The sequence below is a fragment of the Parasteatoda tepidariorum genome, chromosome 2 (genome assembly GCF_982258835.1).
Source record: "Parasteatoda tepidariorum strain Cologne lab strain chromosome 2, Ptep-v5.0, whole genome shotgun sequence".
NCBI lineage: Eukaryota > Metazoa > Arthropoda > Arachnida > Araneae > Theridiidae > Parasteatoda > Parasteatoda tepidariorum.
In genome coordinates, this window is record NC_141756.1 from 80,839,974 (window position 1) to 80,912,062 (window position 72,089).

Genomic DNA, 72,089 nt, shown 5'->3' on the forward strand with positions numbered 1-72,089 from the left:
AGGGCAATGCGATGACACTAATGAACAATATTCAATAAAGATGGACCTAATTTAGTTCATTTGCATATCGTGCATTATAAATTGTATATTAAGAATCTACAGACCAAAAGAGAGTTGAAGTTTCTTTATTTGACATAGGTTATAAATGACCAATATTCCCATTCTTTCTACTGCACGGTAAGCATGTAAGTGGTAGACAAACTTCTCCAACACTCGAAAAACGGTCCTGTTTTACTGAATGCACTGCAAATATGACGAAGTTGTTGGTAGAATTGGTAAGTAAACAGTCTCCTGAAAGCTTTTGTTTCGAATGCTGTATCACTATATTAAATAACACAATTAAGCGAAAAATATGCTATTTATATAAATGTTTTGAGCTTGTTACAGTTATTCATGAATTTTAGGTATAAAAAAAGCAGCATTGTTATGAAAATAAAAAAACGTTTGTTGGTTAATTTGTAAATATTTAAAAAGTTTTTCCAAAGTTACAGTATCTACATAGAGAAACAAATGCTTATAAAATTACTGTAGTGTATGGTAGAGAAATTTCTACAAAAAAAAACATAATTTTGGTTAATAAGCCAAAATATATGGTATTTAAATAATTCAGTTGGTAATTTTTCTAGTCATATGATAACGGCTTTCAGAAAATTCTGGTTTTCGAAATTATAGTTCTTATTATTACACATTTAGTAAAAACTGCAAAACTGAAGAGCAATTTTAACCAAATAAATGATTTTTAATTAATACTCAAAGGTATGATGAAATTAGCAAATTTCGCCAAATTTACTAAATTTTACCACAAAACAATATTTTATTTCTAATTTAACCTAAATCATTACCAATGTGATTTGATGAGCTAGAAACAAAGCCGGAAATATGGCAAATTTCACCCTATCCTGGTAGTTTTAACAACACTTTTTCTCAGTTAGACTCATAAAAGTAGTGCAATAATTGCGTGGAGTAAAAAAAGAGTGTTGGTTTTAATAACTTTTGTCTTAGAAAGAAAACTAAACATTTTTAACTCAATTTACTAGTTTGAAATATTAGTTTAAGTCCTTTACACCAGACTAGTCATTTTGAGAAAAAAGAAGAGCAGAATTAAATTACAGTAATGCAATTTTTATATTTTTGCTTAACAATTTTTAATGACATTTGTTTAAACATAACAGTTCCCAAATATTCTTTAAAACGTATTTTAGTTTCTTAATTCTATTATTTCAACCCCGATCTAAACTTGGGTTGTATTTGAGAATTGATACATTATATTTGAAAAAGCATTTTTCATAACCTTAAATTGAAGCTGAATTTAATATATTTCTACCAAAATAAAACCAATTTTACTAAAAAGATTTTGTATATGCGCATTGGCGGTTAAACTGTTTTGTTTTTTCTCTCTCAAGAGAAAATATACCTTCTCTAGCTTTTTTATACGTGAAATGTGATTTATCTTCCCTTAAACACAATAAAAACTGCAGCTTCAAGAACGGCAATTTTTTCCTATGTAAATAACTTAACGTAATATTTTCTCCTTTCTATTCACCTTATTTTTTTTCTCTGTTTCTTAAATCTTGTTTCAGCGACTTTACGTTCAAAACAACTTTCGGTAAGAAAATAACGGATTATTTCGGTTTCTGTATTTGTGTACTATATATTTTATATTACACACACACACACACATATATATATATATATATATATATATATATATATATATATATATATATAGTCCAGGGAGAGTCTGAAAGCTTTAAATAGTGACAATGACACGTTATGACATACTAAATTCCAATGTCAATGATACAAAGATTGCTATAAGGAAAATATGGTCCAAATAGCTTAGACAAGATATCGGTAATTTATTTTAATTTCACATTTTACTTATTTTGTTCAATCTAAAAAGCTTTTAAGTTTATGGAATATATAAAGCTCTCCCCGTACTGGAATGTACAACTATGGTTTTTAGAGCATCCTACTACGAACACGGAGAGCCTTGGTTCGATTCCTGCCGGCTACTAATAAACATCTTTCTCACACGTTCCTCCCTCCACATTTCTTTTGAGACTACGCATTTTGCTCACAAATAAGTATATGCTGTTTTCTTTTTAAATACATGGGATTTTCAAATTCGATTATTTGTGTTTGAGCAATTTTGATACATTTTTACTCAATTTTGATCAGCTTATCTTACAGTGTGGACATGACCACCACAAATTCAAAATTCTAATTCACACTCTAAATTAAAGTAAGAGTTCAATTCTCTAAATTTTCAGAACCCTTAACCGTGTATATTGAATAATAACTAACGAAATGTGCGAAAATACGTTTCTAAAATCATAATAAAAGTTAAATAGATTGAATTCGAAAATTGCATAGCACTTAAATTTAGATAATTCTGTTGTTATAAACTGGGAAGATTAATTTAGGTTCATGACTTTGTATACCCTAAAGAAATCCAAAAGCAACAATAGATTACCGATAACGTTTTGCCACAGGCATTATTCAGAATGAAATTCAAATAATAAGTCAATAAATATTTAAGGAATAAGTTATCCTTATTTCAATAAAAGAAATCAATTAAAAACAATTAAATAATAAGCCAATAGTCTTACTTAAAGAACAATCAATGTCTAATTTTTGGTTTCTAATTTAATTAATTTTTAGTATCTTTAAAAAAAAACATATGAAACGTTCCATAGAAAATAACTTAATATCCTATTAATTTGATAATTATTTTTTTCTTATTCTAATTTTTAATTGTTTAGATTTATTATAATATTTCGTTATCCAGGATATAAAATTAATCTTCTTAAGTTCATAATTTTTTTTCTAAAATCATAACCTTTATTGAGTATAAGTATTCGGTCAAAAACTGAAAATAAAAATTAAACTCATTAAAAAGGACTTGTCTCGCCTTTCAATGTCTTGCAAATTTACTTAAATTACTAACAAAATTAATATATTACTTTAATGCTACTTATGGTACTTAGAGTCTTCAAAAACGTCGAATGTTTTCATGTCATTTTCATAATATCTTAAATCTTTCAAGCAAAATGCCAGAGAAATGTTACCCCGAAGCAATCGTCTCAACTATTTAAAGAAAATGGATATATTTGTTAATTATGAATAGAACGAAGATACTAAACGAAGATACTAAAAGGGATTTTCATAATGAGTTTTTTAAATTTAGAGAAGCTCTCGCGTTGAAACAAATAGTAGACCGCAGTAGTTTTAGTTATACTCTGCCTAATAATACATACGTCAAAGCACTTCAGATAAAGGATGTTTTATTTTATATTTTATGACCGTCGTTGAAAAGCCGACCCAATTGTTGGGTTTACGACTGCTAATGTTCAAATCCGCACCCTTGTAATTTTGAATCCAATGGAGAAGACAGGGGAACTTATGGATCAAGTATTGGGAGAAATTTGCCTTCGTGGTGGACTTTTTGGTGGAACTAACCTGCATTTGCGTGACATGGAAAGGTAAACCACGAGAACCTTCCACGGTTAGACAAATGACAAGGGGACCCTAATCCATGATTCGTCTATCAATGACGATATTTTACGTCAACCCTGTGGTCGATGCAAGCCGGATGCGCAATTCGTATCTACCAGCCATCGCCGGGATTCGAACCAGGATTCACATTGGAAGGCGAATGCTCTATTCCCTGAATTATGTGCTTAAAAGAAACAGGTATCCAAATTTGTAAATTCAAACCTCATTTAAAAAGGTTTTATTGACACAGTATGTCAATATCAATCAAAAAAAATTATTTCTATCAATCACACTATTAAAAGATATTTAAAAAATAATGCCAATTATTTGCTAATATTATTTAATATTATTTATATTTAATATTTAATTAACAATGGAATTTATAAGATTTCTGGGTAAAATCTTACCGTTTTCAAGATTAAGTTTGTGAGTCGAAATTTTAAAATCATAACTTTCATAATGATTAGAAATTCTAATAAATAAAAAAATTTGCCTCAAAAAACTTGCAACAGAAGTTTTAAATATCATTGATGTTTCTACAACCAAACTAAACAACTAAGCATAACAGATAATATTTAAACTGTGAAAAACTGACGAGAATGATGATTTTGTCATTCGTAAATTAAACCGAGTTTTAGAAAATATTTACAAGCACGTTTCTGACTAGTTTGGAAACTTTTAGAACTCAAAAAATTATGATTTATTTTTAAATCCTCGAAATAATTGCCTGAATTCTTTTTTTTTAATTTTTTATTGCAAAGAATATTTTAAGTTCGTTTCGTCTGTTGTTGTTTTTTAACGGTACCAAACTTAATGCGCAAAAAATTAAGTGGAATTCATTCTTTCAGTTGAAACACGCTCTAAAAAAGCTGAAAAAATTTGTATTACTTCGAATATGCATGATAAAAAATAATAAGGAAAAACTGCCAAAAATTCCAGAGTAAACGACTGCACGTAAACAACACTGACATTTATTAGAAAGATGCAGAAATTTTATTCAGACATTTTAAAATTGTAACTTAAATATTTTATTTATTTTAGGTGTCTTATATTTATTCACTGTTTTCATGCTTCATGTATTATTTCTAAATTTTCATGTTTTGCTCGATGGAATACAATTTTTTTGTGATTTTTTGTTATCGATGCTCTATTGGTTTATTTTAGCGAAAGAAATTATATTATTTGTTGTGGTACGAATACACAATATGACTTAGCGAAGCAGTTTTGTGTAACAAGATATTTTGGCTTTGTAAATAATCTCCCTTTGATTGTATATCTACCATTAAAAGAACAGATTAAGAAGAAGAGTGTAATTATCAAACGCATACTTTTTTTTAATGGTGACTCCATTGTTAACTTTTCGTCGATTTGTACAATTGTTTAAGGTGTGCGACAAGTTTCTACAGCTATATTTTCAAATGTTAATACAAATTATGAGAAAACTAGTTTATTTGTTTTATTAAGTGCATTATTTTCTTTTTATCTGACCATTTTTCCATGAAAATAAAACATTTCTTTTTAGTTTTTTTTTTGCATTTACGCTAATCTACGTAAAAAAAATTCTATCTCTCGAAATAAAAACCCTTTTGAGGATTTATTTAGAAGGTTATCAACTATGTTTTGATCAAGAGCATATATTACTGAGTTAAGGATCAATGCATTTAAAAAAGCAAATTTTTAAAAATTTCGGTACTTATCTTTGCGAAAAAACATGCATCAAAAATAAAATTCTACTCTTTTCTCTTAGTCTGTGGTTCGAAACTTATGCTATAATCTTAAGCACGCATGAAAAGTTTTAGATAATTATTTTAAAAACCACATGAGAAGTCGTGTTTAAGGTTGTGTAAATTTTGAAAAAATCTGATTTTGAGATAAACGCATTTAAAGTCTTAGAATCATTAGTCTAGCCACTGTTATCATCTTGTACAAAAAAAGCTATAACTTTGTGAAAAATAGTAGTATGAGCATAAGTAAAATATTTTTATAAAACTAAGAGTAGAGGAAATCTAAATTTACAGTAATCTTAATTTCTAAAATTTTGCATAATGTAATTATGCCTTAATGTAAGTTCCAAACTGTAAAAAAAAATTATAATAATAATGTGAAATAAATTAGTAAAACATATTATGAAAATTATATTAAGTAAAAATAATAATGTGTGATGATTTTCATTTACTTTCAGGCATTTTTTAGTTATTTTTATTAAAATGAATAAAAAATTGTACTTAATATTTAAAGTTTAAAAGATTGCAGTAAATTTCTTCATAATCTTAGGATCCAATATACCAATATTATGATTCAACATTCGATGATTAATTGAAACTCACATTATTTTAAAAAAATATTTATTTAATTAAATAAAAGGCAGCCATTAAAGTAAAGCATGTATCAGCAAAGAAATTTTCATTCGTGATTATTTCAAAAAAAAGTTTTTCTATTTCATGCTGGACAATTCCCTTTAACTATTTTTATCACACAACCATATGCCCTATTTTCGTGACGATAAATAGTAATGACATATAATAAATTATCTTAATATCACCAGAAGTCTTCATCGGTAATGGTTAATCATTTATTAAAATGATGTTTCTTGAATAAAGAAAAACACAACTTTTCTGCAGAATGTTAGGAAAAGTTACGAACAATTGAAAAGATTTAAATATTTTCAATTTATTTGCTATACACTAAGCACGCTTATATATTATAAATTTTGAATAAGTTAAATAAATCTAAAATAAATTCAAAGACAGTATTGAAGAAGGTATCTTATGACGCTAACATATGATTAAAGAACATACCCACACCTGGAATTAATAATTTAAGACATTATAATTTTAAATTCAAAAATTACAATAATCGAGCTTTGATAACAGTAGAGTTTATAATGATGAATATATGGTGATTTATTTAATGATTTTAAGTAGATTTTGAATCGCTAAATAAATTAAGTAAATCATTTTTGTAACTCAATTGTGTTCAGGTACAGTTTTTGTGGTTTTTATAATGAAACGTTTTCGATTTTTTTTTTTTTTTGGCATTTCACCCACTAAAGCTTTAAGTTTAATTTAGTTACGTCATTAACTGATTAAAGGAGCATTCTCTTAAATGGGATTAATATTTTAATGCTTTAAGTTTTAAGTCAAAAAATATTTTTAATTAATTTTATGCAAAAAAAGTAAGATTTAAAAGATTTATATACATGGGTATGGTATTTTACATTAATATTTTGTATTGTAAGAAGTTGTATCGTCAGCATTATGTTTGTATGTCCTAAACTGTTAAAACAATAAAATCTTTTCTAAATAATGAATTGCATTTTAAAAATTTTGTTGGTTCTAATAATAATTTTTTTTTAATTATTCCTTGGTAATTTACACGTTTATGAAACGTTTGCTAAACGTTTGCTAATTAACTCGTATTGAAGGCAACGTCATATCGTATTAAAACTACTCTATAGCCTTATAAATGGAGAAAAAATTAAATCAGGTAATTTAGTATTGAAAGCAAATCATACGTGGTAAAAAGAATTAAGAATTTGACATTTTGTTCGAATATGGTAGTATAACAGTTAAATAAGTTGATATTTAATCATTTTTTTCAGAAATTTTTTTAAATGCTTTATACTAATAAATCAGAATCGTACTAATTAAAAGTATTAAATAATCATACTTCATTCTTGTTTAACATTTAAAATTCTTTATTATGTTTAGGCAATAGGAAAAACATTTAATTATTTTATACTTTGCCATTTTTTGGCATTTAAATGCCAAAGTATTCTAAAGAATGCTAAATTTCAAACTTAACCGGCGTAACAAAATAAATTGCCCTTTCGAGATTTTGTTTTTTCAACATTTGCATTTGATAAGTAATAGATCCACATTTTTTCTACAAGACTAGCTTTGTTCCAAGTTTTTATAAAAAAAAATCAAATAGTTTGTTTTAACTATACAAAGGTTACAGGAACGTTTAAGATAAAACAAAGTTTAGATAGTCAATTTCACATATTTTACTTTTTTTATTATTATTATTCTAGTATCTATTATAGGTATCCATAAATAAGCATTTCATTTTAAACAAAAATAAAATCTTCAAAACAGTTTCACAAGTTGATCGCTTTTCTTCAAATAAACCATACATTATAAATGATTAAAAACTAAAAAAAAAGAGCTAAAACAAAGATCATTTATATTAGTTTCATCAATCACGTTTCCTTAGACTTGAACTACCAGTTGTTTGAAGACGGTAAAAAAATAAATTGTTCAGCAAACTACGAAAGCAAACTAGTTATCTTCAATCATATATCATATCCAAAAGTGAATTTGTAATTCCCATATCTACTTTACATTTTTACCATTTATTTTTGTTCCGGGGGATAGGGATAGGATGTATTCAGAATATCAATTTAAAAAATGCACTTTTTTTTACAAACTATTTACTTTTATTCTGTGTTTACTTTCTTTTCTTCAAAATGTAACTTTTTATAACTGTGTAATAGACTTTCTTTTGTGAGGATCATGCACATCGGTTTTGAAAAATTATCAAGTTTTGAACTTTTATGCTTCATTTTTGAAAAATATTAAAGCTATAATTACAGAAAATAGTTAGTTAGATTTATGCAATATCAATTGCCCACATGGTCTGATGCTTTACGTTTTTTAGCTTGAAAAAGAAATCAATAGAATATTAAATAATAAACAGTTATCTAACTCCTATAAATCATTTGATGAACCATTTAATAAATCATTTTATGAAACCGCTATTTTAAATAAATCATAGTAGGGAAAATAAATTATCACTATTCTATTAGCTGAAAATCATAGTCATTAAAAGCTTAAAAATAATAAATAAATTGAAAATCAATGACAGTTCAGATGAAAATTTTGGATATTTTTTTACCGTGATACTTTAGAGCATTTCATAAAAACCATTGATTTGGTTAAATTTATTTTTTAGTTTTTTATTTTTACTAAATGTGTGGCAATAAGAATAATATTTTTGAAAACCTGAATTTTCACTAAACCGTTGCCATAATGAATGAAAGATAATTTCAAAACGAAAGGTTCAAATATCGCATATATTGGGTTATTTACCATAATTATATTGTATGTTTTGTTTTTTTGCCAGAAATGTATTTATCACAAAGGTATTGAAATTTGCTACCATTTTTTTCTCCGAGAGCTGATTTGGAATTGACAAACTATGTTACTAATGTGTTAAATTTTGAGTGAGAAACACAAAACCTCTCCTGAAACCTTTTGTTTACTGAAAAACACGGCGAATTGAATTCATAATAATAACTAACGTTAAAAATAGTTTAGTTCAAAATAGATTTTTTTCGAAAAGGCAATTAAAAAATGACTAGAAACGACTTTCTTCAGATATTATAATTATAATCATTGTCTAAATTAAAGTTCTTAAAAAAAACGTTTTTGAAAATATCATTTATAACATTTGAGTTACGGGAAGAGTATAGAATCAAATGATGTGAAAGAAGATAGGCACCAATTGCTTAAAATAATGAAGTGTCCTCCGGAGAAATCGTGGCAATTTAGTGTTCATCTGGTTACACTTAGGTAATTTATCTTAAACTCTGCTTAAGTTATCCAAAAATTAAAAAAGCACTCATATTTCAGTTAATCAAGAAATAAATGGTTTCCCCAAGTTTTCTACATTCAAAAAAAAGTTCTCTCTAATGGAAGAAAATTTCTTTCCTTTCATTTTTTGGCAAGGAAATAAAGAGGGAAATGCGAGCCGTTTAAGTAAAATTGCTCCTTATGCCAACACAGAACACATAATTAAGGGGAAGTCATTTCAACTGGAAGTTCAGTGACACAAATATCTAGCGTACGCTCGAAGGGATGCTGGTTGATTTTGTAGATTTTGGAAAAAAAACATTCTGAGCATTTAATTACAGCAACAAATTTAAAAATTAAAATTACTTTTGTTCAGAAATTTTCAAGGAGCCAGTGAGTTGCGATAAGGAAAGAAGTTCACTAACTTTTGGCTTTTATATTAAGTTTTAGTCAAATATTGAAAAAAAATTTCACAATCAATTATTTGTTCCACTTATAAAAATTATATTTTGTTTGTTTGTAAGATAATTAGTCTTCAACAAAAACAATTAATATCACCTTCCAACTTTAAAAATATCTCAAAAGTATCCATGAATTATAAATCTTCTAAATTATATGAATTTTAATAGCGAAGCAAGGCTCACATAAAATTTCTATATTTTGTCGATACATGAATTTAGAATTTACATATAGTTTTAAATCATTAGTTTGTATATTATTGCTTAAGCAGTAGTATGCATAGTATTACTCATGCAATATTAAACATACTATAATTCAGGCAAAAGTTTGCCTACTGTTTCTTATGCCATACTATGTATATTGTTACTCATGCAATAGTTTGTACTAGTGGGCTGCACTCCCTGCTCGCTAACGCTTGCCAACCCCCGAAAATTGCTACGCAATCCTATATGGTTTGCTTCGCCAATCAAGCTCACTTCACTCGCTACTAACTTGGGTACATTGCAAATGCACAAAATTCTAAGAATGTGAAACGATCATTCAAATCCATATAACAACTTTTTTTAAAGAAAAAAAATTACATCTTTTTAGTAAATACTAAGTCATTAAAATAAATTTGAATTCAAATAAATGACATGTAATTCGTTAAACCTATTACAAATGTGCTATAGTATAAAATCTTAAGATGAAATTTCATAATCAAATATCGAAAGCATAAATCAAAAATCGTCAAATAAATTCGTAATATATAAATTCGTGAAAAAAAGCGCTTTCGACAAAATACTAAAATAGAGATCTATCGACAAAGACTAGACACTTCTGCCTAGCTTAATAGTATGAGATTGCTGCAGCTGATAGGGTGAATTTCGGAAGAGATCACATTTGGTGACAATGCTCTCTCTGGTTATTTCAGTTTCCGTTTTTAAAAGCGATATATGTTGAGCCACCTCATCTAGATTTGGCATGTGACATTTTTAGCGGCAATCATTGGTCGATTTTCTAGCGTTGCCATTCGGGGAGTTGCAATGAGGCTTTTTTTGTCGCCGTGTAAGAGAAATATATATATAGATTGTTATCCATGCAATAGTTTAAATATTGTTGATAAATGTGAGTTTATATGCTTCAAAGTGTTATTTTAAACTCTATATTTAAAATGATAAATACTGTTTTCTGCTTTAATGGTTTTTTGCCATCATGTAAGAGGTTCTTATTCAATAAAACCATTGTCTTATTTTAAAAGAATCCATTTTTATGTAAAAGTAAATAAAACAAAGTAAAACAAGAAACACTGCTATTATTTAAAAAAGAAAATTGAAAAAAGCACCTAAAGATATTTTACAAAAAATCGTCCAACATATGTATCGATATATTTAATTAGCACTTAGTTTTTGCGCAGAAGTAAAAAGTGTTTCTCTTTATTTCATACTTGTTTGGAATTTCTTTTCTGAGCATTAAAACTTATAAAGCGAGAAAAATAAATGTATAATTTATTTGGATAAAACACCGCCTCAAATGCATTATTTTCATTCACGCAATATGTCGATTAACAACTACTTAAAATGTAAGAAAAAATACTTTTCCACAAGCCTAACTGCTAAATACAATATTGTTTCAAACTATTTGGCATTTAACTGATTACAAAGATGTAATAAATTATGTACACAGCATGTAATTGGTATAACATACAATCATGTATAACCAATTTAAAGAAAATAACTTACCACAAAATAAGTTTTTATGAAAGAATCATTAGCCCTGGTCATGTTTACAACTGTTTTTTCAGGAAATGATTTATCATTTCTAGCGCATACAAAAGCATCATAATGTTTTGAGTAACTTAGAAAAAAAATTAGGAAATAAAAATTTTATTTATTACACGTACCTACACTGTAAGAACTACCGAAACATGTCAAGAAACAAAAAAATTCAATATATTGTACTTTTTACAGCGAAATCTAATTTTGCAGGAACATATTACGGAACAAAAAAAATCTTATGTACCGTAATTTTTATCTTAAAATCCAATTTTAAAGGTTTATGGAATTATGGAACTTTTTACCGTAAAATTACCTTAATTACTGTAAAATTACCTGTAATTATTAAGTACTTTTTACCGTAAAATCCAATTTTCGTGGAACATGTCACGGAACAAAAGGATGATTCACCTAAAATTCCGATGATTTGCACCGTAATTTAATACGGAATTTTTTTACAGTGCAGAAGTAATGCGATTAAACACCATGTTCATTTTTTGCTTGAAAACATTTTGAAGAATTTAAATTTATTTCCTAGAAAAGTAATTTTGCATAACGAGTTTAATTAAGATATATTGGATTAGCTAACTTCATTAGTTGAAATACAAACTCTAATTATCGATGAAATTTTGTAAAAAGCTGTTTAGTCTGATATTAATGCGAAGAAAAATTCTTCAATCATATGTTATATTAGAATTTTGTTACAATAGCTAAATATTTCCTTTTTTTACAATCAGTGAAATAGTGTTGAGAAACACATTTTCACTCAAACTTTTTATTAAATTAAATATTCAAATAAAATGTAAAAATAATGATTAAAAAGAGAAAACAAATTTCCTATTCATGCAATATCTTTTTCACTGAAACCTCTTAAACGCGAAAAAGCTGATCGATAATTTGTTTCAAAAACATTTTGATTTATTACTTTTTCATAATTCATTTTTTCATGTTCCTGACATGATTTTACACTTTCATCTTCACATTGATCTTCGTTTAACATAAATATCTTTCAAACAAAACTTTTTTTATACTTTATTATATTATCTCAGTCTTAAAACAGGTAAAGAAAATCAATAATTTTGAATACGACAATATGAAACATTGTTTCACTGATAAAGTAAAGAACAAAATTCTCTTTCAGTTTGGAAGATATTGATTAACGACTACAACTCTGGAAATTCGAAAGATGTTGTTAATGACTGCAACGTAATGTGCTATATCACTTGAGGCCAAAAAGGGGTTTTTTCTTTCTCTATGAGCATAAATCATCTCACAGAAAAGTTTTATTAAAAATATTAAACAAATACAAAGCACGTTTTGTTAAATTTTGCATCGCAAGCATGATAATCCAATTACAACTTCGACGGAACAATTATTTCGCATCACTCATACTCTCAAAAAACAAATAGTATATTACTTGATAGAAAAAAAACTTCAATCGCTTTAAATACATACAAATTGGAAATAACAGTTGGGATATTTCACACGCTCAAAAGCAGGCACCCATTTTCAAGATTTGTCTGACTTGTACGTCTGGCCAGCCTTGCAATTTGTATGTTTTTGAAGCGAACGAAGTTTTTAATCAAGTTATTATATATTACCGCTTCAGTTTCTTAGAATTATTTATTTAACGAATGATTTAGTTCTTTTGGTACAGTTATATTTCATTTTGATTTTATTTACAGTCATTTTAAGCAATCGTGTTACTTTACTATACAACCTTTATAAGGCCGTAGGAAACCCTATTAGTAGAATTTGAAAGAGTCAATCGGCAGCATAATGTTCATATATTCAAATTTGTCTAAACACAGTCGGATAGAACTTTTATTGTATGAACTAGACTTTATCTAACGTATGCGACGCAAAATTATCACAAAGATAAAAGTTGTTAAAAAATTTACACTGCTTTGAAGTATAAGGTTAAAATATTTAATTCTTAAGTTAGGAACTTGACATAGCTAAGCAGGAGAAAATTAATCAATATATCCTTTATTGTTTGGTTATTAATATTTCCCCTGTAATATCATGGTAATAGTTCACAATTGAGGACCCTTCCTATGTTTAGAAATTTGAATATAAACCAATACATATGAAATTAAATTGAGAGTCAATCACATAACGATAAACAAAACTTTCGGTAACACGAAGGCGACGTCATTGATGGCAAGGAATATCGTGCAAAAAAGGGGTTTCGGCAAAACTGAATAAAGATTATCGCCGAGCAAAAAGGGCCCCGATTCTACCTTAACCCTATTTACCTAATCTCTAATAAAAAAAAGGACAAATGAGATACATAAGCATCTTTAATATTTTAATATTTTTTATCTTTAATATCTTTTATCTTTAATATCTTTTATCTTTAATATCTTTTATCCTTAATATCTTTTATCTTTAATATCTTTCATCTTTAATATCTTTTATCTTTAATATCTTTTATCCTTAATATCTTTCATCTTTAATATCTTTTATCTTTAATATCTTTCATCTTTAATATCTTTCATCTTTAATATCTTTTATCTTTAATATCTTTTATCTTTAATGTCTTTTATCTTCAATATCTTTTATCTTTAATATCTTTTATCTTTAATATCTTTTATCTTTAATATTTTTATCTTTAATATCTTTCATCTTTAATATCTTTTATCTTTAATATCTTTTATCTTCAATATCTTTTATCTGTAATATCTTTTAGTTTTCTGATAATGCATCTTAAATATTTTTGCAATTTGATAAAAAATTTCGGAGATGTTATTAAAGGATTTAAATAGTAATTTTAGAGAAATATACATTTATATGCTTTAAAAAGTAAAACAAATATCTTAGACTTTTTGTAAAATCCTTTATCTATTGCTAATGTATAATACATTTCCTACATTTAGGCAATCATTCAAATTGTGTAGGTAGTCCCCAAAGTAGTAATTTAATCTTCAATGGGTGAATTTTATGCAGGAAGAAATAACAATAAAGTTATATATAATGTTATCAAATTTAAACACTATAGAACGTTTCGTTTCAATGTTTATTTTATTTAAATATCTCTTCAAAGTATCTACAAAAATTCAAATTTATAGGTTTTCGATTTCATTTTCTTGAGAGACAGCATATAACATATTATAATAATGCATGCTATATGTCTATAAACTTTGTGACTTGAGTAAAATGAACGTTTTTATTCAAAAATGCATTCTATCTAACACTTATTTTCAAATCTAAATATCAACGCATAGATATAAGCGATTGGGTGTCTGTTTTTTAGAAATAAATTTGCGTGACATATAGCAATGAAATTACCATACGAAGCCATAAAACACACATAAAACTGTGCAATAAAGGTAGCAGGCAATAAAAAACAATATAACATTATGCATAATTAGTTATGCATGTTAAAAGTTTCAAGTATTTTAAATAATGCACGAAATTTTTACAAACAAATTAAGCAATAGAAATCAGACGATTTAGTCTTAAAATATTTATTATAATTAAAAATTTATAACAATAAAAAAAGTAGTAAGACTTAAACTTCTATATTTTTCACATTAAATACATTAAGAAATGTTTTGTTTTCAAAATAAAACTAAGAGACAGTTAACTTAAACTAAGCAAACTTACTAAGGAAAAGTAATTAGTTTATTAAATAAACTAGAACAAATTATCATAAAAAATTATTGTTTAATATTATTTTATTTTCAGTTTTTTTTAAAAAAAGTATTTGCGTTGTACCTATTTTATACATATTTCATGCAGATGAAATTTTAAAAAATCATATTTAATTTATTTTATTTACTTTGGCAAAAGTTCTACAATCCAGTTAATAAACGTATAAGGATATTAGTTATGCATTTTAAGGCGTAAGAAAATTTCTCTACTCTTTCATAAATAAGTTATAAAAATGAAAGATAAACCGACAACTAAAATCCGCATCTTAAAAAGGTAAAAAAAATAATCTTTTCAAAACATGCAACAGCTGCAGTTTACTCTTAATTTTAAAGTATTTTCTATCTTTTTATTTGCCAAGTTTATGAAACTTTTAAACTTGCGTCAAATATCGCGTGATTATTTAAGTAACATTAGCTAGGCTTGCTTTTCATGCAACTTATGTTTTAAGACTATTTAATCAATGTAATAAAAACATCTTTATTTTTTGGAAAAATAAAATACTCCCCCACGAACACTCTAACTTGAATTATGTTTAAAATCAATAAAAATTAACTGAAGTTTAAAATAAATTTAAAAAAATGTGTTTGTTAATATTTTTATCGTTTGATATTTTAGTTCATGTTTTTGGGTTGCAAATTAAATATTATAATTTTAAAAATTTTTTTTAAAAGTAGAATTAATGATACTTAAATTTTTTAAACTACTGCAAATTTTAAATATTTTAATTTGTATTCAAATTTTTGAATACATTTACTTTTATTTTTCTGGTAATAATAATTAATTTTTAGGAAAATAATTTTTTGCACATCAAATAATTTACTGTGCGTCAATTAATCAGCCGATCACTGGTCTAGTGGCTACTGTGCTGAACTACGGGGCCAGTGGTTGTGGGTTCGAATCCCCCCGTAGACATGGATGTAACTTGCCCCATAAACGGGTTTGTTGTTGTATGACGTGGGCCACGCTACTCCTCTGGATAACGATAAGAGAATATCTATTCTGGCATTTTTGAGGTCAATGGGAAATAGACCCGAGTGACTGCCATAAAAAAGAATAATAATAATAATAAAGCCTAAATTAATCTACTATAGCTTATTAAAGATACCAGTAGTAATAAGGATTAATTATAAATTGGTAAACAAGCATCAATAATGCTATATGTAATGTTTTCTGTATTTTAATGAAAACTTGTATCAATAATAAATTTATTGCGAAGAAATTAATCCTTTTTTTTTTTTAATAGAAGTTGCAAATGAGAAAGATATTGCTTTAATCTCCACTATCTACAATCTATCAAAAACAACCACCTTAATGCATACTTCTATAAATCTTGTTGAAAATAGTGATAAATAAGGCATGTAAATAAATTAAAATACTTAAAAAAATTTAGTTAAAACCTAATGAATTATTATCAGGGTTGAATTTGAAAAATCCGATTGAATAAAAAACTAAAAGTATAAAATAAAAAAATTTTATTTTTAGAAATATATTTTAGTTTCATAAGGGTAAACTGATTCTAATGGTTTAATCTCACTCCAACTATTTAGCTTCAGTTAATTCAAAAAATAAACCTAATACCAAAATATTAATTAACAGTACTTAATATGCATATACAGGGTGATTCATAAGAGATGGGCAAAATTTTATTAAGAGATAGTACACACCCAAACAAACAATTTTTATCAAAGAATGCATGGTTGAAAACAAAACCCAAAACTGTTTGAGGGAGTCGAAAGTTATGTTTTTATATGAGGTAAAAACACACAAAGAACTATGAAGTTAAATTATAAAAGAAAATTTAATGGAATATGATTACAATAAGCATTCAAAACAGTGGCTGACAGCGGTTAAGCACGCAGTACAACGCAGCAAAGAAAAGATTGGCAAACATTCTGAACCACACCAGGCAAATCTCGAACTTCCCCTGCAGCGGCCGAAAGCTTGGAGACAAGTTCTTCTGCAGATTCAATGGGAGTCTTATACATAAGAGCCTTCAGCTGCCCCCACAGAAGGAAATCGAGACATGAAAGATCTGGCGATCGCGGTGGCCAAGCTAAAGGACCACCTAGCTAAAGGCTCTTCTTCCCATAACATGCAAATAATAACTCGCAGTGCGGTAACTCGCAACAGGAATGGAGCTTTCTTGTTTGCATGAAACAACTTTCTAAATGTTCCAGATCCTTTGTGTTTTGTTTTCGACCATGCATTCCTTGATAAAAAATATTTGCTTGGGTGTGTACTATCATTTCCTAAAATTTTGCCCATCTTTTATGAATCACCCTGTATATTTGGCTCTTATTTTCAAGGATTCCAAAAATGTACGTTAATAATAGTGGTTACTCACCTTTCTCTGCTATTTCTGTACTTCATAATGATTTTCCAAAAGTTAATTTGGAGTATTAAATTATTTTAATGTATAAAGAAAACGATTTTTGTTAGCAATTGTCTTTTTATTAATTTTGATGTATAAAGAAAACGATTTTGTTAGCAATTGTCTTTTTATTAATTTTCTTGATGAATACTGTAAATTTGGGACACTTTAAACATCCAATTTATTTAACGTTTCTTACAAATCGCTATTGATACGGGCACTTTCTTATGGCATGTCTAGATTCTATTTTAAAAATAAAAATTTGTTTTTACATTTTTACTTTTTCACAAGCGCTTTCAGTCTACAAGGAATACTTAAGAGTATCGCAGACGTGATGTAAACAAATATCTTTATTTGTTGAATAATTTATGAGCCTGGAAAAAATGCGCTCGATCAGACGCTCTTCTTTTATTTACAGTAAACACACGAAGTGCTACACACTTATAATATTTCAGGCTGCAGGAAATAGGTTTTTCAAAAGAATTCAAAACATAATTTCTTAAAAACGTGATATGAAATGCTTCCCTATGAAATTGTTTTATTCCAAAACTCATAGAAAACAGTAGGTAGTTCATCAGAAAAGCCACAATTAGGTTAAAGTTTCCTAATAAAATTAATAAGATCCTTTCTAAAATTTAGATTGGACCACAAAAATTATTAAGATGCTCAATATTATTATATCTAATGTACCAGGGCGCAAAGAAGAAGAAATAATGTTCTCCCTAAATAACTTTTCATTCCATCTTCACGTTCTTTTACTCAATTTTAGTAGTTCGAGTGGTTAATATCAAATATACTAATTAATTATTCTGACGATTAAGTTGAGAAATCAGATACGAAAACTTACTTTCTCTGAATAAACATGCTATTTTGAGATAAATTTAGTTTTCTGACTTTCCAAAATAATAGCCGCAATGAAGGAAATATGGTTTCCATTGTTTGATTAAGAAAGCGGTTCAAAGTTTGGGCTCCTTATTGTTAATTTAAGTTTTTGAGCAAAATTATTAAGCTCAATGAATTATTTTGTTTTTTGGGCATTTCGTCCTATCACGAGAAAATTTTAAGCGAATAAAAAAGTTTTTACCCAAGGTTTTACCCAAGTACGCTTTTATGTCTGATTCTGTAACTAAAAATATCACCTATTACTAATTATTAGCATAGTTGAGATTATCCCCTAGAACCATTCAGATTCAGTCCAAACACGTGAAGATCTTATCATTAAATCAAAAGTTATTCAAGATAATCCGATTTTTTTTCGCATTTTAAACCATTACGAATTAGTCAAAATTGAAAAACAAATAAATAAATAAAAGAGAAAATTTTTTGACACGCCTGATAAACCTTACGAAAAGTCTTCTAACATGGAATATAGAATCAAAACATATTAAACAAGTACAAGCAATAATTGCTATAATTTTAAACAGCACTGTTATACATAGACAATTTTCTAATAGAAACGAATGGTACAAAACGTAACAAAGTATTCACTAGCATTTGGCTAAAAGCAATACACTTCGATAACAAATGTAAAAGTAAGGAATTTCTACTGCAGCCCGTTGTAGAACAGGAGTGGAAGTTAAGAATCCACTACTTCATAAGATACTTCAATATCAAACATATAAACTCAAAAAACTAAAGAAATTCTTCAAATTCCAATCATGATTCCTTGCTATCGAGCTGAAGTCATGATGAGTTTTATTTATGGAGTGGAGTTTTTCGGTGTTTTCCTCTCCTTGTAACACCAATACGGATTAGTTCCATCAAAAAGTCCTCCACGAAGGCCAGTTTGCTCCAATACTTATTTAGAAGTTACTTTGCATTATGGTTTGGGCTGAAAATTACAAAACTAAGATCGATAAACATCGATAGTGGCCATCGATAACGTCGATTAAACATCGATAGTGGTAAACTCAGAATTGGGTCGGATGTTTTACGCAGCTTATAAAATAAAATAAATGCCGTTCTTGCCAATATTACTGGCAATAGAAGGCTTCCGTCTTCTCCCTGTTTTCTTCACGCAACCTTCACTCGTTTAAGAATATTTTTAATATAATAGAACCATCTCTTTTTTCTTGAATAACAGTGTAGCATATTAGGCATCTTTTGTTTACCTATTATTGCACTGATTGAATAGAGTAATTTATTGAGTTGCATGTTTACTATTTAGAAAATAGTAATCGTAACTTAAAAAGATCTAACAGAAGCTATTCACCAAATCTTCTTTATAATAATCGAAAGTTGTCGAGCATTCAAAATTAAAAACAAAAGATTAGAAAGCACAAGTTGTTGAAAACTTTTAAAATAACAGGTAGTTACAAACTGTTGTGAAAATGGTTCCATAAAATTGAAATTTAAATGTTCTTCTTAGTGGCAGAAATTTTTATCACCACATTTTATTTCTTTACAAATAAATATAAGAGAATTTAATGCTATTATTAGTATATTACATAGAGTTAGTTATATTATTATTAATATATTACATAAAATTAGTTACATTATTAATTATTGTTTAAGATATGAGTATATTTATTCGTAATTTTTCAACAAAAATTCATCAGAAATATTACGAACATAGTAGAATTATTTACAACTCCACTTCATGGTATAACAAGTTATAAATGTTTACGTTATTATTGTAGCTGTTTAACTCAAATTTATCAGCATTTGCTTCTTTAAATTTAAAAAAAGCAATATTTTGTTAGCATTGATGTATTATAATTTAAGATAAGAACTTATAATAATTTTACAACATAAAATAATTTTTTTTCTGAATTTATTAAATTCAGCGAATATCAAGTATTCCCTTCTGCAATATTGTTTAGCAAATTATTTAAAAATATGTTTGATTACATTCACAAATATAGTAAAATTATTTTTACTTATTGAATCTTAACAGTGAAATTTTAATACCGGGAGCATTTAAATGGAAAATGTATATTTTATAAATAGTCCTTATAATTACAAAACTTATATCATTAAAGCAAAATAATATTGTATAACAGGTATTTAATGCCTGCCAACAAAATGTTCAAAAATTCTTTCGAAGCACAAGAAATTATAAGGTTTTAAACTTCACAGTCGCTTAAATAATCTTAGATTCTAAATGACTATATACTATTTATTTATTTTTTCCAAAATCATTACAAAACTCAAAATATATTAAAATAGGAAGTCCATTAAAATCTTAGTAACATTATATTCTGGAGAAAGTATTCCTGAGAAAAGTATTTTCAATGCAGAACTTCGTTTATTGTTAAAATTTTAGAACTAGCAATAAAGAGAGGTATCAATTCAAAGTTCTGCTGTTATTGTGTAATTAAAATAGTGTAAGCAGCAACAAATGCTTTCCAGTCAAACTAGTATTGTCATTAAAATGCTTTCGATGTCCTCCTGGATATGGAAAACGGAAATGAGGTACTTTTAGCTAGTGCCAAATGAGAATGTTACTTTTAAAATTTTGGTAATAAATTGTAGAATCATTCAAAGTGTTTCCATTAAAAAGGAATGCTTCATATATATGATTTCTGAATATTGTCCCACTTTCCAAAAATGTTAAATATAGCTTTTTTTCTATTTAAAAATAATGTATCAGCAAGCAAAAAGTGTAAAATATTTATTTTTCCAAAAGAGATTTTGTATAATATTTGATATCTTTTTATATTATGTATTAGTATATAAATGTATACTAGCAATTATACTTAAAGTAAGAAAAAATAATATTTTAATATCAAAATGTACTTAATTTTTTTATATTATGCTTTTATTATTTACCATAATTACTTAATAGGCTATAGAAAAATATCCTGCAGAACATCCTAAAGAGAACATCCTGATATATCCTGTAGACGAAGTGACTATATGTCACTTTTTCTCTGAGTTACATGCTTTTTAAAATATTTTATTTCCTAAATTAATAAATTAGTAAATTCAAATAACAAGCAAAAGCCTTTTAATTCAAGTTTTTTCCATAGCAATCACCTTTATTATGTGTGTTTTTAATATCCAACATAACACTTACTGATTTTGAATGGTAATTTAATATTTAAACTCTAGAAGAAAAATATTTTTAAACTTTGATTAATTATTATTGAATTCATTAAAAGGAAAGAAGGTATTAAAATTATTTATTTATTATTTATTCAACTTTTTTCCATAGCGATCACCTTTGTTATGTGTGTTTTTATTATCAAACATAACACTTACTGATTTTAAATGGCAATTTAACAGTTAAATGCAAGAAAAAATACATTTTTAAACTCTGATTAATCATTATTGAATTCGTTACAAGGAAAGAAGGTATTAAAATCCTAAAAAATATATTGTTTATTTTTTCAAAAGGGACTGGAATGCTTTCTTTTTCTGCTATGAGCAACTTTTAAGATCAATCTTCTTATAATCATCTTCAAAGCTATCTTATTCGCTACATAAGCAAACGATTTCTAGTGCTATTGAAATTACCATACTCTATGGTAATGACATTTCTGATTAACGAAAGACAATTCTGGTTAATAAAACCAAAATATATGATATTTAAACCAATTAATGAGTAATTTTCCCACTCAATGTGGTAAGGGTTTACCGAAAATTCTCGGTTTCAGAACTATAGTTCTTATTACCACACATATAGTAAAAACTAAAAAACTAAAAAATAACCATTTAAATAGTTTTTATACCATTCTCTAAGGTATCACGATAAAATTTTTCTAATTTTACATTTACCAATTTTTATTATATAATCTAAAACCATATTTCACTGTTAATTTCACCAAAATCATTGCCAAAGCACTTCGGTAAAAATTACTGATCTTTTTAGTGCAACCCATAGAGCCAGACATACTGTAAATTTTTAGCTTATAATTTTTTCCCTACATTTTCAGAGACCTTACCATAAATATCATAGTTTTTACCTTACATTTTTCTTAGTGAACATTGATCCTTTTTAGTCTTTTTATTTTTATTCTTTTCAGTTAAATATTAGTTCGTGATGTGTGTATTATTTACAATTCATTTTTTAGCTAAATCCTAAAAGACAACCATAACGGAAAATCATGTACTGAGTGACCGAAAATTCATGTAAGATTTTTATTTGATTTAATCATTTCATCTAAAAATACAATTCCTTACTTAAAAATTTAAATTTTGTTTTATAAAGTACTCAGAGCAGGATTACATAGGGAATAACATATCAGGCTAATTTCTCTTCACAAGCTTTTAGGCACAATACAATGACATTTGCCTGCACAGCCTATATTGCTGATGTAAAATATCCTCAGTGGTAGGCAGATCATGGGTTAGAGTTCCCTTGTGGTCAGGCTAACCGTGTAAAACATTCGTGCTTTTCCATGTAACGCAAATGCAAGTTAGTTCGATAAAAAAATCCTCCACGAAGGCAAATTTCTCCCAATGCTTGATCCAGGAGTTTCCGTGTCTTCTAGATTGGGTTCAAATTTACAAGGCTACGGAATTGAGTATTAATTGTCGTAAACTCAAAAAGCTTATGTTAGACTGTTATAAAATAAAATAAAATGACCCCTTTGTGGGCCGGGATAGCCTGGTTGGTCGGGTGTTGGATTCGCGTTCGTGAGAACCGTAATTTGAATCCAGTCGACCGACGAATCCCCATGTATTAAATGGTTACTAGAGCACGTTAAATCTGTTGGGGGTCATGAAGTCTTCCAAGTTCCCATAACAAAACAATACCACTGGGGGAATTGATCCAGGGGCTCTCTTGTCTTCTGGATTGGGTTCAAAATTACAAGGTTACGGAGTTGAACATTAACGGTCCTAAAATCAAAATGTGAATCAGAATTTAAATGACGGCTATGAAATAAAATAAAATAAAATAGAATAAAAATAAAAATATGACCTCTCTGCGAGCTGTGGTGGCTCAGAGGACAGAGAGCTTGCCTCCTTATGAAGTGCCTGGTTCGATTCTTCCTATGCGAATTCTGTTCTCGTCTCACATCGACCACAGTGTTGACGTGTAAAATATCATCAGTGGTATACGGATGAAGAGTTAGAATTTTCATGACAACGGGCTAACTATGGGAAGTTTTTGCAGATTACCTCGCCATGTAACACAAATAGGCTAGTTTGTTCCAATAATTGATCCAGGAGTTCCCTTGTCTTCTGGGTTGAGTTCAAAATTACAACACTACAGTGTTGAACATGAATAGGCACAAACTTAGAATTGGATGAGGTGTTTAACGCCAGTTATAAAATAAAATAAAATGACCATTTTGAATAAATGTAGCTCAATTGTGAAGTGATCAATTTCCTCTTTCAAGGCATGGAAGTTTATGAGCCTATTCATTTTAGATTTATGCTTTAAAAAACTAAACAATGAGACCTACGGCTTTAAATCTGGGTAAGCAATACTGTTCTCAAAAAAGGAAAAATCACACGACCAAAAAATAAACAATGTTAAAATATATTACTCCCAAGAATGAAACCATTTATCTCTTTCGTGTAGAATACCTTCTTTAATAACCCTGTCTTATTATTCTTATGTTTGTCAACATTTAACTGCACAAATTGTCAAATTTTAATCTTAACTGAATTCTCTTACTCCCTTATTAAAAATAAACAATGTCTTGATACATAAAATGAAAAACAGCATATTATCTGCACGATATTAAAATTTGTTCTATTACAAAATCTATTACTTAAATTGATTACAAAGTTTTTAACACATGGTACTATTATTTACTGCAATTACAAACCGCCTTAGAATATTTAGTAAGTCACACGATGCTTAAGAAATGAAATATGTATGTAAAAAGCAGTATTCCATCTCAGAGTTCTAAAGAATTCAATAAGATAACTCAACTCCTCAATATATATTTCGTGGAACTTCAATGCCCTTCTCTGCACGGTAAAATCCCTTTTTCTTCAAAGTAAGAATAAAGGGTGTTAGAAATAGGGGAAATAAAACAAATCGCCTTTTCTAGAAATGTATCCATTTATCGAACAAAGTATATTTTAAGAAGCCTTTACGTTTCTCTTTCTTCGAATCAAATATTTCAAGTGCTTGTTTCCATATCAACCCATTTGGAAATACTTACCTGACATTCCTCTTTGCGACAAAGCTGCAAAATATTTCGAATTTCCAAAGAATTTTAGATATTTTCAATGCACTTACCGTGGCGCACTTTTAGTCGTATGAATTATGAATTCCTTTGATTTCATACCTATGAATCTCTTTGCAATCTGGATAACTGACAATGGAGATGTACCGAATATTTGAATTACATGTTTGAAACATTCGAAATTAACCATAACTCCTTTAAGCTGTACCTTGATTATATTCTGAATTCTAAACAACTTATTTGATTTGAATACAAAACATAGAAGTTCTACTTTAATTCATTTACCTATTCTTAGCAACAGCACAGAAACTACCCACGCAAAATTGACTATAAGTTACTTCCTCCATAAGGTCCTATGAAATGTTTTATTTTTTTAAATTAATAAATTATTAAACTTAGACATCAAATAACAAGCAAAAGCTTGCTTATTTAGGGCTTTTCCATAATGATCATCTTTATGTGTGTTTTTATAATCTTTAAAAACACCTGTAGATTTAGGATCGCAACTAAATATTAAAGTATAAGAAACAAAAATATTTTTAAGCTCTGATCAATCATTATTGAAATCGTAAAAACAATGCTATCAAAATTTTAAAAAAGCTAGATTATTTTTTCAAAAAGGACTAAAAAGAGCTACTTTTTTTTTTTTTTTTTTTTTTTGCTAAGAGTAACTTTTAAAATCAGTAATCAACATCTTTAAAATAATTTTATTCCCTACACGAAGAATAAAAAACTCTTATAAAACAACCATACTGTATGATACTGACATTTATGGTGGGGAAAAATCATAGTACTAGTTCATAAAACCAAATTAAGCAGTATTAAAACCGATATTTTTCCGTTCGGAAAAATTTTATTATTTTTCGGTTTATAAGGCAAGGAATTATCGGAAAAATCTGGTTTTCAAAGTTATAATCTTGTTACTACAAATTTAGTAAAAAATACAAACATGGAAAATAAATATAACATAAAAAGTATTTATGCCTGTCTCCAAGATATCAAGATGAAATTGCGAAATTTTGCCACATTTAGCAAATTTTATTACTTATTATAAAACTATATTTTATTGTTAATTTTATCCAATCATTACCAAAGCAATTCGGTAAAAATCACCGATCTTTTTGGAGTTCCCACTGAGAAGGAAAGAGTAAATTTTATCATATGATGGGGGATTCGGCCATGCTTTTTTTTAACGTATGACCTTTTCGCCCAAAAAGAGTGAAATTATTTTTCTTCTTTCTCAGTTAAATATTAGTTTGTGATACCTGCGTAGCTTATACCTTCTTTTCGACCATTGCTCAAGGGCGATCATAACAGAAAATCATGTACTGATTGATTCAATTCGTTTTTTTTTTTTTTTTTTTGAAAAATGCAACTTCTTAATTAAGAATTAAAATTTTTTTCATTAAGTATGCCGAGGCGTGGTGGCTCAGGGGAGAGAGCGTTCGCCTTCCATTGAGGTGAACCGGGTTCGAATCCCAGCGATGGATGATCGATATGAATTCCGCATCCGGCTTGCACCGACCAGAGTGCTGACCTAAAGTATCCTCAGTGGTAGACGGATCATAGGTAAGAGTCCCCTTTCGTCAGGCTAAATATGGGAGGTTTTAGTGGTCTTTCTCTCCATGTAACGCAAATGCGAGTTCAGCAGCGAGTAACGCAAATGCGAGTGGCAGATTTTCCCAAATACTCGATCCAGAAGTACCCTTGTCTCCTAGATTGGATTCAATATTACAAGGCTTCGGTGTTGAAACATTAGGAGTTGTAAATTCAAATTCGAAACTGTTAAACAACGGTTATAAATAAAATATAAAGTATACAGTTTAGTATTATATAGAAAATATCACATCAGGTTAATTTCTCTCCACAAGTTTAGTAACACAAGAGCCTTCTCCTGTTAAAATTTTTAATGATCATTTTATATAAATATAGCTTTATTTTGTCAGTAAAGTGGCCAAATTTATCATCAAAGCAGGGGTGTTCATGAGCTTGCTTATTTAAAATTTAAGCTTAAGAGAAACTACACTAAAAAGTCCTGCGGCTTTAAATTTAGGTTGCCAATACTAATCTCAAAAAGAGAAAATTACACGATCTAGGAAGTGCTAAAAATATTACTCTCAATGATGAAGACATATATAGTTCTTTCATGTGGAACCCCTTATTTAATAACCCAGTTTTATTATTGTTATATCAGTCCACATTTAGTTACGCAAATATTTCAAATATTTAAATCTTGAGTGAATTTTCTATGCACTCCATTTAAAAATAAACAATGTTTTGAAACAGCATATTTTCTGCACAAGAATAAAATGTCTTCGATTGCAAAAACGTGTTTAAATTATTTAAATTTATCACAAAGTTTTTAATAGTATCATTACTGGATTAAACACTTCTTTCGTTTTAAAAATATGTAAATAGAGAATTACAGTCGACATATTACACCCATTTTGAAGACTTGCCATTCGTGAATAAGATGTGTCTCTTTTCTCAGGGTCAAAGGAAGTGGCAAAGAAATTGAACTCAAGGAACATTAATTTCCGTAATAATGCTCTGATGAAAGAAAATCTTAGCCAGCAGTGAAGTTATGCTATCGTTTACTTTGCGCAAAGTGAAGCCAAGAGAATCGAGAAGCTTTCCGTCAACTATTCAGCAGTTTATGCTCATTTAAAGCTATTTTAAGTAAAAACGTAAAGTTGCCAACGAAAGAATATTTTTCTATTTTTCGTTGGCATATTTAAATTTTTATTTAAAATCCCTTTTCTGTCTCTTTTCATTCAAGTCTGGAGAGTTTTAAAAATGAGATCCCGTTTTTGAGCTCTTGAACCATGTTGATTGTTATTTTTAGTTTATATACTTTTGAAGCTAATAAAGTTCTTAATCAAGTACCGCTTCAGTTTCAATGGATAATTTATTTTATATTTAGCATAGTACCATTATTCACTGTAATTAAAAATAACCTAAAGATATCTAGTAAGTCACGCGACATTTGAGAAATGAAATATATATGAATATAACGAAACATAATGAAATATATTCCATCTCAATGTTCTAGAGAATTCAATAAGATAACTCAACTTATCAATATATATTTCACAGCCCTCTAATGCCTTTCTCTGGAAGGAAAATACCTTTTTCTTCAAAGGAAGTGGCAAGGGTGTTAGAAATAGAGAAAATAAAACAAATCACTTTTCTAGAAATGTATCCATTTATCGAACAAAGTATATTTTAAGAAGCCTTCACGATTCTCTTTCTTTGAATCAAATAATTCAAGCTCTTGTTTCCATTTCAACCCATTTGGAGATATTTACCTGACATTCCAAAGCTGCAAAATATTTTGAATTTCCGAAGAATTTTAGGTATTTTCATTGCACTTATCGTGCAATACTTTTATTCGTATGAATTACGATTTCCTTTGATTTTATACCTGTGAATCTCTTTGCGATCTGGATTACTGATAATGGAGATGTACCGAATATTTGGATTAGATATTAAAAACATTCCAAAATAACCATAACTTCTTAAAGCTATACCATGGTTATATTCAGTATTCAAATTAAGTTATTTGAACCCTGGATAAAATTTATAAGTTAAGGTTTTATTTATTTACGCATTCTTAACAACAGCGCCAAAACTGCGGGAGCAAAATTAAAGCACAGATAGAGATAACGCACAGATGAAAAATTCCGGCAAAGTTACCGTATGCTAATGGCTTTTCTAGTAAAAACAAAATAAAACTTAATTCTGGTTAATAAAACCAAAATATAGGATACTTAAATTATTTATTTTCCGTTCATATGCTATTGGAAATTCAGATTTTCAAAATTATAGTTCTTATTACCACACATTTAGTAAAAAAAATTTTCAATTCTAAATTTAACCGAATAATTGGTTTTTATATCATGCTCTGAGATATCATGATAAAATTACCATATTTTACCACAGTTACCAAATTTTATCACATAATATAAAACCATATTTTATTAATTTTACTAAAATCATTATGAAAGCTCTACGGTAAAAATTGTTGAGCTTTTTTGGTGCTCCCATAGAGCCAGAAATACGAACACATTTTACCTTATTCTGGTGGTTTTGAACATACTGTTTTTTTTTCTCAGTGTAAAAGTAAGTTATTTTAACCGTAATTAATACCAACAAAAAATATTCTATGTAATACGCTCAATTCCATCTTACAAAATTTAAGTTTTGTTCACATTTTGAAAAAAAACAAGTTTTTAATGCAAAAAGGGCAAAATAAAAATTTTATAGAAAAACTATTTGGTTTCCTTTAAAAATTATTGTTTATTTTTCATTAATAAAGCTAAAGGACAAGTAGTAAACTTATGAACAATTATTTTACTAAGAAATTCTGAAGCACAAATCACATATCATCAGTTTTCTTTAATAAAATACAAACCTGCATTACATATTATGCACAAATCAATATGATATTATTTATTTTATAATTTAATTTTTTCCCCAAAAGGGAACCATCAATGTCAAAAAACATGCTCTGTAAAAAATTCCGGATCATATTGCCATTAAAAGAACTAGCACTCAAGGTGCCCATATTTTCTGTCCTAAAACACATTTTTTAACGTAAAATTTTTCGGAGCAAAAAATCTGATATACCGTACTTCTTACAATAACATTTACCCTAAAATCACTGTTATTAAATATATATTACTGTAAAAATTGCGGAATGGAATTTTACTGCAAAAATAGACTTTACAGTTTAAAAGATTTTACGGATACTACACTTAGGGTACCAGTACCCTTTACAATAATTGTTCGGAATTTTTTACATTGTGGATGATATAAAATTTTTTTGAAGTATTTGAAGACGCGAAATGTTCTATTTTAATGAATATATTCCTTGAGCAATCAAAAAGAGGTTTTTTTAAATGATTTAGAAATGAAGAGATGATTCGCGTTCATATTGTTTACATTCTAAATCATCAAATATAACACTCCACTTTATGACAGTTAATTATCGTTCAATTATGCGTAAAAAAAATATTTTCAAAAATAATATTACTTTTTCTGCATTCACTATATATGAATGCTCTCGTGTTTTTCACCTTTTATTTATTTTTCCTTAAAGGGTAATAGTCAAAAGAAAAGTGACAAATGAAAAGGATTGACTGTAGATATATTTTTTTTTCTCTCTCATTTTCATTTTCTTTCTCAATGTTGTGATTAAAAATTTTAGTAATATTAGATATGAGTAGTAATCTAAATATTTTATTTTGAATAATGGAATAGTATATTATTAATGATTAGATTGCATTTCTAGTGTTCATATTTTTTTTTAAATTATGATATAATATTGTTCTTTAGTGCATTTAAAATGTTTTTTTTTGGAAAAAAAAGTATATGGTTCAAACGTCAATTAAATTAGTGACGGCAAACAAAATTAAGTCATTGTTTAAACTTTTGTTTTCTAATGATTTTTCAAGATCTAACCACATTAAAAATTAAATTTTTCAAAACTGTCTTTTGAACCTAAAAATGAAGAGTTTTCAAACAAACTTAAAGAAATTTGTAATTCTCTTACTTTTTCGGACTTGGTCAAAACTATATATTCCTATTTTAAAAAAAAAAGTGAAACCTAAACAAACGGACAGTTAACACTTAATAAAATTTGTGAGACTCCCTTATTACGATAGGCGAAATTGTTTAATCAGTTAAGTTTTTTACACTTGATACTGATTTACCATATGCCTTAGTAGGGTTGTAGACTTGCAGGGATTTTTGTTTGTTTATTGATTGTGTCGGGCCAGTTGTTATTCTATTTGGTAAGAGACTGATCATCTCTGCTAATTCTAAAAGTGACAACTTATCTTTGCACATTAAACAGCAGAATTCTCAAAATGTTAAGGTTAAAAATGGTGAAAAAGATGTTTAAAAAAAAATTAAACATCGAAAAAAGAAAAGAATGATGTTTCAAAAAAGTAAGCATCGAAAAAATGAATGTTAAGGATGTTTCAGTAAAAGTAAACATCAAAAAATAGAAAGAAAGAATGTCCAAAAAGTTCATATGATTCGAAGATAGATCTAGGTAATGGATGCGTTCATTATCAGGTTAATATCGACGAAAAAATATGTAAAGGGTAACAATAACAAAAACAAAAAATAAAAGGAAAAATAGGAAAAAGAAAGAATGACCAAGAAACTGATTACAAAAACAAAATAAATAAACAGAAATTTAAGTAAACAAAATTTTGAAAAAGTACATGTATCAAAGCTTGAGAAATATCACAAACCACAAATGTTGAAATTAAATTCAAAATAAATGACACTTGTTGTCCAGTTCGTTTTGCATAAAAATGTTGAATATTTTTGCGTGAAAAAATTTTTTTTGAAAATTTTAGTAGATTAGTTTTATGAATATGTTTAATTTTTCTTTCTGTTTAGTTGACTAAACAGATAATTTTCATAATCATGTTTTTCATATTTTTGTCATTGCAAATAATGTTTTTTCTTCTTCTCATAATTAAAAAGATGTTGTTTGTAGTAGGGAAAAAGGAACAATCGTACCAACCTAAAAATTTTAAATTAAAAGTATTCGAATTTTTTTTTTATTTTGGCTCACCAAAAATTTTTTTGGGGGGGGATGTAATACAAAAAGTAAATACTTTTGTATTAATAAAAGAATTAAATCTCTTTCGTTTTCATAAAATGTCTTTGTTAAAGAATAAGCGTAGAGAGATTCTATTTTGGGAATTCAAGGCTGAAAGCATACCATTGAAATATAAATAGATTTATATTTCAAAGGAAGAGTTATTTTTAGAATCGTTCCCTTTTTCAATTCCATATAAGGAAGCAGAAATGATTTTCCTTAATGCGTAAGGATACAAGGAATGTACGAATGTGCCTTTTTACTTCAAATCTGTGTTGCTATAAAACGTAAGAACGCATTGTTTTGCGTGTCCTTTTCATCTTGATGTGATCCCTATAAGCTCTGCCGGAATTGTCCGGAGTCTCGTCCCACTCCCCCTCCTTTGCAGGAGTGGGGACGTGAATTGTTAGCAATACCAGCCAACATTTAAATAAACCTGTTTAGAACGTCTGATGGCTTATGACTGCAATTATTTCAAGCTAAAGACAACACTGATAACAGGGTTGGAGCCCTGTTATTACATATATATATATATATATATATATATATATATATATATATATATATATATATATATATATATATATATATATATATATATATATATATATATATATATATATATATAATTACACACTAAAAAGGATAATAGTAAAGAGATTAACGAAAAAATAATAATAATTTTTATTTACTGAGTATAAGCTGCAAGTACATAAAACTCATAAAATAAGTTGAAAGTATAAAGAAAACAAGAAAAAAGACATGAAGATTTCCCAAGTGAGAAGAAAATCATAAAAAAATTTTCGTAAAAAATTTTAATATTCGAAAAAAAAAATTTTTTAAAATTAGGAAAATATATAATCTCCTCATCAGCTCACAAAATTATATCCGAAAAAAATAATATTTACTAATATTGTATAATATAGCAAAAGCAATTAATATATCCGATTATGAATGTCACTGTAAAGATGAGAAAAATTTAGAATTTTTTGATAAACATCATAAACATATAATTACTGAGAATTTAAATGAAAACTCAGAACTTGGAAAAAAGTTGAACCCATTTACCATAAACTAATAAAACTGTAAGATAATGATCTCAATAACTTGATAAACAATAACAATAGATGCTCTTTACATTTAGGCATGGAAATGGACTGTTTATTATTCTTTAAAAGCTATATTTTTAATAATAAAGAAAATTTAATTTACAGTCACAGTTTAACAACTTTTAGAAAATTGGTCAATCAATTAGGCAATTACAAAAATATTTTGTAATTACCCCCATAAATAAAGCTAACAATAATTAAGCAATCTTCTGTAAGAAATTCTATTTTGAACTTTTAAGTAAAGGTTTAAATAATAGTAAAAATTTTGAGTTCTGTAATTTAATTAATAATAATATAATTAAGAAATTTTAACTTTATATAAGAGATAAAAAATTAATAATATACAATTTCTATACCTAATAATCAGTCCGAAATATAATCTAACCTAATAGCCTGTCACCATTTTATCTCACTACTTACAAAATTCTTAACAATATTATTAAAGAAGGTTTTACTTGGATTATCACTAATAATCAATCTATTTTAGAATTTACTAAACAGAACAAAATTATCTCCAATGCGACTTTCGATTCCAAGCTCTCTTTAATAGCATCCCCTTTTCTAAAAAAAAGATGTATTTTGAGTTATTATTATGATTATAAAACTATCCGCAACTGTGATTTTGATTATTAGGATATTTTAATAAATTTTTGTCTTTTTGATAATTATCTTTACAATGGGAAACACATTTTTGTTCAAATTGATGGAATACCACAAGGATAAAATTCATCCATCCTAGCTAACTTATTTTTACATTGTTATGAAAAAAATTACTCTTAATTTTGAAATTTTTTTTTCTCATATTTATTGATGATTTAAGTATGTTTAATTTTCCAAATTATGAAATTTTGTTAAATAATATTTATCCCGAGGAATTAATCTTGCTTCGTTATCATGACAATAATTATAATTTAAATTTTTTTTTATTTAAGTGCTAAAAGAGAAAAAAATATCTGCATTGTTGATTTATATAATAAAAGAAATGATTTTAAATTTAATTTTTAAAAAAAAACTAATTGCATGGAATTCTAATGTTTCAAGAAATATGGAGCTAAGATTATGGCGGAACAAACTTTTAATTCATTATTTTCTTTTTTGCTATTTGCTACAGTTACAATAGTAAAAAAAAGTTTTCTCTGTTTGCATTTAAATCTTATTTGGTATGAAATTAAAAAATCCCATTTAAATTATTAATGCCCGTAAGTCATAAGCTTTTATCGAATTAAGTTAATTTTATGTTGACTTCCAAGTATAGATATAAATTTGTTTATTTGTGTTTCATTATATAGATAGTCCAAGTCGTTTTAAAATTTTCTATCCGTTCAGTTAATGTTAGAATAAAAATTATGTTATTTTTTCAAATGCATCTATTTAAAATTGCATTTAATTTCGCGAAGTATTTTTTCCTTTAGAGATAAATGTAATCTGAGTTTTGTAGAAGTCTGTAATTTGCTAATTTTCTTTAACTAATTATGTTTTATTAGTATAATCTGAATTTATTATATTATCTGACTTTCGTGTAATTACACATAAAAAAAAATCCCGAGTAAGATTCGTAACATTTTTTAAGAAAATCTAAAATATGCGTCTAATTTCGAGAAAGAAGTTCGTTGCTTTACTTTCAGCTCACAAGATTCTACCTTTTGCATTTCGGAAAAGAAAAAAACATTTTAAAATGGCAACACCAGCCTCCACTAAAACGCATACGAGTGTGTGCAAATGGGGAAATATGACTGCGTAGCAAACGAAAAATATGAATTCGCCAGCAATACATAGCTTTCCTTCTCGAAACTAAGCCACTATCGAATTTCTCAAGAGCTCAATAGAGAACTGAACCAAGTAACTTTGAAGTTGAAAGGTTGAAGTTTACAAAGTATTTTAGATATAAAAATTATTAAAATCGAACAGACATTTAAATGGGTTTGTTAAAATAAAAACTTTGTTTCGAAACTAAAATACTTACAAAATGTCGCAAGCAATTTAGAAGAATTCTTACTACCTTATTATATTTCATATCGATAATATTCAAGAAAGGTTTAATAGGTTTGTATTACTGATTCTGAATGCAATGCAAAGGCCTATTTAACTTTAACTTTTAATTACTTTACATCATCTCCTTCACAATAAAAAAAGCACTCAAACTCGAAAAAATATCGACAACTTGTTTAAAACTTGTTTTTAATTCTGCACACATAATAATGAAAGATTTGGAGCATTTCAGCACATAATTACGTTCAAATTTGCTTAGTTTATATGAACCAAAAAAAAAGCCTTTTTGAGATACAAATTTATATTTTTCATTAACCTGATTGCACGTTTTCCCGTTTCAATTTAAAATGCTTGCAAACTCGAGAAGAAGTGAAATGATTATGCCTAATCAAGTGATTTAAATTAGATTTGATTGGATAATTGTAAGCGACGTCAGACGTGTGTGCCGAACTTGATTGGTTAATGCCACGATTTACCAAGGATGACGTCACTTTCAGATATCCAATACAAAATTACCGACTGAAGCAAATTGAAGCAATTTTTTACAGGATGTAGAATCCATTTTTTTATTCGAACTTTGAATTGTCTTGCATGAAACTTCACTAACCAAGTCCTAAAAACTATTCAACCTACACTGAGAAAAGAATTATGATCAAAACTATCAGAATATCGTACATTGTATCGCGTATCGTGTCTCTATGAAAACATCAAAATGATAGGTAATTTTTACTGGAGCTCTTTGGTAATGATTTTGGAAAAATTGGAAATAAAATATAGTTTTATAATTCGTGATAAAATTTGGTAAATGCGGTAAAATTTGGTAATATCATTATGATGATAGCTTGACATATTAGCGTGATATCATTAGACATTATTATTCCGTGACATATAAAACCATTTACTTAGCTCTTTTTCTAGTTTTAAATTTTTTAATAAATGTATGGTACACTGGATTGTGAATTAAATTACCGTACAAAGTACCGGCACTTTGGGTCCATCAACCGTAAAATCCATCTTTACTGTAATATCTACTTTCGTCGTGAAATTCATGCTTGCCGCCAAATGTTACACGATAATTTTTACAATAACTTTAATTTGATTAGAGTGATTCATTGATCTTTCGGTAGTAATTATTGTAAAAATTACGGTATATCAGATTCTTTGCTCCGTAACAGGTTTAGCATTTTCCGGTAAAAATAGATTTTAAGTTAAAAGTACCGGCAACCTGAGTACCAGTATTATTTACCGTGATTTAATCCGGAATGTCTTAGAGTGTAGTAAGAACTATAATTTTGAAAACTGTAAATTACGGTAAACCGTTACCATATGACCAGAAAAATTATCTAATGAATGGTTTAAATTCGCTAAATTTTAGTTTTATTTACCAGGATTACGTTGTTTTTTTTTACTAAAAATATTATTACAGTACGGTAATTTTACCAGAATTGTAGATTCCTTTTTATGTAAATAGTTTTTGAACTTTGAGCTTCTGGTAACTGCTTGTCTGTTACTGAACTAATTTTCTTGCAGCTCAGTAAGTAAAGTCAAGATTATAAAATTGAAAACGTAAATAGTCTACTCTATAGACTAATACATCTAATAACTCTATAGGCTAATACATTACATAATAACTCTGTAGAACTCTCTTCATACAATAATAACTCTATAGACTAATACATCAAATAATTTTTATTTAAAAAATAAAAATTTTAAAACTAAAAACAGAATTTACTGTTTAAAAATCCAAAGTAAAAGTATGAGGCATAAGTATACAATAATGATTATACTAGGAGAAGAGCAAATCAAATCACAATTTTAAATAAATTTAAAAGCTCTTAGTAAGTTACTACTGTACATATAGATTTATTGAGAATTAGTTCAATATATCATGGCCTCTTACTTTGAAATTGACACTGATTTAGGAATATATTCAACAAAATTTTAAAAATGCATTCTAAATACGCATACATTAATTTTCGCTGCCGCTGATAATTATAGTACAAATATTCGGTAATTTAAGTAATGCCTGATAGTGGACCACTTCGGTATTAATAGCATGATAATTGAGGCTGAATGCATCTAGAGCTACCACGAAGGAAGAAATTTGCATATTTAGGGAAATGCGTGGTTGCTTATTCAGGTTATTGATCTGAAAGCTTTTGTGTATATTTAATACGAACAAAATACATTTTGGATGAGTAACAAATATGTACATATATATAAGTCATAAGTTTCTTTATCACCGTGCAGACACATAGTGGTTCAATTTCAATACTTGACTTGAATATTTACTTTGAAATTGAGTTTAATTTTGCTTATTAATCGGTTGGCTTCAATTAAAGGAGCATCAAGAATTAAAATGTATTAATTTTTATAATTTATAATTTTACTTAGTATAATTTTACTATAATTTGTAATTTTACTTAAATTTAATAAAATGGATTTTCGAAGTTTGAGCAATATATGCTGCATATTGTTGTAAATTTTTTTTCACCAGAAAGTATTCAATTCGATTTAGGCTTTTCACTCACAGACATTTAAAACCGAAAATTTAAAACTATTCCAAAACGACTGTTTTAGAGTAATTACGAAATGTTATGAATAGTTACGAAATGTTACGAATAGTTACGAAGTGTTACGAATAATTACGAAATGTTATGAATAGTTACGAAATGTTACGAATAGTTACGAAGTGTTACGAATAATTACGAAATGTTACGAATAGTTACGAAATGTTACGAATAGTTACGAAATGTTACGAATAGTTACGAAATGTTGCGAATAGTTACGGAGTGCTGCGAATAGTTACGAAATGTTACGAATAGTTACGAAATGTTAGAATTTAAGAAATGTGTTGTTATTATTATTATTATTATCTACTTGTTTTTCTCACTTTGAAGTACAATTTTTCAGACAAATAATGCGCATGGAAAGCTGCTTAATTGTAAAGAAAATCTTATAATTAAACCAAAATTAATTTTTTTAGAACCAATAGTCTTTCAAGAATATCCCCTAACTTACATAATATTGTTTTAAAGTTCAAATAACAAGTAGTAAGAAGACCAAGTGAAAGAGCAGCTCTTACCAGTGAATGAACTCCCAGTAAAGAAACAATTAATTTTGGTTATTTTTTAATGCTCTTTATGAATTTAGCCAATCAAATATTTAAAAACAAGCCTATTCTTGAAATTATAGCATATAAATACTTGGAAAATGTTAACTTTTTTTTGTAATCATGAATTGAAAATTGAAGTGTCAACATATTAACACATACTGTTCTTTCACTAGGAAATCTATGCCCAGAAAAAGGAACATTTCCTTACTGGTTAGAAGTTGTTTTTCGCATTTTTAACATACTTTTGATGTGGAACATCATTAAAGGTACAAGAGAATTAAAGTTCATCTTTATTTTCATTAACTTAGAAAAAAAACAGTAAAGGAACACTTGTTCCTTCACTGGTTTTTCATCGTTCGGTGATCCAGTGAATAAACACCCCCTTATCTCAGTACTTTATTATGCCATGATGCTTAAAAAAATAAAACGTAACTTCAATAACTATATTTTTGAATTCTCTTTTTCACAGTGAGAAAAATATAACTATTACATGCAATTAATTCCACTTCAAACATATAAATACAAACACTCACATTATTATTTTTTCAAAGAAACAAGGTGTTGCAGAGATAATAGCAAATTCAAAAATTTTTCCAGAGAAGTCTATTTGACCAGGTAATCTAAAACATTGCTAGATGACTTCCTATTGTTTGGCAGTAAGCTATTGTTACCAATCAATCTAAAGAAAAACTTTCAAATTCTTATTTTTAATCAATATATATGAAATGTTCCTTCACTGGGTAGTGTTCCTTCACTGGTTGGTTTACCCTACCATGGCCTCTGAAAGGATTAAAGGAGGAAATAACACGCATCATGAATTTCAGTTATTCTGATACAAAATGATCATTGAATATTTCAATAGAAGATTGTGTCTAGACCAGCATAATTATATACTGTATTGTTTTTAAAATAATAAGAAAAAATTTGAAACTATTTAATAATTTTTATTAAAAACCATTTAATTTTTAATAAAACTATTTATTTTTAAACTTTTTCTAGTACGATTTTTAACACTTTGTAGAAATTATAAATACTAATCCATCATATACCCCAACATAACACGTAGCACTAATATAAACATATTTATTATTGAAGAAAATATAAGTTGCATTCCTCGGGCATTTTATAAATAATCCAACAGATAAATTAATAACTTTATATTCAAATTCAACAACTTTCAATTTATATTAATCACATGATGAAATCAAATATCGCAGACACGAACTTCGGAGAAACTCAAAAACCGTTAACTCTGTTCATTACGTTTACGAGGCATATTACACAGGTAAAATATCTTTTAACCAATTCGAAGAGCACTCAGACATAAAATGTTAGCTTCATTACGAAATACCGAGTCTTCTTTTTCCAGCAATAGGGACTATCAATTTCCACAAATCGCTCTTCTTTGAATGAAATCTGGATCATCATCTCTAACATATAGAGGAGTCATGGTAACTTTGGAGTAGTTTAAGGAACTTATATGGTAACTCTCATCTAAGAGTGTTGCTTATATGGTATACTAGCTCCAAACATGTTATAGTTTAGTTTGCACGTCTCAAGTAAATTGAGTTTGGCTTTTTCATAATTTATATTTTTTGGTATACTTTAGAACGCTTTCTCGCTTCACGGTTAAATAAAAATGACTCTAAAAATATGAAAAATATTTTTTTGCATACAGTGTAAACTTTTTAGAAGAAAAAAGTTTGTATAAAATTGAAATGAATGATTCAGCAAAAAAAAATATTTAGTCTTTAAAAAAAAATTTCGCAACGCCTGATGAATTTCTAACTGTGCTTAGTTTAATTATAAATTACAATTAACTGTGCGTAACAATAAAAAAACAACAAAACCTATGATCTATTTATTGAATTGTGAGTATTTGCGTAACCATTGGTTGATTGATCGAATTAAGAGCAATTGATCAATTTTTTTTCACATTTGATCTATTAATCAAATTGTGAATATTTGAATAGCTTTTGATCTGTTAAAAGGATTGTGAACATTTGATCTATTAATTGAATTGAGAGCATTGACATAACATTTGATCTATTGATCAAATCGTGAGCATTTGAATAACGCTTGAACTATTGATGAAATTCGGAATATTTGAATAGTATTTGATCTATTGAAATGATTGTGAATATTTGCATTACCTTTGATCCATTGGTCAAATTGTGAGCATTTGCGTGACGTTTTATCTGTTGATGAAATTGTGAAAATTTGAATAGCCTTTGATCTATTGATCGAATTGTAAACACTTACACGACCTATTGATTAAATTATGAGCACTTAAGTGACATTTGATCTATTGGTCAATTTAACAAAATTGTTCTAAAAATAATTCTGAAAATACATAATTTATTAGGTGAATAATTTCTAAAAGTTTCACGGCATGGTATAATTAAAATTACTTGAGATATGCAAAATGCAGCTATCGCATTGCAATATTCCCTTTAAAAACAAATATAGTAATGCATAGCACAGTTATGTTTTTAGAATATATTCATTATGCACGGGAAAAAGTGAGCATTTTATCATTTTTTGAACACATGATCAAATTTTTACTTACTAGCTTCAAAGACCTCGATAACGTGAAATCCGAAATTAAATTTTTAGTAAACCAAATGGAATCTCGGAGAAAAAAAGAGAAATTGAAGCGAATGATACAGCAAAAAAGTTCCAAAGAAATGAAAAAAGGATTTAGCTAAGGACTGTACCTAAGCGTTAATTACAGTTAATTAAGAAATGAGACACCTAAAATACATTCTTAAGAATCGAAAAGCTAATTTTAATGAAAATGAATTTTACATGAACAAAGGAAGTTTCGAAATCGGCAACAAAAATTTACTTTATCTGAATAAACATACTTTTTTTAAGGTTTCGGATTTTAAACCACAATTTTGAAAACAAGAGCTTCCGATAAACCGGTACCATATAAACTAAAAATTACCAAACGAAGGGTTTAAATACCGTAAGTCCCGCAGCGGATTGATCGTTAAGACACGGTTCCCAGCAGATCACCGAAGTCAAGCATCCCTGGCTGCAGTCAGTGTGTGGGTGGGTGACCACTTGGATCAGTCTGCGTAGGGACCGAGGGTGTGCGGTAATGGTCCTCGTTAAACTGTTATACCGTAAAGTGCTCGACTTCGCGTGAAGGTCGTCGGGCTGCCAAAGAGGATGAAAATTGTGATGGCATATCTTCGGAACATCCTCAGAGATGTTTCCCAGACCGTCGCCAATAGCCCATTGTGCAGCTCTAGTGCGACGCAAATTAATAACAACAACAACAACAAATACCTTATATTTTGGTTTTTATTACAATAATTATGATTTCTTTACCAGAAATATTATTAGCATACAAATGCGGTAATTTTACCAGAATATTACTTAGCGTAAGTGTGCATTTTTGTAAGTGATATTCCCATCACTAGATCAAAATTCATTTAGGTGTTCTGTTTCTATTTTATTAGTATAATTTTATAATTTTTTGTAATTATTTTATCACAGAAATTTATTATAAGTTTCATTAGTTGTAATAATTTGTATTAGAATAATTTTATATTCTACTCCTAATTAAATTTTATCGAATCACGAAGAATTTCATGAAAGATAATGTGACATTTTAAAAAACAGCAAACTTTTAGGATTGAAAAACTTGATACATTTTGAAAAAAAATCCGAAAACAGCATTCAACCACATCATCGAACATATTTGCAGCCACCATAACAAAGAGTTAATTTAAACTAAATTTCCTTTTTAATTGAACCTCAGTAAGGAGAAATCAAATTGCAAATTTGATACCTTGCAATTTGATTACTTAACACTAGATTGCCCAAGAAAATCAATTTGACTGCTTTTTAATTTCAATTAGAAAAACAATGATGTATACAATGACGCAATTTCTTAGAATTTTGTCACTTATCGTACAACATATAATTTTTTATTGTTAATATTTGCTAATAAATTGTTGCATAACTGTTAATAATATAAAAAAAAATATTTGAAATTCATTTTAAACAAATTTCTTTACGCATTCTTTCACAATGCAGTCATTTTGACTCCTTTTGGGCAACATAGGTATATACTAAGTTTCAGTCTTTCTAGGGTTAAACTTGATCTAAGTTTCCTTTCAAGCTGAACCGCGGTATCGGTAAATCATATTGCGAATTTGATTGGTCACAATTTGATTATTTAAACTTGTCACCACCATACTCTGTTTGTAGAAAATTTAAAAGATGTCACAATTCAACGAGATCCAAAATTTATATCAAGTGTATAACAATCCATTCACGATAAATATTTAAACGATATCACAATGAAATAATATCACAATTCAACGAGCTCCAAAATTTATATCAGGGGTATAACTATCCATTATCTTGATTTCAACATCAACTTTACAAATAAAGTAAAATTCCCTTTGCCTTACAATGAAAATCAAACAAAAAGCAAAATTAATCATTCTGTTGACTTAGTGTTAAATTTATATTAGTTTAGATAGCGTCAACATTTTACTTTCTTTATTAAAATTCAACTCTTCTAGGAGTGAATAATTACTTTCTAAAGCGAGTTTGTAATATAGCAACTATTCCACTTTCAAGAAACACGAAAAAGCGTGAACTCTTTCTCATTCGTTACTTTTAAATGAACGGGGGTAAATAAACGATATGAATAATGATAATCACCAAATACTTAATATAATGAAAGATCTCAAAATCCTCAGAGAGTTTCAGGCTGTTCAAATTTCTGTTCGGCACGACATAGTGGAATTAATCCGAAGGAGCACGGGTGTTATTTAAGAAGAAGCATATAATTTATTTTCTATTTTTAGAAAATATAGATAATCATTTATTATATAGACTGGCAAAAATATTGTCATGCTCAATTTAGCATTCTCTTAGTGTAGAAAATTTTAATTGCGTTCATAAATTAAGAATGATTTCTAGAATTATTTATTTATGGTTTCTGTTCACGTTCTTATACATTGTTATTCTCCCAATTGAATGCACGGTGATAAAATAGGCTTAGTTCAAATAATTGTTTTTATGACAATTGTGTTTCATAATAGAATTCAAAGCGTGTAAAGCAAATTGCTATGGCGAAACGAAAAGGAAGGAATATTAAGTAATTAAATCTGACAGATTCCAATGACTGAAAAAGTTTATTCGTAATTCTACATTTTGGTGCTACTTTGATTAGATCTTGAAAACCTTAGTTCTAAAATGGAAATATTTATACTGTTAAAGGTAACTTTTTTGTTTTAACTATTAAATTTTTCTTGCTTTTTTGTACCAAGATTAATATAATTTTTTTTTCTATGTGTCTGGCCACACATTCTGTTTTTTTTTAAAATGAATCCGATTTTTAATTGTGATAGATCCATAATTCAGACTATTACAAGTAAACATAATGTTTACACAATACAGCCTGCAACAAAAAATACCCCTAGAGATGGGGGAAGAAAATCTCGTAAAATTACCGTATTGTATGATATATGGCAATGACATTTCTGGTCAAAAAATTCTGGTTAATAGAACCGAAATTCAGGGTATTTAAAAAATTTCATTTCGTGATTTTTCACTTTATATGGTAATGGTTGATGGTAAATTGTGGTTGTCAATATTATAGTTCCTATTGTACATTTAATAAAAGTTACAAAATTATTTAATGCTATTCTCTGAGGTATCATGATAAAATTAACAAATATTATCACAGATTATAAAATCTAATTTTATTGATAATTTTTCATGATCATCATCTAAATCACTTTGGTAAAATCTACCAAGCTTTTTGGTGTTTCCACAGAGCCAGAAACACGATAAATTTTACCAAATTCTGACAATTTAGACTTGGTAATAATTTTCTTAGTGTAACTGTCTGTTGTATACATCAATCAAGAAAATCATCTTAGTGAAATTCCTAAAGTTAAAGAATTACTGAGTTTTTTTAAAGCAACTTAAGTATGTGAATAAACTGCATACAAAAGACCCCACAAAGACTGGTTTGTATTATAACTAAATGGAGGGGGGGGATTACTTTTTCTAAATTAAAGTGAAGAAAATTTTACGAGTTTACACGACACGTCAAGAAATAGTTGAAAACTATTATTTTTAGTAAAGGAAGGTTAAAAGAAATATTTTTAATTTTAAGGAACAGTTTTTTGCCTGTTAATTCGATTCACGAAAGAAAGTTAAGTATTACTACTTTTAAATTAAAAGGAAAATATTTTTTTTAAGTTTCTACAATATATAAAAAGAAGGTTAGAAATTATTTTTTTACTTAAAGTAAGCAAATTTTTGCAAGTTTTCAAAATACATAGAAGGAAGATAAAATAATCAGACATCTGATAATCAGACATGTGACCTAGGACCTCATCGCCAGTTGATGGTACATAAACAATATGGCGTGTTATAGATGAGTTAAGTTTCTCTACATAAATTAAAATGTTAACGAACTTGAAGTTAATTAAATACGACGACGTATTGTTAAATCTAATATGTTAAAATATAATTCTTTTACTTCTTCGTCTTTTAAGTAACTTAGATTTATTGTTTGTTTATGCATTTCATTGTAACTGTGATTTTATTGAAACTGCGAAAGAGTATAAAATGTGTCATCTAAGAGAAATGATACTTGACAGACGGATTTGGTTTACTCGAAATAGAATGAAAAAAACCTTTGCTAACGTAAACAAATGCCACGTTTGAACAACCAATCAAGATCGGGATACTCACTCTAAGTAGCTTGCGGGTATCGTATTATAGATATAAAAACAGCCATCAGTTTAATTTAGTTTTAAAGACAAAATTACTCTTAAAACAACCTTTTAGTTTGGAAAAATAAAAATTACTTTGAGCACAAATCTTTTAGGGATTCTTTTTCTATTCAAATAAATATTGCTGCAACACCAATTCGAATAGTTTTTTCTTTGATTTGTGAGTGAATAGCTTTAAATGTTGCTTTATTACTTTCAAATATCTTGATATTGCTGGAAGTTTAAAAAAAGTTGGAAATACTTTTTTTCGTAAAGCTATAACTTTTTCATATAGCAATATTTGAAGAAACTTTGAACTAGAAAAGCGAAACCATACAAATCAAGTGAAGCAGTACGTCAACCAAATAAAGCAAAATGTATATGCAATCATAATAATAACAAAAGTTGTGCAATTTTTTAATCCGATTTTTTATTCATCTCATTATTTTAGGTATTCGTAAGTTATTTTTAGTTGAATTTAAAGTTACTAGGATAAGGAAGAAAAAATAGTTGTAACTCAATGACTGAAATGACTCAAATTGAAAAATGAAGAATTAGGACATTAAACTCTAAATACACTGTAAAAAAATAAATATTCAAATTTCACAAAACTTTCTCCGTTTGTGACGAAATCGTTTCTTGGTATATGCTCCGAGTTTACATTTCGTCAAAGTGATAAAATAATCATCGTCACTTCTTCGAAGAAACGAATTTTGTCAATAGTAAAAGAAATATTTCGTCTTTCTATTTTTCTTCTACAGAAAAAGCAACAACCACGTAGTGCTTAATAACCTTTCTAACAACCACTTTATCGTAGCCACCATATAGTTGGGATAATTTTGCCCTAATAACACAGGAAATACAAATAGAACATACAGATAAATTTCATTCATGTTCGAAGCCTCCATTTCATTTTTTGTTTTTTTTGTACAAAAAATACTTCAAAATATGCATTTCGATTTCAATAATTATAAACTGTACAATGATTTTTTTCTTCTTTTTGATAAATTTGGTTGCTCAACCTTCATTGATTACATTATCCTACTACTCTCTCTCGGGCTATTAAATAAAAAGCTCATAAATTTATTTTATCTCTCCTTTCTTTGAAGATTCTAATATAATAGCATGTAAAAACATTCTCTCTCATTATATGAGTAATAGTTGCACAATAAAAAGTTACATATTTTATAAAAAACCAAATTTTTGGCAATAATGATATACAAAACTACTTTATCTAATCAAAAACAAATTTAATATTAACATTTTCAAACTCTCTTTAATATAAATAATATTCTAAGAAAATTCCAACATTTTATCCGTCAAAAATTTTATTTTATTTGTTTTGAAAGGAACAGATTGTTGTATTTTTAAAAAAATGCGAAATAAAAATATTTATCCAACTCAAATAAATATATTGAATTGGATGAATAAATTTTTACATGAATAATTGTAAACTCTCGTGAATCTATCATAACCAAAGGAAAAATTCACTAAATAGTGCACATTGAAAATAAGAATTGCAGAATCCTTACCTTATCTAAACTTATCTTTTCGATTTCATCCTCTGTCTCTTTTGTGATAAGAACTTTTCCCAAATTATTCCCAGATGGGACTTATTCTCCGAGATACCAATTTAGTCAAGTGGTTTTGAATTCTCAAGGCGTGGATACGAAGGCCAGTTCTCCTAAAAGAAGAGAGAAAATCACGGTGAAAACTTTAATTTCTTAGCATAATCATGTTAATGGGATGAAAACCTCTTAAAATGACCGTGTGAAGTAGAGAATTAATGTTCTGGATTCATGCATAGCAGACCGTGTTAAGATATTATTTAAATTATCTCGGAAATATATATATATATATATATATATATATATATATATATATATATATATATATATATATATATATATATATATATATATATATATATATATATATATATATATATATATAAGCTCTTTTCTGCGGATATAATCGTGTGGGCTGATGAAAAGATTATATCTTTTTTTTCCGGTTTTTTTAAATAAAATTTCATCCTTTTTTTTTTTTAAACTGTTATTTGTTATTTTTTTACTTATTATTTTCCTCCCCTTTTTCATATGTCTATAATTTTTCTTCGTTTTTTCTTCATTTTGAACTTATCGAATGAGTTCTGTTTACTTGCAGCTTATGCGCAATAAATGAAACTTATTGTTTTTCTTAACTTTCTTCGTGTTTTCTTGTATTTATGTATATACAGTGGCGCTCACGCACTTAAGGACATGTCTTTATGAAAAGTAAAATCCGAAATTTAATGTTCACGCATAAGTTTATTGAATTGATAATTATATATTAGAACAAATAGATTATTTTAAATATATTTTCACAATGAAAATCATTTATCTAACTGTTATACTTAAATTATGTAACATTTTAGAAAAAATATGCATTCCGCATACTTAAGGACAACAAAATAAATATTTCTTAATCGTTAATAAAATTAATAACTATGTAAAAAATGTAACAAAAAATAAAGATTTAGAGATAGTATTTAGTCGGTAAACCTTTTGCGACAATTACTGCTTCACATTTACGAGGCATCGAATCTACTAATCTTTGACATCGCCCAGGAGGTATAGCTGCCCAGCCTTCTTGGACACATTTCCATAAATCATCTAAATTTTTTGGTTTTTGCTGTTTCACATATTTATCCACATCTACTGACAGCATCTCGATGGGGTTGAGATCTGGTGATTGGGAAGGCCACTTCAAAACCTCAATTTTCTTGCTTGACAAGAAGGCCTTCGCAGTTTTGCTCGTGTGCTTTGGATCATTATCGGCTTGCATGATTGGTTTTCTTGAGCGATGTTTCCTGTAATAAGGCAGAAGAACAGTCTTGATAATGTCCACATACACATGCTGATCCATGATGCCTTCGATTTTGTGAATTGGACCACATCCTGAACGTGTCATGGCACCCCACACCATCACCGAGTCGCCTCCACCTTTTACAGTTGATTTTGTACACCGTACATTAAATTCTTCCCCGTCTCGACACCTCACATAACTTTTGCCATCTGAGCCCATTCTGTTGAACTTCGATTCATCTGTAAATATGACTCGATTCCAGTCAGACGATGTTCAGTTTCGGTGTCTCTTTGCAAAAGCTAATCGAGCTGCTATATTCTTCTTTGACATCAACGGTTTTTTCCTACATACGCGACCCATAAGTCGAAACTCATTTAAACGCCGTTTGATAGTATTATTGCTTACGTGCTTGCCTGTTAATTCAGCGAATTCTTTTCTGATGTCCGGGGCGGTTTTGTGACGAACAGCTTCAGAAATTCGATGAATAATTTGATCTCCTCGTTCGGTAGTTTTGCGAGGACGTGGTTTTCGGGATGATTTTTCAATACTTTTGATCACTTGAATAGATTTCAATGCTTGGAAAACTGCTGTTTTTGATAATTTTAACCGCCTACCAATTTCTCTAATGCTTAAACCTTCTTTTCTCAGAGTATCTATTCGACATCTCTGTTCATTGCTAACATTTTTTCCTTTACTCATAATAATGTTGAAATTTGTACTAAAAAAAATTTATAAAATATTAATTTAATGTTTTAAAGCATCAAGCAAAGATAATGCAGTAAATTACACTTACATTGATCGATAAATTGATTGTAATCATTCAATAACTCAGGATTAGACAAACTGTCCTTAAGTATAGGAAACTTAACAAAATACTATATTTTTTAAATAAACTTCTATGAAGCACTTGTGAACACGAATGAATTATTTAAGGATTGAAGTTCAACTAAGGTAGAATTCGTCATTATAGATATCTTGATCAAAACATAATATTCATCCAATATAATGACGCATTTATTTTGAAAACACAGTCCTTAAGTACGTGAGCGCCACTGTATATATATATATATATATATATATATATATATATATATATATATATATATATATATATATATATATATATATAATATAAAATGCTTTAACAAATTTTTTTATGTTATTTCTTTGCCTCTGAATTCTCTTTTTTTTTAATTCATTATTCAAAACAAAACCCCACTCTCATAATAATAATTTACATCCAGCATTCTAGTTTTAAATTTAGATTAAGAATGCAGAGCTCATAATTGTAAGTTTTTCCCTTTACCAACCTGAGTACTCCAGGACCTATAGGATAATTTATACATTGTAATTACTAATGTTAACCCTTTAATAATTAACACATAATAGGGAAAGAATTGCAATCCTTTCTCTTGGATGAAACTCCACCACATCGAATTTAGACAGTGATTTGGATGTGCGCTCCTCTTACTTTCTACAATTTAATAAAATTAATTAAATTTTTCTTCTACCCTGCCTGATATTCTGACTTCCACAGTTCAAAACATTCATCCAGGACTGATAGTAACGCAAAACTGATAAAATAAGTAACGCAAATCTGATGATATAAATAACGCAAATCTGAGAAGTTTAATTTTATAAAATAAGACAGAAAGAACGGAAAAGCTATTATAAAATTGTTTATACGTATTATAATTTTATATGCCATTAATATACTTGTTTATTTCACATTTTATTCTAGTTCAAGGAAATTCAAATTTATGGAAATGATTATTAATTAATTTATAATAGATTTATGCTTATTAACAAAATCTTATTAGCCTGGGAAGCAAAGGTAGCAGGTATGCTATATTATCATGTCGAAAGTCTAATAATCAAGAGGCCAAAACTTTGTTTACTTATCTGTTACGAGGCTGCCTTACTTTCACTTAGATACTAAGGCGCAGTGATCTTTTCATTATCTTGCATCAAATTTCGTATAGAACAAAAATCCTTCAGTGCCGAGAAAATTTTATAAAAAAAAATTTGGTTTTTAATAGAAATGACTGTCTAGCGATTTTGTTTATGGTTTGTATGTCTTCCAATAGATCAAATACAAAAACTTATTTTATAAAAAGAAATCTGGAAAAAATTCATTTCTCCCGTGAATCATAACACCATTATTTTCATGCTTAAGGTGTGTATTTACTGCATTCTCAATGCGATGTGTGATGAAATTAGCTATATTTCTAATTCAAGTTAAACAATACTGTTAGGTTGCAGCAACAAACCAATAAACAAACTAAAGAAGGATAATTCTGCACAATAATATTGTCCAACTTAACACCATCAAGTTTGCATGTTTTGAAATGCTCCATTAGACAGCGCTATTTTTAATACTTTTTATCAAAAATAAAGACATAGTTCTTTTCATTTCATTCATTTATTTTAGTTATCATTTCATTTTTCATTTGTGATATAAAAAAGGGAAGTTCGCAAATTTCAATACATTCAACATTTTCGAATTTCAAAAATAAATTTCCTTCGCAAAGTTACTTTTATCTTTATTTAGTTTTAAACCAAAAAACCCTTTGATTTGCGAAACCACTTTTATTTTATTTATTTAACTTGTTTAGTCTTGGTGTTCAAATTCTTTTGGACAATGAAATAAATACTAAATTAAATGCATTTTTTGGTTCTTTTCCTGTGTGGCATAATACCAAATTCTTTCTTATTCAAGTAATCTACATTCTAGGCATTTATTGTACACCGATGAAGCAAGATATAGAACTCTAATTTAACTTGAAGACTCTTTTTGTTACATCCGACTAACTTCCCACGCAATATTCCAATTAGTGTTCCACACTGCAAAACTTTTTGTCGTATTGAAAGGAGAAGAATAAAATTCGATTCCATGTGAAAAGGAACTTTTAAAGTAAACTCGTTTGGTAAGGATTTCAATATTTGTATGTAATCGTTCTATTTGAGTATATTTAAAAATAACAAAATAAGGCATTAAAATAGACTATTGTAAAGAATCATAATACTATTGTTATCTTGAAATTTTGTTATATTAATAGAACAATTGTCTGAAATATACATTAAAAGTTAGACATTGTAACAAATGAGTTAAGAGATTTTAATGTACCGCAGTCCAAATTGATAATTTAAATATTTTAGACACTACCTTTTATGTAATAAATTTGCTGCTGCAGATTGATATTAAAATTTATTAAACTAAAAGCAATAAAAGTATTTCAATTTGGATTTAAACTCATTTCCAAAATTTATGCACTAACCAGTGAAATAAGAAAACAAAGACAAGTAATACTTATATTGACAAGAAATACTTCAAGAAATGCTAATACCAAACAAAACAAAAAAATTTTTGAATTTGCATTTATATGCTGAATTCACTCTAACATCATCCATAAAATTATTAAATTTAAAAAAAATTACAAAACCCGACATCAATAGGGTAGGAGAGCATCCGTCATTGTCACGCAGAGAGTACAGCGTGTGATCATGCCTGTTAGGTTGCAGTCAACCTCCTCAGAGTCCAATGATTTCCATTCTTCTTTTAGAACAGTTTTTAAATCTGTGTGTGAGGCTGAAGGAGGGAAACGAATACACACAACATTGTTGAAATTTTCATTCTAAAATTATGGTAAAATAACTGGCAGCTGTCTGTCCATCCGATTAACAGTAAGGTTTACGGTAAAGAACATTTTTTTCCCTTATGGTTTTGAAACTATTTACAAAAAGCATGGTTTTAAAACCATAAATACAAAAATATACGGATTTTTAGCCATTTACACCTAGCATTTTTCAAAAACGTAAAAAAAGAATAATTATTATCTAACTAGACATAGGAACTCGGCTTTTCGTAAGGTAATGGGCATTGGGGAGTGCTGGATACTGGAAATTCTTCATGTGTTGAAGGGAATGGAGGAAATATTGTAGTATCAACACTAGGACTCGAACTCCAGTTCTGCCGGTCATGAGATTGACAGATAAGCCCGCTCGGCTATGATATGTAAGCAGCTGCAAAGAACTAAGTAGCTTCATTAGGTGGTTCGAGTTGGTGCGATTAAATTCTGGTTGTTTAACCGTATTAGGTGAAAGCAGTTAATAAACAGTTTTTCTCAAGCTTAACAGTTTGATTTCCATTTTATTTATGGTTATTTGACTGTGCTGATTAAATATGGTAAAATAGCCATTCAATAAATTGTTATTTAACAATTTTTTCTGAGAAATTTCCAACAGTGAACTCGGTGAAGGCATCACAAAGATTCTCAATCAAATTAAGATTCGGGGAGTAAGCTTACTCACCGGCACACTCGGTGAGTATGCCGGTCACCACATATGTGCAACCCATCACTCTCCAGATACTCGTCAACTGTGGCAGCTGCATGAGGACGTGTGTTGTCATCCATTAAAACAATAGTATAACCGACTGCTGCAGTATACAGTTTTATAATGATGTCTAAGTACATCCCAATACCATACAGTTGTCACAGAAACCCACCTGTAAATGTGCAAGTCAATGCGATATACCATTGAAATTACTGCCGAGATCATATTGCTTCCACCACGAGATGTTTTGTGGCATATTGAGTATGCGTTGTTCCCTCTAGAACCTTTGGCGCTTGTCATTGGGTTGCAAGCTGAATCCAGAGTCTTCCGAGAACATAACAATGTCTTAATGAGTCACAGTTTAAAGTCCCGTGATCGTGTCACCACTTTAAATGTGCCTCTCTAGATTAAGCGGATAGAGGAATACAAATTCAAGGTACCCGGCCTACTGTTACTTCATGTGTAGCCGTCTTTCTTACAACATTCCTTTTAACACATCTAAACTATTTTGAAGGTGATTAATGTTTAAATTTTTGTAAATATATTTAAAAAGGAGCACTATGAATCATGGCATTGTTTTGTTGAAATATGTAATAAGATCCTATCCCATTCCTGAATTCGGCCTAAGGTTGAATTTGATTTTGGAATATAAGTACTTCCAAACCAACTATTGTACGAAAAGTAAGCCACTTTTCAATTGATGGCTGAAAAAAATGTCGAAATTGCTTCCATAAGTTCCTTCCAGTTGAGGTTAATATCAAAAAGGAAGGTTCGTAAAAACTAAACTTACTTATCTCATTCATACCTATATTTTACTGATTGGAAAGAGCTTCTTTATACACTGACATTAAATGAATTTTTTTTGTGATTTTGTTCCATTTCAAATATTTATTTATTTTTTGTCCTTTGCAAAATTCAGATTTAAAATTGTCACTGCAAATAAAGAAATCAATTCCTTCACACTTTACATTTATGTTACACTACATTCACAATATGTCTTATTCGTAGTATCTAAGATTACTTATGTCCGCTGAGCACTTATGTCTATTCGGCGAAAACTCTTACTTGTAGCTGTCTACAAAGTAATAAGTAAATAGAATGATTTGGAATGTGGATTCCTTTCGTTAAGCATTCCATTAGCTAAATGAAACATATTAAGACATTTTACTTTATTACATTGGCTTCGTTATAGATGGCTTCGTTATACATTAGATGTTTATACTTGTTATCAAATATATGGTTGTAATTTGAAATTAATCCGTAAATATAAATCTCTGATAAATAAAGGGTATCAAACGTAATGTAAAATCTAGATATCAAAAAATTATAAAATTCAAATGTGTTACTATTTGTGCTGAAAAAATATTGTTTGAATTCTAAGTTATAAAACGGAACAGTTATTTTTCCTAACAGAAATGAATAAAATAAAACAAAATAAAATAAAAATAATTTAAAAATTAAAAATAAACATGAAGTTCTAGTGACAACGAAGAAAGGTGCTCCCATTTCAGACAGAGTGTTATGTTCAAAACACTAGAAATTGTTTTTTTTTTTTTTTAAATTTTCATTGTTTTGATCCCCTCCTGAAACATTGAATAAATTTTTATAGTTTTAAAAAGTTTTTTTTTCATTCGAAATGCATAACATTACGATGTAATTAAAAAACATTACTATCAGACATATCATGACATAGAGATTTTCTGTTAATATCATAAAAACACTTTATTAAATTTGAAAAAAACTGGAAAATATTTTTAATTTGAAAGTATAAAACTTAGTATTGCCTTCTAAAAATATTAACACTTATAAGTAAATAATATTGTTATTATATACAGAGAGAGATTGAATTGAATGCTTGCAACTCCAGAAGAAGTGAAATAATTACGCAAGATTTTAACTAGATTTAAATGGATGTCACGCGTGTGTGCCAACCTTGATTGATTTCTGAATTGACAAATGCCACGATTTACCTACAATGACGTCACTTACTAGTATCCAATTGAAAAAACGCGATTGTCATTTAATTTAAATTCTTTTAAAAGAATTCCATTAAAAAAAATATGTTTGGATAAAAAAAACTCAAACACCTTTATCTTACGCTAGACAGATTCTTCAGGTTCAAACAAAATTTGAAACGCTAAATAGCAATTTGCTCTCCAATTTCCTAATTGTACTCCACAATTTCTCATTTTTAATGAAGTGATATTTTTTTTCTAATGCCCGCCTGGGGAATGACCTACGTCATACAGGCATCTGAAGAGCAGATTTGTTGGCCACTCTTTCAGGGGCACCGAGTTAGGTGGGCCAACGTTGCTCCCACAGTAAGGACAGATAGTACAGAGAATGAAAGAACATCAATGCCTTGCCCGGGATTCGAACCCAGAACCTTTTTGATGCAAAAGCAGTTCCCTCACCCCTACAAAGGCCGATCGGCTTATTGAAGTGATATATAAGGTTGAAATTAAGAGTATATGGCTAAACTCCCAACTTTGTGAGTTACATACGTAATATTTATTTGCTAAAGAAGTACACTCCTAGCCTCTTTTGACTGGATTGCTTTATGAAGCGTCGCTACAATACCCCGTCCAAATAACTCGGTGAAGTATCGCTTCGGGAACACCTGAAATTTCCTAAAAATTACGAAATCTCTTTTCCTTGAACATTTTTATTCTGTTCCAAGGTTTTTTGATATTTAATCCACTCTCTCATTTTTATTTAAATCTACTATTTGGACAGACTAGAATTACCTGATTTTCCCCCTTGCCAAGAAAGAAGGATTAAACTTCTTGTTTTTTCTTAAATTGATTCAGCAATAATTTTGTATTTGTATTTATGTTGGGTCTCAGCATTGCCTATAGAATTTGTTTATTGCGCTGAAATGATATTTGTTTACTTATGTATTAAATATGATCAAATGGCTACTGTTCTGCATACTTTTTGGGCCGGACATAATTTGGGCATACTCGTGGATACAACGGTCACTCTGCTTGCATGATTTTCTAGTGGTTCTATAAATTGTCCTTTTTTGTAAACTTGGCAGCTTTTCAAAATTAAAAATATTTAATTAGAATATATTTATCTAGAATATAACAATTTTACATAAATTTTTTCAAATATAAATTAATATTCACTACTTACATTTATTACGATTCACTGAAAGCTGCATATTTTGTGCTTTAATTTCAGCTTTATTCTTCAAAGCAAAGGACCCATTCATTTTCTTTAGATAGCTCAAATTATTTTTCATTGCGATCTCGTTTATTTAAGTAAGTGGTTTTGTTATATGTAAGATAATTTTCATGTTGATACTTATGAGAAATGAAAAAAACTAACGACAGGTCAGCTAATATTCAGTTCCTAATTTGTAGATTGTAACTCTACTAAGCTTCGGTTATTCTATAATTCTCGCCAAAGCTGTTCTATCAGTATAAAATATTTGAAACAGAAATAATTAAATTACTAAAACGGTCGAAACACATATTTACTACAATATTGTGAAAACATATCTTTTAAATTCAATTCGATCGAAAAAACCTTTTGTGATACGAAGAATACAATTCTAGATGCTATTTCATACTAAAACGGTCGAAACACATATTTACTACAATATTGTAAAAGCATATATTTTAATTTCAATTTGATCGAAAAAACCTTTTGTGATACAAAGAATACAATTCTATATGCTATTTCATACTAAAACGGTCGAAACACATATTTACAACAATATTGTGAAAGCATATCTTTTAATTTCAATTCGATCGAAAAAACCTTTTGTGATACGAAGACTACAATTCTACATGCTATTTCAGACTACTGAAACTGCGGAAAATATGTAATAATGATGAGGATTCTCTAACAAAGGACAAATTTATATCAATACGAGTTGAATCAATATACTAGATTATTATAGAGAAACTTATCTGAATGCATACTGCTATTTACTGACTTTCATTTTTTACATCAATTTTTTGATTGAATAATGTTGTTTTAACTAGTGCGCTTTATTTTCAACTTCATTTTTCCTACCTCAAAGAAGTCTCTACTTTCTTTCGACAGCTCATACTATTTTTTTACTACGATCTTATTTATTTGAATAATTGATTGATTTTATTCAATATCAGGCTATTTTCCAATTGTAACTTATGAGAAATGAGAGAAATAAATGCAGTTCATCTACTAAAAAGACCTAATTTGTAGAAAGTAACTACATTAGCTTCTGTTATTCAATGAATCTCGTCAATGCGGCTCTAACAGTAGCAAATGATAGAAACAGAAATAATTAAATTACCAAAATGGTTGAAACGCAAATTGCGGTATTATTGTTAAAGCCCATCTTTTAAATTCAATTCGATCGAGAAAATCTTTTGTGATAAGAAGAATACAATCCTATATGTCATTTCATAGTAATTAAACAGCGGGAAATATGTTATAATGCTAACGATTCCGTAACAAAGGTGAGCTTTAAGTCAATACAAATTGAATCAATAAACTAGATTATTATGACGAAGCTTATCTAAATGCAAACGGCTATTTACTCTATTTTACGGACAATGAATAATCCTTTTTATAATGAAAAATAATAAGCTTTATTAAGTCTAAAATAAAGTTTTAAGCTTTAGCTTTGCTTAAAAAGAAATCGTGGTAGTTTAGTAAGTTAGTATTTTTGTTGAACTTCTTATCACACATTTATCGAAATAATGGAAAAAAGCTAGTGTTGTTTTCTTTTTAACTTTGAACAATATTTGATAAATTATTTTTTAATAGTGTTCATTATTTAACATTATTTTATAAATTCGCAGTATTCCTTCAATTCTCACCATATATGGCAACGTTACTTTTGAAAAGTAACGAGTAAAAGTACAAGTATTTTTAAAAAAAGTAACGAGTAAAAAGTAAAAAGTTCTTATTTTAAAAAGTAACGAGTAAAAAGTACAAGTAAAAGTACAAGTACTATACAAAAAAAGTAACGATTTAAAAGTACATTTCTAGGTAATCGATTCAAAGTAACCTAAAATTTTATTGAATAATATTCTTAAGTTCTTTAATGTTTTTGCAAAATTGTTGTTATTTATTTAATTATTTTTAATTTTGAAAGTTATGAATATTAATTTATTTTTAAATTCGGAAGAATATTATAATATAATTTTATAATATAATCGCATAATATAATTTTAAAATCAAACATAATTTTAATATCAAACTTTTCATGAATTTGCACGAAAACGAAATTTTATCAATAAATTTTAATTTTTAATTTATTATTTTTATTTATTCAAATTACCATTGATTTAAAATTGTTTTACTCTTTAGAAACGCGTTTTAAAAGCACAAACATAAACAAAGCAAACACGGGGTTTCAGATAGCTTTGTGATCTTTGAGCTAGTAAAAAATAATTTAATGTGCAGTATAAGTTGAAACAGAAGGTATTTAAACACGAAGTTAGCTGTGAATGCATATATATTGCACATTAATTTTATAAATCAAAAAGACATAAGCATTTTTTTTAAATTTAATTTTTTGTTTTTTTTTAAAGCTTACCGAGTTTTAGAAAAAAGTAACGATTTCATTCGATATTTCCGTTACAAATACTTGTACTTTTTCCCTAAAAAAGTAACGAAAGTGCAAGTAAAAGTACTAAATTTAAAAAGTAACGAAGTACAAGTAAAAGTACGTACTTTTTACTTGTACCGGCGGTACAAGTAACGAAAGTAAAAGTACTGCCATATATGATTCTCACTATTCCAGAAATTTACCTTATTGAAGAATATTTTTTTCTTTTAGTCTGTTTTTCAACTCTAATTGAACTATGTTTACTTAAACTCTGATTTGTGTATATGTTTCCGGCAAAATTTGAAATCTGGCATTCTATAGAATGCCTATGCATTGTATATAATGCCTAAAACTAGTCGGCAATGTATGAAATGATTTATATTTCACACATTTTCTAGGCATTCTATAGAATGCCGAATGAGAAACCACAAATTATAAAATCTTCTGTGGTCATGCTAGCAAAGGTGTTGAAATGGATATTTTGTGTAATATTTGTTTCTAAATTGAAAATAATTGTGACTTAAATGTAAATTTTTTTAACGAAAATTTTGCTTCCTTTAATAAAAAAGGCATAAATTATGTTTTGTACAACTTTAATTTTTCTTTACGCATTTTGAATAAGTTTTTTTAAATTTCATTCTCATTATTTTTTCAGAATAACATTTTTATTTTTGAGAAATGGGCATCATTTATATGATAACCTCATCAGGACGTTTTTTTTTCATACTTTGCCTAAATAGCATTTGTCATTCCATAGAATTCCAAGGTATTATATACAATGCCTAGGGAAAGTATCTAATGCTTCTCATATTTCATACCTTGCCTAAAAACATCCGGTATTATATACAATGCCTAGGCATTTTATAGAATTCCGGCGTTTCATACTTTGCCGGTAACATATGTAGTATACCCATGTTCCGCAGACTTCTTAATTGCGCATATTGTTCTTAGAAACTACAAATGAGAGAGAGGATTGATAATAGGTACCACGATTGTGTGAAAATTATTTTTATTTTTAACTAACTATCTCTGAATTACACTTTACTAGTCAAGAAAATAACCAACCATATTTCCGTGTTGATTAATTCACGTTGCCGGTGTAGATAAGTGTGTTTTACTGTGTCAACTCTCCAATGTTCTCTTGTTTTTAAACTTTTCTTGTTTTTTATTCATTACAATTGAAAAATTTGTTCTCAGTCCAGTTTATTATTCTTTACTAAACATTCATAAAGCATTCATCAAGCATTCATTCCCTGCTAGATCCTATCTGGATCCTAACGGATAATAGAAGCTTTATTCAATCTTTGAGTGCTAGGGCTGGAACGGCAATCTTACAACTTCTCAGTAAACTTTCCGTGAAGCTGGATATCTACTTGTAGTGGATTCCGTCCCACGTTGGTCTTTACGGGAATGAGATCGCCGACTCTCTGGCAAAATGTGGCACAAATGAACCTCTGCCGAAAAGTTTGCCACTAAAAGAAAGATGTCCAGCTAGTCTGGAATACACCCCCAGGACATATCTGGTACACTGGGGATTAGCCGGGTCGTGCTTTGACCTTCAGAGGTAATAGAGGTTTTTAGACCGCGTTCACTAGATTCATCAGTGATCACATAAAGGGCATGAGGTATGAACAACAGCGAAAGGTCTATCCCACCTGCAACAAATATTTCTCCAGTGCAACCAGCCCTACCCACCTCCTTAGCTGTGTTGATTTTGAAAAGGAGAATTTTCTGCGCGACCCGGTCTTGTTTTTTAATTTCCAGAGGGTGAATGGACTCATGTTCTAGCTCCGCTAGACCAGTGGGGATGAGAAACAACAACACTTAACATTCATACCCTAACAAACACTAAGGAGCCTTGTTCTAGTTCGATTAAATAACCTCTGACCCTTCGTTCGAAGTCATGGTACCCCGTTAATATGTGTTTATGCTGGAGGAAGGAATAAACTACATCAAAGTCTAAACAAAGCTTCATTCTCTGAAATTTTCTTTTAAAAACGCTAATTAATAAGGACTATATTTGTTGTAATGAATTTTATTTGGATCCCAGGACAGTTGTCTCTTTCTCTCTCCTACTTGTCTAGGCTATATCACATATAAATTACATGCATATTTTTTTAAATTCTCGTATAAAATCGAAATATCTTCTTCTTTTCACTGAAATTCTTATCATTCTTTAATTTTCCATAGGATTAGCATGTGTACCCGGTCTTACCCCAATAGTGGGGTAAGCATTTTTTAAATTAATTGCTTAAAAAATTAAGTTAATATATATAAAGTTTTTTGAAATGATAAATGAATAACCTTAGAAAGAAGCAAATGTTAGTTTCCAGGATGAAGGGAAATGGTTTGGGAATCAAATGATCAGTTTATACATGAAAAGACCTTATTAATATATTATATAAAATAAAATATTTCTCGTAATATCCCTAATCCTGTTTGCTCATCTATTTATGTTAGATATAAATCATTCATTGGGAAAAAGACATCAGAAATATACGAAACAATATAAGGAACAAGTGTAAATATTGGTAGAAGCACAAGTCATGGAATATGAATCATTTAACACGTTCATTGTCGATCACGGGATATTGCGAGACGAAATTCTGTCTAACTTTTTGTGTCAATAAAGTAGTATCAGACATATGCTTATTATTCCACTACATTTGCAGAAAATATAACGTTTTCACAAGTCAATTACATGTTTTTTATTAAACTAAACTTATCATAAAATTTGGAATATGAATCATTTAACACGTTCATTGTCGATCATGGGATATTGCGAGACGAAATTCTGTCTAACTTTTTGTGTCAATAAAATAGTAACAGACAGATGCTTATTATTCAACTATATTTGCAGAAAATGTAACGGTTTTACAAGGCTATTACGTGTTTTTTTATTAAAATAAACTTGTTATAAAATGTAAAATCTAACATGCTTTCTAAAATAAGGAAATTTAACTTAAACTTTGATTTTATCTTTATAGATTATCAACCTTCAATGATAGATGTAGTATGAAAAATTGCACTCGGCTGACAGTGAACGTGTTAATGAACAGTTGGAACATAATTCTATACTATGTCGTTTTTATATTGAGTTTTAAACATAATTTTGAATCTTTTAAGCTGAGGTCATTTAGTTATTACAGGTTTTTCTTAGCTAAAATATGTACTTTAATTACTAGGCAGGTTCATTACTTAGCATAATTAATAAAACTCATTTTAAATTTTCATGAAATTTCGATTATCAATTTTTTATAGACTTGAATGTCCTCAGTTTGAGGCCTACGCTGCTTGTTTTAGGATTTATATTCAATGCATCAATTTTTGTTTAGATGTTTCTTATAAATACTTTTTTCTTTCAGCTACTCTGTTTCTCATAATCTGAAGAAAAATAACGTCGTAATGCCTCCTAACTAATTTAATGTAACCTAAATACGGTTAACTTAAACGATGACTAACTAACAGTTGAAGAAATGTCCCTCAAATGTTTTTATTATGAATTTTTGATCATATCTGTAAGACTCTTAAGATTAAGATTAATTTTAAGACTTTTCAATCTTTATCTAAGTAAAATACAGGATGATTATAAGACTTTGAGTAATTATGTAACTGGGAAACTTTGCCGATATATAACCCTCTGCAGATCATACCGTTTCAGAGAACAGAATAAAAAAAATTTGACAACAGTGTATTATCAACACACTACTAGATGAAAATTTTCATCTAATTTTGCCAAAAACATTTAGATGTCTTGCTCTTGCCTTCCAATTCAATTCTGCTGCTTAATTTTTTTAATTACATTTAATCACTTTGTGGTCGCTTGATATCTTGAGGATACTAGTGAAAGATTTTGAGGGGTCATCGATTGTCAGTTCTTCGAGCTATATGGCCGGCCTATTGCGCTTTATGAAGTTCCCTCATTGCTTGTCTCTTTTCCATGTTACCCGCTTTCAATCCTTTTTAGTAATAACCACGTTGACATCTTTTCAGGCATTTGCATTTTTCTAAGTCTTAACCTAATTAAATATTATTATTTTTTTTAAAAAACCAACTTTTACTACATATACCAACCCAACATGATGTCTTTTTCAATAAATTATGGATAGTATAAAATAATTTCTCCCATGAAGAAAGTCTATTTTGAATTCGAACAAGGAATTGTTTGACATTCAAACTATTTTCTCTATGATAAAACAGTCAGCAGGGTTGTCAATTTTCTTCTCTTACCTCCATTCAGTTGAAGTGTGTCTCTGATATTAAGACCGCTATGTCGCTTGAATCTTTAACCTTTTTTTCAGATTTGAGATGTTGGAAAAAAGGGGTATTGAAAACATGAAATAAGAATTCGCAATCTATTATGCCTATTTATCAATACTCTTTTTTCTAAACTCTTTCACCTATGCTTTCAAAGAATGCACCTAAAGTGTCACTCATTAGTCAACAACATATTTTTTATGATTGAATTTCATTGCAGATTAACAATGAATAGAAGACGGATGTCTAATTTGCTACGACTTTTCAATATTTGTTTTCAAAACTATATATTTAATCATTTTAATTCAAGATGACTAAACTGAAACAATTGCCACCGACTTTTTGACTTATAGACCATTAATTAAACATGCTCTTTTTTATACTTCCTTTATTTGTGCACAGACTGGCGTGGATAATTAGAAATTTCCTTTCATTTGATTTAAGTACAGGTACGTTGTTAGGAGGTAACTCAATAATTGAAAAGCAATTGAAGTTTCCCAAGAAAAATACGTGCATGTGCATCGCTTCTTCACTGACTTGCAAACAACAGTGAAAAACTGGTTTCTTTATCAATTTTCAGGATCCTAACTCATTTATGATTAGGATACTGGACTAGGAAAACTTCTATCACTTCTATCCCAGCACGATAAGCTTTTCTGTTCTGGGGGTCCTTATATTGAGAAATAATTGAAATATTTCTGTATCTTCTGCAATATTTTTTTCTAGGTTACTGCTCTTGCTTGCTTGCTGGGTTATTGTGAATATGGACCATGGAAAACTTACTTTCCTAATGACCCTCGTACAAACAATATTAAATATTATTAAGATTATAGATATTTTCCTCTCAACAAACGAAATATTTAAATCATCATCTGGGATTATTCAAAACCATTAGATAAATTAAGCTACTGCATTGGATAAACTTTGGACTCTGATTTTAGCAATGCTGTTCTGAGTTTGATTTCAAAAGCATTTTATCCTCAGTTGCAGGTTTAATGAAGTTATGAATCAAATATTTTAACACAGTATGTACTTTAATGTAAATTTTTTAAGCCTTTACTTAAGATACTCACATGATAAATTTATACTTTTCATAACTTTAAACACTAAAGTAGTTTGCTTCTGCTCAACTACCTAAAAAAATTTCTAAATAAAATCTCAAGCAGTTGTTTTAAGCTTGGTTCTCCATTATTTTTTTTTATATTTTGTAAATAGTTTGCAATCGGGAGGCACCTCTTATATTTGGCGATTTAAACACTAATGAATATATATGAAAATAAACAAAGAAACAATCAAATAAAGGTAAACATAAGTTCTGGTACCCGAGGGTGACGTCAATGAAAGCGAAGACCGCAAAGAATATTATGGTAACCAGATATGGGGTATCAGCAAAACTGAACGAAAGGTATCACCAAAAAAAGGGACCCTCGATTTTACATCGTAACCCTAAAGTATGTTATCTCTAGGGTCAGATTAGAAATGTGAAAGTTGGTGATACTTTAAAATAAGGAAATTAAGCAAATTTTAAAATTCACCATATTGTTAAAAACTGTTATGACTTTTCTGTAACTTGTTCATAATTAAATAAAAATTTCAAACATTCCTTAAGAAGATAAATGTAATATGTTTAACACTTTTTCATAGATTTAGTAAATGCCTATTTCTGGAATTCTGGATAACTTTTGTTATCTCCTGATGTTATAATCGATGAAATAGGTACCAGAAAGCAAGTTAGTTCTGTTTTGGAAAAAAAATTTTAGTTCTTAATGATTGAAACAGTTTTAATTATTAAATTATTGTAATAAAAATATTAGGATGTGTTTGATTTTTACTTTTATTCTAATTCTAAACTTCCTGAAATTAAAGTGAAAAATACATTGAAATTATTTTCGACAGCAAATGTAAAATATGTCAACAACTTTTTGCACTTATTTTTGCAAATAAATAGTTTAAATAGAATTTTTATATTTATTTTAGCCTTTTGTTACAATTACTAACACAAGGCAAATATTTAATTCTTATTGTTTGTCTAAGTTACCTATAAATACAAAATAATTTAGACCGCCAGGCTTCTTTTTGTTTTTAACATGCTCGCTCTTAAGAACTTTCTTGCATGGAGTGTATTTGTAAACCAATGTTTTGCGACTTTTAAATAATTTCTTAAGTAAAGGCTCTTAAAGTGGCAGAAGTCTTAAATTAAAAAGTGGCTTAAATAAGCCCGAATGACGATATTTAATCCACGACACTCCTTTTAAGTTCACTTAATGGCATTGTATATCGTTAGCATCGTTAATCAATGATTGATAATAACCTTAAAACTACTGTTCTTCAAAGACAGGAAATCGAGAATATTTTACACCAGATCTTCAACTTGTAACATCTCTAATTATTTTGTCGCTAATTAAGATGGAAAAGTAAGTATTGGAAATCAATATCATTAGCCAAGGTTCCAATTGGTTAAAGAAATTTATAATACCTCATTCAAGTAAGATAATTGGAAGAAAATTCTACTTTTCCCTGAACTTATTTTGCACTGAATTTACTTTATTTTGGTAATAAAATATATATACTACACTGAAAACTGAAGTCAAAACTACCAGAATATGCTAAAATTTACCGTGTTTCCTGCTCTATGAGAACATCAAAAATCTCGGTAATTTTACCAAGCGGCTATTGTTATGACTTTGTTAAAATTAACAATAAAATGTGGTTCTATATAATGTTTGAGTAAAATTTGGTTATTTTATCATGATACCTTTAAGCATGACATAAAAACCATTTATTCGGTTCATATTTGATATTAAACGTGTATTAATAAGAAAAATAATTTAGAAAATCAGAATTTCCGGTAAACTGTTATCACACAAACGAAAAAATTACCATATTGATGGTTTAAATATCACATATATAAATTTTTATGAATCAGAATTATGCTTTTATTTACCAGAAATGTCATTACCATAGTACGTTTATTTTACCGAATTTTGTTTCCTCCTGTAAAATTGAAGTTGCATTGATTTGATAATTTATTTACTTCGCTTTTTTCTTTAAGTAATAAAATTTTAAAGTGTTGAAAATTTTTGTAACATAAACATCCGTTGCGCACATCCATTTTCGGTCCCATCCTTGGTAACTAACAAATCAAACGCACTTCAGTAATGCAGTAAGAACGCACTTTAAAACAGAACTCTTCTAGTTACGCCACTATCTCAATTTTCGCTTTTGTTTTCATATTTTGCAATCTGGCAATCATATTACGAAAATATTTTAAATCATTCTTGAAAAATTTCCCGTTCCTTTGATTTCGCTACTCGCTTTATAGATTATGTTTTATGTTTTATTCTGTTTTTTCTTTAGATTTTATTTTCTGTTTTTACGTCTTATTTTTACTTATTGTGTTCTATTTTATTTGTCGTAATTTTTGTAAAAATTTCTTGAGTGCTCCTCACACCATTGTATTGATATATTGTATACATTGTATTTTGCTTTGGTTATATTGATACAATATTAGAAAGCACTCTTTTTTGGGGATATAATCGTGTGGGTTGATGAAAAGATTATATCTTTTCTTTTCCGGATTTTTAAAAGAATTATATCCTTTTTTTGGATTTTTTTCCCGTTTTTATTATTTTTATTATTAATTTTGTTTTTCGCCTTTTTTTCATTAATCTGTAATTTTCGTTTGTTTTATCTTCATTTTGAACTTATATATATATATATATATATATATATATATATATATATATATATATATATATATATATATATATATATATATATATATATATATATATATATATATATATATATATATATATATATATATATATATATATATATATAAATACAATATAAATATAAACATTTCATTTTATTGATATATCAAACTTCTTTTGCCTTTTAAATTTAAAAAAAAAGATTCTTTTCCAGATCTTTTCAGTTAAGTTTTAATATTTGATTTCCAAAATAAATTTAAAGCTAAAATTATGGCTTTAAATCATTTCTGTTGTTACTAAAAACAAAACAAATTGAAACTTGTATTAATTATTTAAAACAAAAGTATCTCGCATTGCAAATGAATATATTTAAGCAAGGTAAATAAGGGTACCAAAATATCTTTTAATTTAAAACAGGGAATAAATATACAGAAATAACTCATTATTGTGTAGAGTTGTTTGTTGAGTTAAAAGTTAATTTGTCAAGGGATATAAAACTCATTAAACAAGTTTGCAAAAGTATGTTTTCATTATGTCTTGAAATTTTTACTCTCATGTAGCTTAAAAATGTCAACATACTTTTGAAATGCTTTTATAAATTTAACATTTTATTGCGTTGATTGTTTCAACTTAATACTTCCGAAAATTAAAACACATTAAGGAAACCTAATCAATCTTTTAAAAAAACATGCTTTGTTATTTGTTTATTTGAGAATTGTTTACCTAAATTTAGCAATATTTTCGTTTCAAACAATGAGCGGTTTTCAAATTATTAGCTTGTTATATTTGTTTCAAAAGTTTCAATGAAAAGATATATAAAAAACTCTCCGAAAATAATCTTTATAATTTAAATAAGAATAGCTTTAGTGGTAAGTATTTATTCACTTTTACCTTTCTGGCTTTGATTAGGTGCTAAAAGTGCCTAAATAAGCAAGGTTTAAATTTTGCATATTATGCTTTAGTTCACAAGAAGAAAAGTTATGGTCAAAAACTACCAGAATTCAGTAACAATTACCATGCTTTAGGCTTCATAGGAACACCTAAGAGCTCGATAATTTTACCGAAGTGCTTGGCAATAGATATGTTAAAATGAACAATAAAATAAGACTTTATAATATATGATATAATTTGTGAAATGTGGTAAATTTTGATATATTTTTCGTGCAACCTTTGAGTAGGGCATAAAAAGCATTTATTCGGTTTCAGTTTTGTATATTTTTTACTAAATATGTTATAATAAGAGCTTTAATTCTGAAAACCAGAATTTCTGTAAACCATTTCAACGTAAATAGAAAAAATACCAAATGAAGAGTTAAAAAACAGTGAATTTTGGTTTTATTAACCGGAAATATCATTTCCATTCAGTAAAATAATTTTATTAAAAATCTTTTTGTGCATATTAAGTATAAGATTTAAGATCCAAAACATAAATTAAGACTGTCGGGAAAATTATTTCAATAAAAGTATTACTAAAATATCCTTTATAACATTCTCCTTAAACTTTATGATTGGAAATCGTGTTGCTATGATAATAGAGACTAAGAAAATTATGTAAAAGATATTAATCAGAAATTTCTCATTTGCTTTAAGCTATTATAATACAAAAATAATAATTTATCCATTAAGAATAAACAGCTTCCATTCTATTACACCAAACAAAAAAATTTATAAAGAATTTTATTAAATATCTCAGCAGGATATTTATAACAATTTGCTTTAAAAAATTATTAGTTTATTGAAAACTAACTCTTAATTGAATAGATATATGAGGTATTTGTATTTTGTTTGTTTTTAAATCGAAATTCTAAAATTTTTAATAAAGTAAATGAAAAATTTAATATGCACTTATATAACTCGCTTTCATAATTGCGTACAAAATTAAAATACCTACATATTCCAAAAGTGAACTGTATATATGAATTTTCGTAATTGAATAATATTGACTTTTACGATTACATAATATTTACTACGCAATAATAAAACTCGTTATTAGAATTGCATATTAATATTAATAACAACTCCATAGTTTTTTTTGCTTAATAATTATGACACAATTATAAATCCTGCTTTTTTATGGTAACGTTTTGCTAAATAATGTACTTTTAATTTAATATTTTAATGACTGCCAGTGGACAGAATTTAAAAGCCGTATTAAACTTTATCTATTTCAATAAGAAAGTGCTTTTAATTCCTTTTTTTGATGAATTATTAATAATTTTACAAGCTTCAACGATAGTTTCGTACAAAATAATATCAAATTTCAGTCAAGTTTCAACCCCGGTTATCCTTATTATGACGAAAATTAATAAGCATTAATCATATCACATTTTAATTATTTATTTCTTCATTTTTATTATTTTTTATTTATTTTAATTCCATATTTTATTTTAGTTATTTATTATATAAAAAATATAAATAAATGAAATAAAATATCTCCTAAATCCTGTAAAGAAAAAGCAGCTCCATTCCCACAATTTATTTCTGACGAAATGATCGCTCTGACACTGATAAAGTATTGTTATGGCATAATCCTCTGCGTAAATCCCTCGGATATATCTTTGTTCGAGAAAATTGGCATCGTTTTCCTGGAACTTTTCGTAGAAAACCCTCTTGAGTTCCCGAATACCGAAAAGTATCTTATATTACACTCTTCATGGAGTCCACGGTTGAAAAAATAGCTTTGTAAATTCGTCTTAAAACCTTTTTCTCCACATTTATTGAAAAATATAGCTCCCATAAGAACAGGGAAACCTCGAAGAAGTATCATATAAAATAGGTGAAAACGATTTTGCAGGAAAGAAATTGAATTAAATGTAGAGCCTTTTTGTTTATTAGCATTTATCACGGTTTTTCTAGAACTATTAATGAATAATACTCGTTTTTTTAATATATTGCTTATAATTGACTAAAATTGCTAGTGTTTCTAGTAAAATTATTGAAATATATATATTCTTAATCGATCGTTTTGTTCCTCGCTCCATTTTTCGTTCTCCTTAAAAATCCAGCCCCCTTAAACGCTAAAACCAATCATCTTAGATTAAAATTAAGAACCCAATAAAAGGCTAAAATAATTCCTCCAATCCCAAGTATCTAAGGATAAATCTACGACCTAATTATTCCTTTTAAAAAACACCCAGACAAGAATTATTTGAAGGCTCTTAATTGGGACTTTTCTCAGAATCTATGAATATAAAAGGGCAATCACGTGTTTAGCAAAATAGAAAAGGACTGGAAATCCATTGAATTTTTCAAACCTCTATCTTAAGTATAGAAAAGCAATTGAATAGTAAGTTAAATTAAAATAATAATTAAATTACTATAGTTAAATTAGAATACAAATTAAGATACGATTCAAGAAAAGATGATATTGTAACACTAACTATTGAATAATTACAGAAGTTACTACCTTTACTATTTACTAAATTTATTTAAATTTAAGATAGGCTATCATCATTTTTAAAAAAAGGGATCAATTATGCAAAGCATAATTTTAAAAAGATTATACCAGAATGAATATTTCAGTTTATGTTCAATAAATTCTCCTGACGAATCAAATTTCTTTTCCAAAATTTAAGTTTTATAATTTTTAACAAACTTGTAAGCATGGGATGCCTAAATTTATTTCTGAAGTAGATATATTGAAAACGTGCAGCCTAAATTTTCAAAATATTTTTCACAATTTTTCAACAATTTAACAATTTAAGTGCAAGAACCTCAAAACTGTTTTTAATAAAAGTTATATTTTTGAGTTAAAAAGAAAAAATCAATATTTTTTGTTCCATAGAATATTTTAAAAATGGCAGTCAATGTCGGCAATTTTAACCGTAAATAATAGTATTAAAATGTTACTTATCTCTTGAGTTAAAGATAAGAAAAAACAATTATAATTTAAGAAGTTTTCCATGCTGCAAAATAATGAAGAAAACAATTCGAAGCTTAATAATTAATTAATTATGTTTATTTTTTAATCTTTCAGGTGACAGCACCAAATAACAGTAAACATGCTATTTATAGAAGAATAATTTTCTACTCTTGTGTTTCAATTTCTAAAAAATATGCTTAACTAAATTTAGATTGTGCGTCTTTAGTTAGTTGTTAACTTGTGCTATTTGCGTCTTGAGTTAAAGATTTAAAAAATAATCATAATTAAAGTAGTTTTTCATGCTGTAAAATAACGAAGTAAAATTTAAAGCTTAATTATTAACGAGATACCAGCACCAAATAACAATAAAGATGCCATTTGTAGAAGATCAATTTCCAAGTTTTTTGCTTAAAATTCTTGAAAATACTCCTATTTAAATTCAGACTGTAGACCGAATTTTTACTGTTTATAACTTTAAATTTTTTTAATAAAATTTCCTCAAAGACTAAAAGTATACTGCTATTAGTTTTGGGAACACTTAACCTCAAAACACTTAAACAAAATTATAATCCTAACTGCTTACGTTAAGTTTTTGGTTTTTCTTTCGCTTTCGAGTTATTTTTCATAGTTAGTTAATTTACATACAATAAACGTATCACAATACAAATAGAAAGGCATAATAGTCAAACAGTTGTAACATTGGTTATTTTTTTAATATTATTTTACTTCTTCAGAAAATCTAAAATATAAGCAACAGGGGAGAAGAAAATTCAGAATCATGTTTATCTCAGATAAAATTTTCAGTTTTTCACAAACAAAAGGTAATTTTAATCCTATGCTGTGCACAATTTGGTTATTTTTTATAATTAGCTCGTTTTCAATACGCTTCCCAATACAATTAAAAAGACAAAATATTAAATAGTTAAAAAAGCTGTATTTTAAAACAGTATTGAAAATAGGCAGCAGAAAATTCAGAATCATAATTTTTTCAGATATAATTATGATATTTTGCAAAAAAAGAAAAGGGGACATTTCTATCGCTACATGAGCAATAATTATATTTTTCATATATTCACATGCCACTTCACAATACTATTTTGCTTTTTAAAACATTGTTAATATAATATACAAAAGAGCAGAAAACTCAGAATCATAATTGTTTCAGCTAAATTTTTTGGTATTTCGCGAAAATTGAAAAGGTTAATTTTTGCTACATTAATCGCCTCGAGCTAGCAGCTACCGCCGCCAGATTTGATTAAAATACGTATGAATGGTGAATTTCTTATTAAAATATATTTTAATGAAATGCAATTTGTTATTAGATATAATTTAATTGAATGATTCTTATAATGTATAATTAAAACGTAACATTATTTTCAAAAAATCAACCAGAGCAATTTTTTGTTATTGTTGATTATTTTGCGTTAGCAATTGAAGCGTTTTATTGTGAGTCAATGAATTTTATTTGTAAGGTTTTAGTGCTAAAACGAAACGACTTTCAGACTTTTAACTGTTATAAATTTCTTTAAGTTAAAAAAACACAAAACTAATAAATCCTGCAAATTAAAGCAAAAAATTAATGTAAAAAAGATAATTTAGCTTAATGGTGCTATTGAAGTACTGAAAGTCAGCATAACCAAGTAATGATGAGTATTTACATTGAAAAGTTTTAAAAAACTTTACTTTCATATGACCCTTTTAATTATTTGTACTCCAAGTCGAAATATTATTTGTTGTCACTCTGTCATTTTCCTCTTAATATTTAGACTCAGGATTTGAGACTTAAATGGGAGTACACAAGCATATAATTTATGTGCGATTAATACATCTAGCTGCTCCATGGTATCAGACTTCTCGATATTAAAAAAATTGAACATTTTTATTACTGTTATGATATTTTCATTTAACAAATATTAATACATACAGTTAGATAAGTAAAAATTTATGTTTAAAAATAAGTCGATCGGCAACAAACAATTTTTGCATCAGAGTTTAATGATTTCAAGCGCATTGAAACCGAAATAGCATTTGGACGAATAAATCAAATTTGTGTATTTTAAGTATTATATGTTTATTTTAAGTATTATATGTTTATTGTAAGCATTATATGTTTATTTTAAGTATTTTTTGGAGGAATATGTATATTTCAAGTTTAAATTTGTCCATGACGCAAATTAGATTTGCAGTATTTCTTTAATTTTAGACAGTTTGTGTATTTGTTTCTAGTTTGATTCTTCTGCTTAAAACATGAGCTTAGCAAATTTTAGTTATGATTTCATTTGTTCTAGAGATTTCGCCTGCCTAGAGATTACACATTTAGTAACGATGCTTACCATGACATTGCAAACATTGAAAAAACATGTTTTTACATATTCTACGTGAACAACTAAGAGTGAAGGGATAAAAAAATATAGCAAAAAATTCAAAAAACATAAGAAGAGTGTGAGAAAAACACCACGCCAATCGGTGTAGTCATTCAAAAGATATTAATGAAAGTTTAATCAATAACAAAGGTTTTCAACAATGGAATTTCGTATTTTCCATATTGCGCTCAAACTGAAGGACGCCTAAAAATGGTGATTGTTTACTAAGCACTCCATGAAAATTTGTAAACCGTAGAAAAAGATAGGATTCAAATCAATACTCTTGTTCTGAAGTTATTTGTGAGCATAAGTACAGACAGACTTTCGCTTTTATATATAGAGAGAGGGGAAGTATAATTTCCTTTTTTATATATATATATATATATATTTGGTAGATTTACATGCAATAAACGCTTCACAATACGAACAGAAAGGCGAAATAGTGAACAATTTAAACAGTTGTAACACTGTAATATCATTATGCTTTTGACAATAAATGTTAAATACAAAGAACAGAAGACCAAAAAGACTGTTCAGAATAATATATAATTTTTTCTACATTTCGCTTTCCATTTCATATGAAAGGAGTACATTTAATAATGAAAAAAAAGGATGCGTAGAAGATGAATGTAGTTGTAACAGCATCGGAGAAAACTCATTGATTTGATCACTTTATGATTGGTAAAACCATTACGACAAGGAAAGAGAAAAGTTTCGCTTAAGTGTTATTGAGTCAATTATTTTCCTAATCCCAAATGACGTTATTAGTGAACATCTGTTACGTTTCGAAAAGGTTTGAAACTAAATTTCAAATTTCACTCTTAAGCTACAGAAAAGGAAAGCGTTCAGAAAATGACAGTTATGTTCGCGGAATGGGCACTTTTTAAAAATTTTTAGATTAAGCAAAAGGTTTTGAGAACAGCTTAAAAACATTGGGGAAGGGCAGCACATTTACAATTTTCTAAACACATAACAAAATAAGAATAAAAACAGCTAGAGGAAATTTTTGCATGGTACTTTGTATAATTATTCGAATTTTATTACAAAGAATTTTAAGATACGTGCCAAAGCTAACTGCAATAAATTAATTTAATTGGGGGTAGTAGTACTTTATTTATTTACGTGGCTCAAGAACTACAAATTGGGCTATTGGCGGCGATCTAAGAAATGT